We start from the raw sequence: 72,089 nt of genomic DNA on the forward strand, positions 1-72,089 counted from the left end.
AACAAATTAAGCCCCAAACAACCCATGAGAACACATACTCATAGCAGCCTGCTCATAGGAAGTCTATGAAATATCCATTAACTCTGAAGTTCTGAATTTTGAGAGGCCCTGGACCTCCATTTTGAGGACCCTGTACTCCTGTATCCATAAAAATCGAAATGGCATGGAACCTTTGTGGATGAACCTCTGTGGAGATAGTTAGATCTCTGCTAAAACTGGAACATGAGCAGCTCCACAGCCATCTTCCATAAGGCTGGATCACCTTATTCCCATAGCACTGCAAAATGTCTATCAGTATTTGAACACAACAAGAAGAGCATGATGGAAAAACTGTATTTTCTTCAGAGGTTGGTTGTTGCTTTTTTTTTACAGGGTTTTTAATAGAAGTATTTCAGTTGTTTTACTATGTTTTTGTTAATGATCCATCATTTTTTAGATATAATTAGCACATTCCTTAAAAAATGTTGTAAATGAATACCACTGGGAGTGTAATTTTTAATTCTGACTTCATAAGAAAATATGCTTTCAGTAACAGTTCTGTATGGGAGACTTCCTGTGTACTAATCATCCTGTTACTTCAAAACACGTTGACTGATGTTCAGTCTCCACTGAAATGAATAGAAGAGGAAAGCTCTCAGTTGTCTTTAAGCATCTCCATGAATAAGAAAATAAACTTGTTACCAGACAGAGGAGACTAACCAAAATACTCCTTCTACCCCTTTAACCAAAAAGAAGAGCGGCAAAATGATAAATTCATATGGATTCATATGAATTCTCTGGGAAATCCCAGTCACTGGAAAAGTTTGACTGGAGATAATTTGCACAGAGAGAATTTACCTTACAAAGCACCAGCAACTGAGCTTTATAAGTCACATTACTGTGTGTTCTCTCAATGGCTAATTGTTTATTTCCTACAGCTGCAAGTTATCTTTCAATCACTAGTTATATTTTGATACTCAGTGTACATTGTTAGTAAGTTTCTGCCCCAGATACCTCCAGTTTCCTAGTAGTTTTGAGGTATGTGCTGAATAGCACCTTCATTAAGTCTTGCTGTAAAGTGCCTCTACCTATTCAGTATAAAACATTGCTTCCAGCTGTAAGTAAATCCAGTTTCAGTTGATTGCAATGATAGATTTCATTGGAAAGTGGAAATGGAAATACTACCACAGTAACTCTTACTGACCTATGTCTCTTGGTCGTAAAGAATATCTTTAACTGTCTTTTCACTCGGGGGTGAAAAATACCACATTATTATGAGATTCTGTAAGGTATGCAAAGTGCTATGGTGAATCACAGAATAACAAGATCACATAATGGCTTGGATTAGAAGGGATGTCAAAGATCTACTTCCGGCCCCATTGCTGCAGGCAGGATTGCCAACCACTAGATCAAACACAGAGAATAATAGAATCATGGAATGAGATATAATAAATAAAAGGTGATAATTATCTGATTAGGTGTGTCATCATGGAATAGGAACCTGCAAACAAAAAAGACTTCTAGGATATCCAGTAAAACAAAGCATCACTATGATCTTTGAGAATAAAGCATTCTAGGATTATTCACTGCTGCAATCAAACAAGCTACTACTCACTAACTCAAAGCAAATTCCTAAATGATAAATGCTACCGGCAGAAACTTGAAGAGGAAATGAAGATGACTGCTTTGTTTCACATTTTAGGTCCAAATTTCCAGTACTGGCCTACTTAAACTCACACACACACACACAAACAAACAAACAAACAAAAAAAAATCAGCTTTTTAAAATGAAGATCAAAGATTGATGGTAGAATTACTAAATAAACTGCAGTTGTAACATTTAGAAAGGTGAGCCAAAGGACATTCAAAGGACATCAGGTTGGATATTAGGAGAAATTTATTCTCTGAAAGAATGGTCAGGCACTGGAATGAGCTGCCCAGGGTGGTGGTTGAGTCACCATTCCTGGAGGTGTTCAAGAAACATTTGGGTAAGTATTGGTGGTAGGCAGATGGTTAGACAGGATGATTTTGGAGGTCTTTTCCAACCTTGGTGATTCTATGATTCTGTAATTCTATGACATGTATCTGAGGTAGCAAGACTTCTCCTTTAGCAAGGTGGAAGAGAAAAAAAAGTACAAGAGCAAAGCTAGTGGATTTTAGAAGAGGGGCAGTGAAATTTCATGTTAGTGGCAGTTCACTCATATCTTCATAAGGCAATATTTTGGCAAGACTGTAGTGCACTTTGTGATCTAACAATGAATGCTTAAATAGAAAATATGCCACAGTAATAAGCCCCCACAGTAAAAAAAAAAAAAAAAAAAAAAAAAAAAAAAAAAAAATTAATATTAATGCAATGAAAAAATTGTTCTTTCTTTTGAATCCAGTGGGGACTGCAAAAATGGTGATTATTAAAGAATTCAGCTGGTCTCAAAATTGACCTTAACCTGGAAAAAGCTAGGCAGAAGCAAAGAGAAAACAGATTAAAAATTCAATGCAGCATTTCACGGCCCTGGTAACCTGGGACTGGGATACTCAAGAGCTACTGACAGCTTGCATTTCAAAGCTGATTTGTAAAGTTGCCAACAGGTCAGTAATCAGTAACTTTACAGAGCATGCAGCTGACACAGAAAGCCAAAAAGGAACAACAAAAGACATAATTGGATCTTAGGACCCAAAAGATGCCATGAATGCATTCATTTTTGGCACTATGCATGCTGCATGCTGTGACAAGATATGGTTATAATGAAAGCGATTTGCATATTTTTCATGAAGTTTGGATGCACTGAATTATAAAAATAACCCCCCCTAACATGAAGCTATTTCACTGGCTCTTGGAAATCTCATTTGAGACACAGACAAAATCACAGAAGTTAGTGACGAAAACAAAAAGCAGGAAAAAAGAGTCTGTTAGGTCATCATAGACATTTGCCTTTAAATGCAGAATTATTTCCTTCAGTTTATTTGGAAGGTTTTTTCCTCAGGATTTAAATGGCTCCAATAAGTAAAGCCTGCATTAGATCCAGAGGGAAACTTTTAAGCAGTGTAATGACATTCATATTTGCCAAAGGAAACAAACAATAAAGGAAATCAACAAAGTAACCACACACAACTGAAAACTTGGTAGTAGTTACATCTTTAGACCCAAATGTGGAAGTTTTTACCCAGCTGTGGCTGATTTTAGAGAGTTACTAGATTTGAAAAGGACTAAACATAGCACACCCAGGCCTGCTGGGTAAAATTCTTTCCCTTTTGATGCCCCATAGCCCTTTTTCTCATCACCCTTGAGGGCTGGATGTGGTAGTGCACATGCAGAGGTTTCTGGGTTGATGACCACACACAAAATCAAGAGCCACATCATAAGGCACTAACGTCTGCCTCCTCATAAATTTGTTTAACTATCATTTTTTGATTAATATTTGAACTGCCAGCTTTACCAGGTTCTTGCTTCGATAGATTTTGAATCAGATTTCCATGTACTGAGCTTCTAGAAATACTGCACAAACAGTCTTGGCATGAACAGCTACTCACATCAGATATCTGCTTTTGGACAGGGAGAGAACAGTGCTGACAAACCCTTCCACTGCTCCCAGTCTTCCATCACAGTGGCAAGAATGCTACTAGCAGCTGGGGCTCACATGAAGTTTGAGAAAAACTGTCTGATGGCTTCATTCTCCCTCACAGATGACTAGAGGCCTCTTATTCCTGTTGAAGTGTATATGTAGGGTCCAAACCCAGGTGTGGGCAGCCACGCAGTCCTTCCAGGTTTATCTGTCAGTGCACTTGTCTTTGGCAACCCATAGCCTGGAGGCTACAAGATCTAAGGGGAATTAAACTACACTGAGTTATAACATGGATTGTCATTACCATGGACCAGACTGTCAGTGTTGCCAGAAGCAAGTCAGTCCCATTGCCATGAAGAAGACCCTCACCCTTTCTACCCCTATGTATGCCTCCAACCAGCCTAGCAACAGAAGTCATTCTTTGAGAAATCAACACATGAAGAGGCATTTGCAGCACATACCCTCCTGTGTGTCAGACTGAGAAAGTAACTTATCTCTGCTACATTTATAATATTAAAGGTTTCTTTTTGTCATGACTGTAGCATTCATGACAAGACTTCTGGTTCTTCTCCGTGGAAATTATTGTTGCTCTTGCACTTGATCTTTCTAACATTTAGTTTATAAATATATATACACTGGAACAGGTTGCCCAAAGAGGTTGTGTGGTCTCCTTCTCTAGAGACATTCAAAACCCTCCTGGATGTGCTGCTGTGTGACCTAACCTAGGTGTTCCTACTCCAGCAGGGAGATTGGACTGGATGATCTTTTGAGGTCCCTTCCAATCCCCAACGTTCTGTGATTCTGTGATACCTGTTTGTCCATAGCTATCATGTATTTCCATGTGGGTGCAGTAGCTGTATTCACATCAAAGGAAAAAAACTATAAATAATAACATACAAGTGCACATTCCTCTGACAATTTATCATTATTTTAGACTTTTCAACGGACTACCTATAAGCATGTGACAGTTGGAGGATTGAATAATTTACTTTTAGGGATTTTTTTAAGTACTTATTTCTGAAAGGCTCCCTGTAGGAATTTAACTACGAATATACGAGGCTTGCTCTAAAAGTAATGCCTCCTAATTTATAACACTGGCCAATGATGTCAGAGGTGGATGTTGGTGGTATGACAGTAGAGGCTGAAATTTCCTGGCAATATTCTGTTACATTTTGTTGCTGTGTGACAGATGGCAGCAGAGGGGCAGTCTGACAAAATGGAAGTGTGTACGAAGCAAAGGTACGGAATTGAATTCCTTCATGCAGAACAAAAATGGCACCCATTGACACTTACTGAATGTTTATGGAGATTAAACAGTGGATGTGAGCATAGTGAGGTAGTGGGTGGTGCATTTCAGCAGTGGTGACAGTGACTGAAAGACAAGTCATGTTCCAGACAGTCATGCATAACTGTCACACACAAAATGAAGACTGCCTCAATCAGCTCATCTGCACAAATCAGCTAATGGTAGTAACTATGTTGAAAAATAGTACTTTGAGAATTTGCTCTATCAAGTAGTGTTATTGTGCTCTCTACAGCTGTTGAAGCATCCACGGAATTAAATATGAGGCATTACTTCCAGAACAATATACAGACAGAATTTGAACATGTAATCAATCTAAGGATTTGTGAGTCCTCATTTATCAGAATAGCAAGCTTCTTTATTGGGGCTTCAGAACATGTAATGATCAGCTTTAGGTTTTTGCTCTTGAGGAAATTTTCCCTCAGTTTTATAGGGAAAAATCTTGCTTGTTGTTAGGAGATGGAAACTGCTATTTCCACATTTCAACAGCAAAAGGCAATGCTATAAATGCAGTGCTGGTGACCTGCTGCTATTGGCATCCCTATGACCCTATCCCTATACCATAGCATTAGCCATGAGTTTTCTAGAACAGGTCATAGAACTAGTTGGGATCTGGGCAAGTAATTTCTCACCCTAGACATATTCTTCCAGGTCAGAGGGCAATTTGTTTGCACAAAAGGAATACGATATATGGTAGCAATTTGCTGCCCACACTACTACCAGATCTGATGGTTAATTTGCAGTGACTTTTTAGCCCTTTCTACCAGCATTTGGAAGGAAGGCATTCTGTGATGTGCACAGATGCATGGCTAACCTAGCTATGTAGGAGATGTGCATATCTTGTCAGGTGCTCAGTGAAAGAGTCAGGACTCCAAAAGAGGCATTCTTTGCTTGTCCTGCACTACTCTTTCCCATAATTTAATAAGCCAATGGACTGTCTCCCCCATTTAAAAAAATGTTCTTAGCAGATTAATTCAAATTGTTCACACACAGGTATGAAGAAGATTATGTAAAACCCTAGGAAAATGTTCGAGCATGCAAACACCTTTTGTTTAAAATACTAATTGATGTTGCTAAGAGACAATAGTTATTGCATTATTTCCAAAGCCAGACACTTAAGCTCAAAAAAATTAATGGTTCAAAATCTTACTCCCATATAATAAAATCTGAACACACAATTCCTTTGGAAACAAATGCACTACAACTCCTCTTTAACTCTGACCCTAAATCAATACTATCAGCTTGACTTTTCAGGTGTACTTAGTTCCCGAATCTCTGCAATTTTTCAGAATAAATTCTTCATGATTGGTTCCTCAGAAAAAAAAAACAAGTTTTGTTTTCTACAGGCAATCTAAATGAACGCACTTCTTGGAAAGAGAATGTGAGAAAGATTTATAAAAGATTTATATGGGCATTAATGTCAGATATTGATCAATCACCTAGTCATACATAATTTTATTATAATCTTATATTGTGATTATTCATTGAATTCCAGGCATATGATTCCAAAGAAATAACATTCATCAAATTTGAATGAAATAACACATGGAGAGTTGACTACCAGATATTTTTGAGTTAAATGTATCCCTTAAAAGAAAAGATTTGGGAGAGATTCCTCTCATCTAATTTTTAAGCCATCTGAGAGTTGGGTGCTTAACCTAAGCTAGCCACTTAAGTTCCTGTACAAGCTACGGAGACAGACTGTGATAGAAAGCAATTCATCCAGCCTATATCAGACACCTATCTTAAAAAAGGAATGAATTGCCTTTTGGAGGAACCTATCTTTCTCCATTTGCTATATGGGGAACCTGGACAAATAGCTTGAATGAAACCCCTAACTTTAGAGGGCTAAAACATAGTGAAGATGAATTCTACTCTAAATCAATATAAAACAAATAATACATAAAAGCCACAATGCACAAGTCAGAGTTAAGGCAATTGTGATGAAATACACATTTCCTTGTCCTTGCTAAGAAGAACCTAGGGGTTTTGTGTGCCAGGAACTTAAGATTTACAAGGACCCTAAACTATTCATTTCCTTGATTTTGAGTCTGTTGGTTCTAAGTGATACAATAAGTATCTATACTGTTTATCACTGAAGTCTTCCACATAGTTTTTCAAAAAAGCATCAAGTGTTGTTTTGTTGTTTTTTTCTTTTTATGCACATAGAAGCAGTTAGAAGTCCTGAACCAAGGATAGCAGCACCTCTTAGATTACCTGCCAGTTAAGCCAAATAGAGTCTCATCTTTTTAGGCCTGGTGGTTATTGTGCTATCCACATTTCCTTTCAAGTTAGTAATTTTAAAAAGTGTATTTATTCCTTCAGCTAGATTTTTTTTTTCATGTGGGTGAAAAAAGACCTTTTCTATATCATTAGCTTGGTACTATGCAGCTTTCTGCCTCACTTGTTGAGACCTCTTTCCTGTCCTGGCTGTCTCCTCCCTGAGACTCTTTCGCTAACAAAGTGGTCTCTCTGGACTCCAATAGGCCTGCTGCTCTCCTCCTGCTCCCTCCCCACTTACTGCAAACAGTGGAAAAAAGCTGCAGTTTTTCAAGTACAAAGGGATAAATGACGCAATAACCTGTGATAGTAAGTTATTAATTGCTGCTTCCAGTGGAAATCAGACTCAAAATGGTCAGAGCAGCAGGACCTGAAGGATAATGCAGAGGATATACTTAAAAATAGCAACTATTTTCTGGCTCCCAAAAACTTACGTCATCTGGAAATTTTGGATGGATTGAATCAACTACCTTTTCATTCTTAACATTTAATCAATATTTCTACTGCCATATTAACCATTCAGGGGTTAAACAGCTAATCTGAAGTTTTAATGTGTCTAAACGAAACGATTTAATTTCTTTCTTTTTTTTTTTTAAAAAAAAAGAAGGTTTGATCAGAGCAGAGAGATTAAAATCTTTATCACCAGCTTTACTGACCCCTATGTAATAGTTCACTCTGTGTTCATATTACTGTGCATACTACTGGAACAGTTTGCCCAGAGAAGCTGTGGATGCCCCATCCCTATAGGTGCTCAAGGCCAGGTTGGATGGTGCCTCGGGCAGCCCAAGCTGGCAAAAGGCAACCCTGCCCTCGGCAGGGAGTTGGAGCTCGATGATCCGAAAGGTCCTTTACAACCTAAGCCGTTCTGTGATACTATGATTCTGTGTTCAAGGTTTTACTTTTTTCACTCTAAATACAACATAACGATAGCAGGTTATGTTTATTCAGCAATACATCTTTGTGTGTTTTTCAAATAGGCTAAATATACATAGATTATAGGTAATTATAAATGGTCTACACTTAATAGGCTAGAATGGCTAGTCTATTAAGCCTCTGATGATTTGCTGTAAATTGAAATTCAGACCGAACTTCAAAAAATCTTCTCAAAGAAAAATTTAAACAACAAAGAGCATCCAGAGAAGATTCGTAGCAGCAAAGTAAAAACTGTTTAGTGCAGCAAATTAATATTTGCTAGTAAAAACTCAAGAGTAATAAAAATCAGCAAGAAACAGTAGCTTTCTGAAAATTTGCTACCACTTTACATATTCCAAAAGCTATAAAGCTTGGCCAAGTCCTACTAAATTCACATTCACTTAATATGGAAAACATATTTAGTTACCTACTCCTGTTCTCTTGTAAAGGTGATCAGATGTGATTCTCACCCCCCTATGGAAATTATTTTTTTCTAATGCAAAGATAAAGATAACGCAGGCTGCAAGTGTTTTGCAGCCTAACACAGGCTGGGTAATAGCTCATATATAACCAAATGCCCTAAAATAGAGAATCACTGGAAAACAGAAACAGCAGTGCAAATATCCCTCTATGTTGTCCTAATGACATTATAGTGAAAGGAAAATAATTTTGTTTTCAGATTCACACCATAAATATCAACAAATGTTTATGGAAATAGCTAACAAATTACTAATAACACATACATGGCTAATAAAGATAAAAGGAATTAGAACCTCTATGAGTTCTTAATCTGAAACTTAAAGAAATTTTAATTAATTATATTTAATGACAACATACTTAAATTTAATTTGTATTTAACATTTTATTTTTAGCTTTTATTCAAAACAATTTTTGTGCTGTGCATCTTCAAATTTTAAGCAAGAATTGTAATAAAAAATCTTGGACTAAAATGGCAAAACTCTCTCCTGCTTGAGACACCACTGATTCATTTGTCCCAGTATCCAATTCATCACATTGATTGAAAAACTCTGTTTAGATCAACACCGGAAATATTTCCACTGTTCAATTTTATAGCATGTTAAATCCCAGTATCACATAGTACTCAGAAACCTTAAACAATCTTCAAGGCTTAGGTACTAAAAAGGTAGCAGTAACATTAATTTTTTAAAATAGACAAGCTTTGAGACTGAAAGACAAGTATTTGTTAAATATCAGTTATTCCTCTCAGTACTGGAGTACCTAGATGAAATTCCATGACCTGTTTTATGCAGAAAGTTCAGACATGATGATCTAATGGTCCCTAATGGCTTAAAAATCTATGAAACTGCCAAATGACTTCTCCAAGGCCAGAGGGTGAATGACAGAACCACTGAATTGTTCATATCAAGAGGAAACAGCTATACAATTACTGCGTTCTCCTCTATCAGTGTAAATACCAAAAACAGAGCAGGAAATAATTTATTAGGAAAGAATTATTGAACTGTCATGCTACTTTTGATTATGATATACTATTTCCGGGGGAATTTTTCTTAACGAGCAAGGGTATCGTTCAATTATTAATACTGAAATTTAGTCAAATCCACTACTTGATGGATTAAAACCATTTCAACATTGCTCAAAGTACATAAATCCAACATTAGAAATGTTAAGTAAATACCCAGGTGTATTATCCCACTGTTTTGTTTAGCAGTTTAGTAAGTGAAAAGAAATCTCTGCAGAATTTCTTGGGGTAAAATTTTGAGGGAAAGCATGGTATCTAGCGCCCAGGATAGCCAGATGACCTGACAATAACAGTCCTCTATCAAGATCACCATGAAAAATAAAAGCACTGTATACTAAAGGAATGAAGTACTTAAGAATATACAGGTTATAAATTGCACTTTAGGTATTTCTTAATGAAAACCTGGTGCTGACTGATTATTAAACGTACACTATATTTTACCATAAGAATTAACAAAGAACACATCTCATCTATTTCTATATTGGCTATACTGGGTTAAAGTGTTGAACTGAAAAAGCAACAAACAATTTTTTTTCCTGTGTTGTCTCCCAGCCTTTGGACAAATTCAATTGAAAAATCTCTTCACATATGTATATAGACTAACGTAGTTCCTCAGACAAATCTTTACCCCCATTTTGAAATCGTTCATGAAAGAGAGCAACAGCACAGGATATCATTATGGAATCCTGCGGTTTATGCATTACATCAATTCCGTTTTCAGGTTCAGTTTTGTGTATGCCAGTATAACCTCTTATTTTGCCTATAACATATAGCTATGTGGTTGTGATTTGGCATTTACTGTTACACAGTATATACTATCCTGTTTTAGCATGCACTTGTTCTAAAGCTTGGGTCACAAATACTATATTGCTGTTGGAGAACTGTCTGTTGAAGAATAATGCTCAAAACACCTTGCAAACAGCCTGTTCGAGCCCAGCTCTGTCTGAAGCCTCTGAAGCTGACACAGTGCAATCCTATGCAGAGGGCACAAATGTCATCCTGGTGTTGTAAAAGAGCTGCTGCAAAGAGACCAGAGCCTCTATTTTTGTGTTAAGTGATGGATTCCTATTCAAAACTGCCAAAACCACACTGAGCCTGAGATTCCCAGCCTGATCTGGGAGGAGATGGTCTGTTGTGCTGCCTCCCTCCATATTAAGGGTAAATTAACTTTAAAAACAAAATATACCTTCAGAATTCATAGAAGGCAAGGTGTTCTATTAGGTCCAGTGATTAGTTTTAGGTCATGATTAGTTTTCCACAGTGTGCAGCAAGAAATATCATAATGATGTCGCCACCATGTCTGTTTTCTTAAGTATGTCTGACACAGAAATGGCACAAAGTGTTCCAAAGCATGGGAATACTTTCCACTGAGGAGAGTATAGTCCCACTAAAGCCAGATCCAAAGCCCTATTCAACACTCTTCCACCTTTGCAGCTCCTCTGGAGGATCTCTGTTAAGAGCCTCACCACCTTTCTTGTTTTGGTTCAAATAATAGAGCATGTTGAGCTTTTAAAAATAGTTGCCATATCCTAAAGATAAGCAATAAAATATTAATAAAATTTTTGTTTACAATATTGCGAATTTAGATCCTTTAGGTGCTCTCAATTTCCTGTTAATAACACTGGGACCAGGACAAGCTTGATCTCAAAAGGTTTGTTGCCAAATCCATTTAAAGTTTCTGGATGAAAGTGAGGGTAAACCAGTGAAGATGGATGCCAGTCCTGGTTATTTGCAATCGGACAGAAGACAGGATGCCATCAGGGAAGCTAATGGTCCGTTAGCTTCTATGTGAGGGCCAGGCAGGGGACAGGAGAATATGGACATGCCAGAGACTGTGGGAGCAGCAGGGAAGGAAAATGCATTCGGAAACGGGACAGCAAATTGAGTGAGACTAATGTAGAGACCAGGAGGGATGCAGAAGAGGGGCAGACAAGCGTGAAGATGAGGACATGGAGTCAGAGTGCAGGGAATGGGCTGTAACAGGATGGAGGGAAATGCCAAGTGCGAAATCGTGAGACGAGGAGGAAAGATGGAGGTCAAGCAAATGCTGTGGCATGGGAGCTATGTGAAAACAGAAAATTCGAGCAGGTGCTTCTCTCACAGCAGAGAAAAGTCATAGTCTCAAGGGGTCCTGGTAGATGAAGCTTCTTGGATCAGTGAGCGGAGAGGCTGCATTTCTGCAGAGGTTTTCAAGGGTAAACGTAAAACCTGCAAAAATGCTACAGAAAAGGAAAGGAAAATTGGAAAAAGAAAGGAATTTTCACTAATGTTCAAAAGGAGAAAAAGGGGGAAAAAGTAATTTTGATTTAGGAATAAAATAAGTCCTTAGTGATTTTAAGCAGGCACAAATCTGGTGTCTCAAGCTCAGTGCTTTTAAAAGCCTGGTTATGGCAAAAACTACATCATCATTAAAGTTATTGATCCTTTTGGATGCTTAGTTTTACAGATAAGCCATTGCTCTGAGAGCAGAAATTGCCAGGTTTTGTTTAAGAGCTATCATCATTGTATAGAGGCCAATACAAACCAACTAAGTAACTGCCATCGTTGCCTTTTTAGGAGCTTACTAAATATATACTCATCGACACGAGATTGTTGTAAATCAAATTAAGCCAGATGAATTCCTAAGGTTAGACAGTCTTCTTCATTCTGTTACATGAGAAAAATAATTTTAAGGATCCTTCTCCGAGGTTTCAGAGATCCAGTGGTGTCAGTGTGCTAATATTTTACAGTCCAGTGGCTGCCAAGATTTATCTTTTAAAGGTTTGCCAGTGTCATAGTGCACTGCTATTTTACAGTCCAGCAGTTTCCAAGGCTTATCTTTTTGCAGAAACCCATGTAAAAGCTACAGCATCTCAGACAATTTTGATAGGAAGCATCCATAATCACTGAAAGACTGAGAAGTGTTTGAGGCTGGACACACTAATAATCCTCACTGCTTTCACAGGAGATGTCACGTTTTACCTTGTAAATGTTTTGCATCAAGAGTCCCACAGAAAAGGAGTCAAAACTTCTGGACTGGTGGAAAGTACTGAATAGGGTTGTGAACAAATGGTTTGGAAATTACTGCGGTTTGGGGTTTTTTCTGTTTCTTTTTTATGTGCAGTCCACATGTTAAAAACAAGAAAAGTTTCCGCGTAGCTACTTCCTTTCCTACACTAGGAAATACTACTTTTCTAAAAGAGTGGTCAGGCACTGGAATGGCCTGCCCAGGGAGGTGGTGGAGTCACTGACCCTGGAGGTGTTCAAGGAACGTTGAGTCGTGTTGAGAGACATGGTTTAGTGGGGTTATATTGGTGGTAGGTGGATAGTTGGACTGGATGATCTTGTAGGTCTTTTCCAACGTCAGTGATTCTGTGATTCTATGAAAGTGAATATGGGATGCTACAATGTGTACTTTCACTTATACATCTGCTTCTGCTTCTCTTACTTATCTGATTCTTGCAGGTCTTCCTGCAATGCTCTAGCATTTATAGTAGGTTTGAAACATAAGCTTCACAAATACTTCGTAGAGCAGTGAAGAAGGCTCACAAAGAGCTCATGAACACCACTGAGATTGACTTGGAACATCAACAGATGTTCCAATTCAAAGAGCCCAGACTCTGAGGTCAGCACATAGATAATATATACAGTATATATGCCCTCTGGAAGTTGGCAAAAACAAAAAATGAACGTGAAAGTGGTGGTATTATTAGAAGTGATCTGAAATCTCAGTATTCTTTTGGAAGAATTCTAATAGATCAGATAATTTAAAAGATACCAGATAAAGACATTCAAATCCCTACAAAATCTGTTACCTCAAATGAGGTTGCCTGCCATGCCAGAGAATAGTTGTTAACAAGGCGTTTTCAGAGCTTGCCGAATTTGCCCTGTCGTTAAAACCACAGAAGAGGGTGACAAACTGTAGAAATTAAGCAAAGTTTGAGTTTAGTGAGGAGTATCTGTACAAGATGCCGAGATATACAGCAAAGACCCCAATCAAAACAGTCATTCCAAGAACACAGATACAAAACAATTCTGCAGAAGACTGACTTTTCTGCGTGTGTCTACGTGAACAAACCAGTCCTGATTGAACTCAGAGAACAGAGAAACAAAGAGAGTTTACAGCAGTAAGGTACACAGCATGGTTGTCCTTTATGAGACTCAATCCATTTCAAGCAACTAAAGACACCTGTGAGGAAAATGAACAGTCAAGATCATATCACAGTAAGACAAGATACCTATTGTTTGAATTTCATGCCTCAAACTATATGTAGAAGTCATCATCACTATAGAAGACAAATATCCTTGACCACAAAGGAAAGATTTAATCTCCAAAATATATAGGTTTATTTGTCGAAGTCTCCAGTACTTCAGCTGCAGTCCTTCATATTTATCCACTGTCCATTAGTTCCACAGTAATCCAGCTTGTATGAAATCCTTTTCTTTGAAGTCTGTTGCCAACTCATTAAATGCTCCAAACTTTCCAGTACATGGATTTATGAGCAATTAAGAGTTTCTCAGACTCAGTATTCAGGAAATATAGCTCATTATCTGCTGTAAAGGCATTTGGCCAATCTAAGGAAATTCTTCAATAGAAAATTTGTTGTTTCCTAACAATGTTGCCCAGTCTCTTCCTTTTTAGATATTGTGTCCTGAACACTTTTTTTTTTTTTAAAATACCCTACAATGGCACTAATCTCCAGTGAAAAAGAATCATTATAGTATACCTTAGTGTCTTCAAAGGTAAATTTACTGAGCTCATCTAATGGCTCTGATAGAATGGATGGAGAAACTCCATTGTTTGAGTGAAGTCTTCAGACATATATATTTAGACAAATGTTTTACCTTATTGCCCTTTTCTCCTTACTCCTGGCAAAACGTACACAGTCTGTTCATGTTAACGCATTTTCTCCAGAATCCAAGGTCCTGCAGTTCTTTCTGCAAACTCTGCCATTTGTTCAAACCTCTATTCATAAATAGCATTTTTCATTTTAAACCTACAGGAAATGGATCTGAGTGTACCACTACATAAGAAGTTAGATTTTCTGAACTTTTCATCTTCCACCTCTTGGACAATTTTCCTGCTAAATTAGTGTCATTTCTATTGAAAGACTACTCTTTTGAAATTTGTCACTGGGTGGTTCTCTAAATTTTATTAGCAGTCTCTAACGGTATATTTCATTTACTGGACAATTATTTGGTGCTTTAAGTAGCTAATGCTGTAACAAAGCAATTTCACATGTAGTTTTAAAAGCTTTATTGTCTGGGTGCAATTTTTTGTGAATGGACTTGCTGCTCAGATTATGTACATCATTCATAAAAGCATCACAAAGAAGTGTATCCAACTTTGAGACTACAGGAAACCATTTTAAATAATGCTGCAATATAGACAGAGCCAGCTCTCTAATAAAAGATCAAGAAGAGGTGCAGAGCAAATCCTATACAACTACTTGATCAAGCACAAATCAGAGTAAAGTTGCTCATGTAAGTATGTGCGTGCTGTTTCAAGTCCCATTTTTGAATGTATTTACCATGCTTATCCACAGTCCCAGGTAAAAAAATTGAGAGGTCTTAGCAAAAATTATGCAAAAAACAATCAAACTTTCCTTCAGCTTAAAATTAATTATCATTAATTATTCAGTAAACTAGTTTATATAAGAAATATAAGGACAAAAATAGAGAGCATCCAGGGGAGGGCTACAAAGATGGGGAATGGTCTGGAGGGCAAGGTGTGTGAGAACAGTTGAGGTCCCTTGTTTTGCTCAGCCCAGAGCAGAGCCGGCTGAAGGGTTAGGGACAGGTTCTGCACCAGAGGGCGATGGGAATGGAACAGGCTGCCCAGGGTAGTATGCATGGCCCCACACTGCTGGAGTTCAAGGAGCATTTGGACAGTGCTCTCAGAGTTTGAATACTGGGTGGTCCTGTGTGGGGCCAGGAGTTGGTCTCTGTGGAGCCCTTCCAATTCATGATATTCTACAATTCTGTGTGCATATGTTTATACATATATACATGTATTCTATGTATGCATCTACAAGAAAATCAGGCACATGGCAGTTATTAATGATTCTCCAGCCTTCCGCACTATGCATAATACAGTGTACAGCCACCAAGTTTTAAGTCTATCCATTCTACAGAAAGTAGCATTCAGTGTATTATACTACCTTGCAAGGTAGATTTTCGTAACAGCACTTTACACTCAAAACCTCTTGCATCACGATAAGTCCTTTCAGTTTCAGTTCAAATTAAAGAAATAAATGAGTGAAAGAAGAAACAAAACGCACTTCTAGACAGGCCATCTATTCGTGTAACACACATACCACACACAAACACTGCCAACAGCCTGGCATCCTGTCCCACATATTTCTATCACAGAATATGCATTAATAAAAAGCACTTATCAAATGACAGCATTTAGTTAATGCTCTCACATCAATCATGTTTTTAAAATAATTTTTTTTGGGTTCCTTAATTGAATCCTTTGAAAATATGCCAGAAAAAATACATTTCTTCTTTTCTCTTTTGACTTTTAGTTACTCCACCCCAAAACAGATGGACACCAAATAATAGGAAGACTAATACAGGAAATTTTCCAATAGAAAGCTGAAATCTCCCACTAGCGGGGCCTTTAAGGGGCAACATTTTTATTTAAGTTGTCTGGGATATACACAACTTTGGAAAGAGCAAATGTAAAACCACTGGCACTCTGATGATGGATGCAAGCCCAAGAGCCAACCACACACCCCTCTCTTCAAAGCAAAATTTGCTCTAGCAAGTGAAGGTCAGCTAAAAAATTATTTTCAACCCACTATTGGTCCTCTAACTCCTTCTGTGATTTTTTCTCCTCCCATGACAGTCTTAACTGTGACATTTTTGATGCGCATGAAGAAGTGACGCAGATTTAACTGCTGTACCCCAAATGGGTTAGTATAGTGGGACTTGATTTCTGCAGAGAAAGCTTCAGCCCTCATTGCACAAATAACAAAAGGTAGTTAAGAAATTTAGGGTTTCCTTTATCATTAAGCAAAAGCACAGTACTCTGAAAACCATGTTCACTGCAATTCAAGCAGTTAAATAATACAATTATGCCAATGCTTACCGAAGAATAATATAGCACAAGTCAATTTTCTGCATAACTCTGACATTGTATCCTGTTCTTTTGGTGATCTACATAACTTTCAGCTTTATCACATTTGGCTGCTAAGCCCTCTCAAACAATTACACAGTTCAGTTATTTTAAGTAAAATAGATTTGTCACAATTCTTGCTCCCTACTGACTGTTTTGCAGATGCCAAACAATGGCAGGTGTGCAAAGGCAAGAAACTGCCTCAAATACCACCTTGGCTCAAAAAAGGCTGCGTGGAATGAAAACTGAGAGACAGAACCAGATGCCGCAGAGGTAACATCCTCTTTTCTTTATCGTCTCATCTCATTCCTCAAGGCAACCAATCTACTAACCCCTCCACATCAGTGACAGTAATCCTGTGCGAAGTAGAGTCACCATCTAACCACTGAAGAGAAGCAGCAGTTGCAATAATGCTCAAGGTGCCTTTCCTATCTTTCCTTTTAAAAAGATCAAACTTTGGGACATTCTGGGAAATAGGAATGATTAGATGCTTTCTGTGAAATTGCATCTTTGTTGAGATAGCAAACAGGCAGAAACAGAGTCACTAGTAACTGGTCTGATTTAAGAAATTATGCCGGCAAATCCAGGGGGAAAGATATAAGTAATCTATCTACAAGCACACAACATGTGCTATGTGTATAATGTTTGCTGTGTGTACAAGCACACAAACATGTAAATGATAAAGCAGGAATACAGTGTCTTTTTTCAAGGAAGTACCATATGAAAAGGTATGGAGTAAAAACTACAGACAAGTAGTCCCTATGTAAACCCCCACACCTGATAAGCTTCAGCTCCCATCTGCTGTCCTTTCTTTCCCCAACATAGTTTTTATAGTACAGAAATGGGATATACTAGTGTCATCATCATATTCAAACAGACAATTGGGATCTAGACAATATCTCTTCAGGTCATCTGCATGAACATGTAGCACTGATATGCAAAGCTAATTTGAAGTCAGAGATAGGGACAAATTATGAGTCTGTAGATCAACCAGTCGCTTTTCCTCCTTCTCCTAAGACTACTTCAGCTGCTGGTGCTGCTCCACATTGCTCCTTGCAATCTGCAGCCTAACTAGAGTTTTCCCATATCTTTCTTCTTTTCCTAGAGATGTCCATGGGCTTTATGTAGAGCAGTGTTCCATAAATAATACTCAAACCACTAGTCAGTCTCTGGGTTGACAGTCTTCTTTTAAAATCCATTTGCATCTGCTCCAGTGGCAAATTTTATCCCTTGGTACGACTTACAGGTATCGCCTTTTCTTAGATAAAAGACTTAGGATTCAGCATCGGTCTCTGTGAATATAGACTTCAACCGCTCATCTATCTCTTTTGACAAGAATGACGATTTAGGTGATAACTTCTTAAAGTTTAAACAACCAGAGGACAGCTTATCTGAACATGCTAAATAACATATTTCCTATCAACTAAAAATTGTTTTTCCACCTCTGTGGAATAGAGGTAAACAGATCTTAATTCCTATGAAAATACTGGTGCGTAGTCTTGTGAATTGGTTCAGAAATGAATCAGAAAAATCTTTCCAGTAAATGCTTTCTACAGAAGGGCTCAGTCATATAATCCACTCATGCAAAATAATGTTTAGCTGTAGTCAGTCAAGAGCCAAACTTAGCTGCAATACATTCACTGCTTCTATTAGTTTTGGGAAGAACATTCTCAAGAAGTTAAGACTCTAAATAGTTGAATTCTTTCCAGCCTTTTTACTTTAAATACAATTTAATGTTTAATTATTTTCACACTGAGGAAAGGTAATAAATACACTGCTCTCCAGGGAATTATTTGGTTGTACCATCAATTTCAGAGGCAGCCAGCCTCAGGACTTATGACCAGCCAGTCAATCAAAGTAGCTACTTCATTTGTGCATTACCAAAGTTCAAATTCACCCAAAAGGGTTGTTGGAAACATTGCTTGAATACTGAGATAGGGGTCCTTGATGATCCCTTCTGCTTGTGCTTACCTTATCCCATTGGGAAGCAATCCCAGCATCACTGCTGTTGGCCTAGTGGTGACATTCACTGATGGGGACCAGATCTGCACCCTTCTCAAAGCTCCCAAGGAGGACTAAGAGTACCACAATTCTAGTACTAAAACCAATAACAATTATAAAAAGGAAAAAAAAAAAGCATGAAAGGACCCAAGGGGAAGAAAGCAGATCTCTGTACCTCCCTTTTGAATGCCCTCATGCCTTCACTTCTGAGACAAGCTCCATGTCTGACCACCACTTGGCACCAAGACTTATTACCTCTATAAATGCAAAGCTCAGAAACTTCCTAATCAGAATAAACATCTCTTAATTTATTATCCTTGGACTGATTTGTCTTCCATGACTTTTTCTGACTGATTATAACATATGTAAACTTGAAACATCAATGAATTCCCGTGCAAAGGAGTCCTTCAGGTGAAGTGTGATTTGATGAATTGTATATTTTGTATTTAAAAATTAGTTCCTTTGCCAGGGATATATAGCAGGCTGGTCTGGCCAAATTTATCTTTAGTAAACCTCTTTGCCTTCCATTTACCTCCACGCCTTCGATTTTTCCTTCCTTGAACTCAGACAATGTTCTGACTCTGTTAGATCACTTTTTCTGTCTGCCTAAATGTAAATTTTACATTTGCTATTCTTCAAACCCCTCATACAATCCTACAAGGCTCAATAATCATTTACAGGCTCAATCACAAATAATCCCACTTTTGACTGTGCATCAGCTCTTTCAGATGGCTGAGAGTATTCAGATCTCAGAATTTTACTTCCATGACAGACACATCAACTTCAATTTCATCCTCATTGATAACTAGTTCTAGGAGAGGTGGAACTACTGAATCTTAGTCTCCTAAGACTTTGTCAAACCCAATGTTAAGATCCCATGAGCATCTGATGTCTAATAGGTGCTGAACTCAAGTTGCAGATTGAGAGCAATAATATTTTCACTTTTATCCAGTAATCTTGTGGGAATACAAGAAAGACTATTCAGAGCAGAAGCTGCGGAGCAAGATAGACAGCATGAAAAAGCAAGGCTGAGAACCAAGGACAACTCCAGAAGAAAAGAAAAATAAAAGGAATGTCTCATGGCTCTGATTCGATAAGTACCTGCACGCATGGTTAAGAAGTGTTTGTGGAATACCTTGTTGACATGTAAAGGTGGATGGGAAGGTTGTAAAGGTGGGTGAGAGCTAAAAAAAGGAAACTTGTGAATGTGTATAAGTGATGTGAGAACCTGTAATAAATGATTTGGATTGTTCACATCTGAGTCCGTGCCTGGTTGCCAAATAATCTGTTATCTTTGATAGCTCTGTTCTGCTTCTATATGTGCAAGAAGTCTGCTGGTGGATTTGAAAGAACAGCCTTACAGGCAGCTGGAGCTAGGCACAGGACATAGAAATTGCAAGATTTATACTTTTTTTTTTTTTTTTTTTTTGCAAAGGTAACATCAAGTTTTGACTGCTGTCACTGGGAATTCCTTCTACCATTACATTCTTTTCCAGGTTTGAGACAAACTATTTATATTCCATTAATGTTAGCAACGAAATGCTAGCCTTATTGCAAAATCTAAAATTTCTATACCCTAGAATTATAACTTGGGACATTCAGAAGGGTTATTCTTTAAAAGGTTATAGTTACACACAGGATTCAAGATTCACATCCTGCACCAATTTCTGATCAAATATTAGGATCATCATTTCATGGAGTGAATAAGGGAAATTCTGAACTTTGTAAACAGGATAGCTGGTGAGAACAATTCTCTTATTTATATCAAATCTTTATCATAGTCTGTCTAATAAATAACCCTTCATAGGTTTTAATCCATCTTTAAAGTATGTGTCTCCAAAAACTCCTAGAATACTGGTCTAATGTAAAAAACGAGCACAATTATTGGAAGTGTTTACCTGATTCCTTCCACAGCCTTGCCACCTACTTGTGTTATTTATGTGCCCATCCTTGGGCTGAGGATAAGCTAAACTGAAAGAACTTGAATTAAGTACAGCATCTGCAGGTACAACGTACTAGATGCTCTTACATTAGTGCTGCTAGAGTGGGACAAAAATAAAATAAAATTTTATTCCTATTTACCTAGGATGTAGTAGTCTGAAGGACTCAGTCCACACATCACTGTTAAAGTGATATTTTATTCCTAGACAACTGACAAAGGCATTATTTGTATGTTTTGAGTCATTATTTATGTGTCACTGAAAAGCTAATCTTTCACCTACTAGTATATTAGTTTAAAATGGTAAAAGCATCTGATTATTTCTTCATTCATTCCCCAATACATTTCAAAAGCTAAATTGTTTCTAGATCTTCATGGAAAATTCTCATGTAGCTGTGGGTGGAAGGAAGGAAGTTTGTTAAGTAATTCTGAGTTCATTTTAGTAAACTTCCCTTTTGCTACATAGAAGCATATTTATGATTTTAATTAAAAAATAAAGAGGCTGTAAACTGCTGGTCAATTTTGCAACATTTTGTCACTTCCCATTAATGCAAATATAGAAGATGTATTTCATAAAATAAATATATAGAGCTAGGATTCATTTGGCAGGCTTATAGTCTCTTTTTACAGTACCTAGCATAACAGAGCTATAACCAACCCAGCTGATGTCTCTCAGCTCTACAGTAATATAAATGTTAATAAATTCCATCAGTTAAAATGTGATGTTATGAGAAGGATTACAAACAGGTACTTATATGAGCATTATCAAAGAGTTGTACCTATTTTATAAAACCGATCAGTCATTAAACACAATAGGGAAAAGAACAATACCCAGGGGGCTTTCATGGCATTTCACTTTTTATACATAGTAACTTGGATAGAGACACAGATTAATCAGGATTTGCTTTTTCAGTGCTGTCACTGTTGCTGGGTCAGCTCCACATCAGACCTCTCTTCTCATCATCCATCTCACAGGTGCCTCCCTGAGCAGTAGGTGGAACATCTCCATCCCTCCCGAGGTTAAGTCCTGCAGAACCCTGGCACAGCCAAGTCTCCAGCTGCAGTGTGTTACTTGGTGTCCACAGCAAAGCACTCTGAATTTAGCACCTCAATGGGACTTTTTTGCCAGTTTCATTTCCAGTAGAGAATGCAATGACTCAGAACAGCTTAAACCCCCAGACCAAAAGCAAACAAGTAAAGGTTATTTGATCTAAAATTTAAGTAGGTCTAATTTGTGTCAGACACTAACCCTAGAGGACGGAGAATCAGTAGGATGTAATATCACTATGTACTCCTCTCCCTTTCCTGTCAGATCTCAAGATTTCAGATGTGCAAAACCTTTCAGTACAAAAGAGCTCCTAGTTATTTCTCAGCAAGAAACTCCACCAAGTAATACGAGAAAGCCATTTAAAAATACATTTTCTTCTGTATTCATCCCATCTTAAAGCTTCAGATGTACAAATCTGAAAAGTTTACTACATGATCTGTTTACCATTCCTGCAAACGGCATCTGAATCAACCAAAAAACAAAACAAAAAAGTAGAATAAAACTAGAGAAAGACCTTTATTCAGTAGGCAAAAAACTACTGTCATCTTGGCATGATCGTAAGACAACCAATAGACAGTCTCCCAAAACAAAACATGGCCCATGTACTTAAGTTTTTGACTGTCCATTCAATAGATACATGAACACCCATTGTGCTGTCTTTCCATGGACACGCGAGATGGCCCTCTGCTCTTGTGGGGACATTCAAAGAGATCAGCCCAGTTAATATTTTGGCTTGCTCCTTTAAGAAACAAGGACATTAATGTGAGAACAGTGACAAAATGTAAGTGAAATATACATACAAAAATGCTAACATGTTGGAGTAGAGGACAGAATACACAGTAGTTTTTCTTAAGTCAAATTACCATGTGTTTATACTGAGTAGAAGTATACCATAAGGGAGCGTTATGGAGTTGCATCTGCTTGTTCTCAATGACTGGTAGCTTAAGTAAGGCTCTTCCTTTCACTTAAGCAAAGCTAAACACTTAGAACAAATGTTTGCTGTAAAATACTTAGCCAAAAAACACACACTGGACCTTATGTAACTTGCCCAGGGACCCTCACTGCACACAATCCCTAGACAAGAAAAGGGTTACGTGACGATACTGGCACTGGAAATACATTTTAAAGACTTAATGGCAAGTGAAGGCATAGAAATAATTGCACAGAATTAGGGGATAGTTTTTTTGGTTTGAATAAATGGCCATTATTCCAAATAGATATTATCAAGGAATAGTCAACTCACATTTTTGGAATCACAGGATTGCTGTTTAACCTCGTACAATGCAAGGATGCAAGCCCTCAGAAGAAGGGCTAGAAGAAACTACTCAACTTGAAAAACTTCTAAAAGCAAGGAGCCCAGTCTTCTTCAAAGGCCAAAATAAGTGCAGCTGATGGACAGGGGAGCAAGACATATCTCTGTGATGTTCTTCAGTGTCCTAGGAAATACAGTAAGATTGTTTCAGCCTCCCTTTACATACAGGGCAAGAATTTTGAAATATCATTTACATTGCTGCAATGACTCCCCTTTACTCATTCACCTCAAATATACATGAAAAAAAAAAATCAAAAAAATTACACGTAGTTGTAATAAATTTAATGATTATTCCAATCATGGCCAAGCTCAACATTTAAACCACTAGACTGCTCAAAGAATATTCGTAAGGGAACACAGTAATCCTCTTTTTCATATCTCCATGTATTGTTATGTGCCATTTTTTGCTAAAAATGACTAGCATATAAAAATGGTGAATCACTGCCCAAAAGGCAGATACTCCCGTAATTGATCATTAATGTGTTCCTTGTACCTTCATCTTGTTGCTGTCAGGGACATAATAATCTATTAGAAAAACTTACACCAGTCCAGTGTAACAGTGATTCCTAAACGTTTTTGCTCAACCAAAACCAGAATATTAAGTACTTAAAGACATATGCAAGCAGTGCTTGATGATATCCTATGGAGTTCATGGAGGGATAAATTTGTTGTTATTGCTGTTGTTCCTTGTGAAGGTTTCTGATGCTGATCGTAAGATATACAGTCGTTTTTCATCTCTTGCCCTTATCTGTAGGTCTTGTGCAACTTCAAACAAAAGCCACAAAGCACTGACCCCCCAGAAATAGAATGTCATTTGGGATGATAAATTCTATCATCGTATGTTGCAAAGACACAATTTAAAAGAGTTAAAATAAATATGCAAATTGCAACGACTAGCATTCAGAAACGTGCCTGCAGGAACATCAGGTACGTGCAATCAAGGAAGAAAAATGTTGCTGTATTAAGGGTAGCACCTTGAATTTAAAGACAGGGCTCCAGCAGAATGCAAATTCCTTTGTTAAACTGCTCATTTATATATGTTTAAAAAGCCTAGGCCATGGCTCAGAGAAGCACTGTAAACATGTTTAAGATCACTTCTCCTGGGAAAGAGGGAAAGCCATTCTCTACATGTCTTCTGTGACTGACAGTAGTGAGAAGCATCTGTTGCAGACCTCCATCAACCATGCTGGTCAGAGTGGGAGTGGGGCTATTTGACTAGAACAATTGTACTGGCAGTTGCTTCTGCTACTGACGTAATTACCCCTCCTTTCTATTGGTAGAACTTTTTTTTTTTTTCTAGACTGCAACTTCACTAATTCTATGAGGTGTGAGAATCTGAATCTCACTGCAACCATGCAAACACATCAGCATCTTTGTCTTAATAAAGGACTATAAAGAGGCCTCTTTAAGTAGTTTGCTATATAAGGACGCTTTCCAGAACAGGAAAGAAAGAAACAGAAGCAGGGAGATATTAACGTTTTGTCAGTTAATACCCATTGAGCTACAACAGGTTCCTTTTATTTGGTGAAAGTCTTTCAGTTGCCTGACAGAGTTTTCCTACCGGAAAATAATACACATATCATCTGTTAAGAGATGAATGGGTAAATTCAGATGACTTACTGACACCAAAGCTCACAAATCTCTTCCTGTTTGTCAAATCAGTTCTGTCATTAAAAGGAGGCATAGATACAAGCCCTGACCATACACTCCAGTGCACACACATGCAGTCATTACATGCCAGCCTGTACCCACTACTAGTATGCAGTACACTCTTGGGATAAGGCTGGAAACAAGCCTACGAAATGAATAACATGATCTGGCTTTCTTCCTAGTCCACACCTGAAGTCCCTTTAGAGTAAGACAGCAGCTCATGACAGCTGATGATTGGTTTCCAGCGTCTGACACAGCTGAAGAAGTTAACCTGCAAGATTTTAGGGCTTATATAATGTAGATCTTATGGGTTTCTTCTCACAGATTTGTGATACATAGACAGCACAGACTTCATTTAGAAAATAGCTCCCACTTCAGTGACGCATAGCATTCAGTTGCTCTGAAAGTAACGCCTCCTATTTATTTCCATGGAAATTACGACAGCTATAAAGAGCACAATAACACTATTTGATAGAGTGAACTCTCAGCTACAATAAACCATTTTTCAACAGTCACCACCACTAGCTATGCATTTTCACCAGCAATGAACAAGAGCCTATATGCTGTGCTTATAAAAATCTGCACAAGCAGAAGTGACCCACTGTCACCACTGCCAAAATGCACCAATCACCTCATCATGCTCACATCCACTGTTTGGCCTCCATAAACATTCAGCAAATATCAGTGAATGTTAATGGATGCCTGTCCTCCTTATGAAGAAGCAAAATTACCTCTGACAGGTTGTTGGCAATACCAGACAAATTACTCACACATAAACCACTAGTCATACAAAAAAAAAGAAGAATGGAACTCACCCAACTGGTGAAAGGGCTCTCTGGCTACATGGCCCTATTTCATAGGAAACAGCCCCAACACAACAGATGCCCTCCCTTTAGTGGCTGGCCCTTCTGTGATTCCAGGGAAGTTCCACCCTGGGTCCACCCCTTCTGGTCACGTAAGGAGCACAGGTGCAAAAAATTTGCCTGAGCTCCCTAGGCCAGCCACAACCCTTCACCAGTTCAAGCTGTGACCTATCAGTTCCCCTACAGTGCCATTCTTCCACACAGAGGAATCAAATTCCACACCTTTGCTTCATATGCACTTCCATATCAGACGCCATTGTGTCAGACTGCCCCTCTGCTGCCATCTGTCACATAGCAACAAAAAGTAACAGAATATTGGTGGGAAGATTCACCCTCTACTGCTATACCACTAACACCTGCCTTTGATGTCCTGAGCAAACATAATAACATAGGAGGCATTACTTTCGGAGCAACCCTCATAGCAATGACTTGGATTAAACCATCCATAAAAGCATGTCTGCAGTCACTATATTCTGCAAGTGGATTCCAAGGAAACATTAAAGAAATTGTCACAGTAAAAGTACTTTTCTTAGCATCAACAATTGCAATAAATTCAATTTACTTGGGTGCTTTTGTCAAAACCAATTAATATAATCTATTTCATTTTTCTCTTAACTGTGTTTTCAAGTCTTTTTGTATAGTAAAATATAATTTGGTTGGAATAAAGTTTTATAAATTGAGAATTTTCTATATAGTCACTCAAGTCTTGCAAGCTGGGGCCAAGTTGTGATTGAAGACTTGTCAAGTTTTAGTGCATTTTAATGTTCTGGAAAGGTTGATTTGCAACGTTGTGTGCAAAATAGTATTAGTATCACACATTTAACAACTTGAAGAGACTTTAAAATTTAAACATGGAAAGAGCTCATGGATAAGAAAGACACAATTTCCTGAGAAGGTACATACTCATGGGTGGAAATAATATGTTAACAAAATAAGCTTTACAAATTGAATTAGAATAATCATTGCAGGAGTAGAGGTAGCAATAAACATCATGACATAGCATGTGAAAGTGTACATATGTATGAATATATATACATTTACTGATAAATTCCTACAAGTTGTTATCTTCCTCTTACTCTCAGAAAGACACAGAAACTTCTCTAGAAGTTAGAGAATTGGATGGTGCCACCAACAGAGCTTGTTGAAGCTGCACTGACAAGGCTTGAAGAAAGCCTGGGTAGTCAGAGAATAGAAAATAAGGAGAAAAAGCCAATATTTTTAAAATGTCTTCTCATTTTTTTCTTAAAAGATAAAAATATTTACTTCTGCTTCATTATTTCAGTTTGTATATTATATCAAACACAGAATATATTGACCCTTGAAAACCAAACATTTTAATAACTTATTGTGAGACTGTATTAGATATACATATATATACACACACTCCTTGTGAAACCTTCCAACTTTGTTCAATCAGCACTGTGTCAGAAAAGCTGTTCTGCAAAATTTTTTTTAATTAACTGCAACCCCAGATTTCACCCACTCTTTAATGGGTGAGAAAGTAGAATGCCAGAATTATTCTCTGCTGTGACAGGTGTATGCCAGGCATGTGGACAAGGAAGCGGGCAGTCATACACAGGTTCATGTTTTTTCTTCACTCTACCTGTAACAAAGAGTAGTTAAATTACTCCAATGCATATAATGCCCCAATACCTTTTTAAGCAGAGGAAAAAAAAAAAAAAAAAAAAAGGAAAAGCAAACTCAAACCAGGCTACTAATTTGTTCCTACAGATCTGTGTGTGGACTTGTGGATGATTTTATCCTGACTATTGTAGGTTGAGTATGTCACTGGAGACTTAAGAGTGAGACAGAAGGTGTGTAAAGTAGCGTAACAGCAGCGTGGTGTAGAAAGGACAAAAGTTATTTGACTTCTCTGCACATAGACATCATCAAATAGCAGCTATTCCCCTGTAAGGTCACTAGCTGACATGCTCAGAAATTCCAAAGTGCTTTTATTTTGTTTTATTTCACTTTATTTACTTTAATTTACTTTTTGTTCTTTTAGGCAAATCAGAACTTCTAAATGGGCATAGAGCTGTTGATTACACATCTCACAAAAAAAGTAGGGTGGTGGATTTTACTGGAATATTGTACCTTTGGGGAAGTCATTCACAGAAGTTTAAATTCAATTTCCTTCATGAGCATGAAAGCTATTGCAAGGCAGATCCCCAACTTTTGCTGTTGGCTTTTCCTTTGCAAAGTACAGAAAGCTCACAGTTATGGCAGCACTGCATCTTTATGGGGCAGGATGGTATAAATGGTCTCACCACGGCACACTGCTTCTGAAAATATCACAGAAATATGCTGAAATACCCCCTAAAATATTCAAGACACATCAGTGAATTTCAAATGAAACACATGGTCTCAGCCCAGACATGCAACATCTAGAATTTCTGTCTCTTTCCAGAGACCTGAAATCTAAATCAGCTCAGTCAAATATAGAATACATACTTTTTGTGTTCTTACACTGTATTCACTTAGTTGTAAGAAACTGGCAGTAGTAATATAGAAAAACCATAAAATATACTCTGCAGACCATAAGCAAACTATAATTGTCATAAGAATTGTCAGATATTCACTTAAACATGAAGTCTGTTTTTTACTGGCATAATGCTCCTTTTAATCCATTTGGAGATTCTGTTCTCAAACTTACTTTATCAGATTGGTTTAAATACCAGTTAGAAATACAAGCCTAGACACAAAATGTGTTAAGTATTTATTTTGTTGGTTGGTCAATTGGTTGGTTTTGTATCTTGAAATATAAGATTTGACCTTAACATGATTTTTTTTTCAGTGCCAGTGTAGTTAAATGTATGCATCCAGGTAACTGCTAGCTCTTCTGGTCCAGCTCTCCCTTATGGGCACAGCTACCTGGAATATGAGTATTTTAAGCCTCTTCAGATCACTTGAAAATCATTTCCCAAGTGGTAAACTGACGTGATTGGAGGCAGCCCAGCACCCATAGAATAAACCAATTTAAAATTTTTGTCCTACCTATATGACTTTCTCATGTAGAAAAGCTCCTGGGAGGAAAGTGCTTTAAAGCCTGTTCCATAATACTTACTTCAGTATAATTATTCTTAAATGCTAAGCAAGTCCACATGAGGTTTTAGCTCAGAATAGTAATCCCAGATAATATGCAAGTGCAGATTTGTATGGACACTTGTTACCCTTTTCATAGCTAATGAAGGCAGCAAGGTTCTATGGACTACAGTACCAATGAGCAGATGCTGAGCAAATGTAACTTAACAACCACCTCCACTAATGATATATGATGAAATGAGCTAGGCTAGCTAAAGTAAGATAAATCATGTCTACATAGATCTAATTCTTGTATGTGTGAACAGGAGACTAAATGAAGTAGTGCAGTCTCTCACCTTGTACTGGGAATTTAAAGCCTTTGACAAATCCTTCATAGTCTAATAAGAAAATCAGGTTGTCTTTGGGCAGGTGGCAAAGAACTGTTAAAGACTAGACACTGCCAAAGTAACAAAATAAATAGTCCATGTTCACCTTGGCAAAGCCTCTATGCTAAGTCAGTGTTGAAAATATTCATAAATAAATCAGGAATTAAAGAACAGCAAGATGTAATCGCTGTTGTAATGCAAATAGCAATTAACAACCATATTTGCATTAGACAGAAAGCTATGAGGATAATAGAGGTTGGAAGTGCCTGTAAAGAATCCCACCAGCAGACAAATGGGAAGCACAGTGGCAGATAAAATCTAACACTGACAAATACATGGCACTACAAACCAGAAAGAACATCAGTCATGGGGAATTAATTGCAAACATAGTAACACACACGATTATCTCAGCCTCTCCTGATGCAGAACTTCCATGAACAGGTGGGTAAATTGGGACTGCAAAAGTTATGGTACAATGTTATCTTTACTCTTGACTAGGAAAATGGTGTTGGAAGATGTTAGAAACAACCTGTATGAAAAGAGAGGTATTAAGTAGAGCACTTGTATTTGTTCAGTAAAGAGAAAATCTAGCTAAAGCAGGAAGCATTCTGAGATGAGTGGCAAGACAAGAGGCCTACATGACTCCAGCAGCAGTGTGGGACATGGCAACAGACGACCTAGGCTGAAAGTAAAGGTAAAAGTGATAACAAAAACATTTTCTCTCCACACTCCCACACACCACAGACATACTTGTGGAATTCACCATCCCAAAACTGCTATCTGATGTTACTTACCTCATTTTCCTTCAGAAGGAGATGGGGAGCACAAGCCTAGGGAGCAGTAGGGGTGGCTCCCCACACTGTGGACCATGAGGGGCTCAGTCAAAGAGAGGTATGGCCATTACTTATTGATGGGATTAAAGAAGAAATTTTCTATTTAAGTGATTCCATCCAGTGCCCGGGATTACTTCTCTTGTATCAAGCAGTGCCAGCAGCAGTGCTCACACAAGGTAAGATCTGTGCCATCAGCACCGTATTCCCTTGATGAGGACAATGACATGGAAATGTTGCAGGTCCTTGGGGAGACAAGGATTACTGCCAGAAGTCATTCTCGTTCCAGCTGGGGGGCAGTGACACCAGACACTTGCCATTTAGATCAAAAGATAAGCAAAGGAAACTGCCAAAAATCTCACAGGCTGGAAAAGGCTAAAGTGCAGCTTCACCTAATTAATAACTGAGAACAATTAATAACCTTTAGTTCCTTCAGTAGCCCTTTGGTTTTTAGACAGCTGAAAAGAGTTTTAATTGTAAGGAGTGAAAAGTCCAGCCCCTCAGAAGGCAAACTGCACCCCCTGAGGTGGGAAACACCTTTCCCTCCACCCTTCCTCCACTGCCTGCAGCATCCCTGCTCATATGTTAAATTGTAAATCGGCGTCCTGGAAAAAGAAAAGTGTCAGAGCACTGGCATCATTAACAAACATCTTGAGCTTGCAATGAATGAAAGGCAAAACTGCAAGGCCTCCACTTTCTGGGATTTTAGCAGTGTTAGACCTCTCTGCTACATGCATATCTGCATATGAATTGGAAGAAAAAATATACAGATGTTCAGTTATTATCAAAATGACAAAAGAAAGCCCCAAATAAAGCTTTCTAAATGTTCTGCAAGCATATCACATCTATCAGAGAGCAAACATCTCCCTTTCCTCACACCACGTGTCCTAATGCCTCATTTCTTTCCCCAGCCTCAGGAAAGTAAGATTGCAGCAGTGCTGCCATTGCCAGCACTGCTGGGCTGCCCCAAGGGTGCTGCTCGGTGCCTCCCAGCACTGCGCTGCACTGAGCCTGCTTGTCAGCAGGCTGCAAGCCAACAAAACTCAGTGTCAGGAGAGATGAATAGGTAAGGATCAGAGAGGTAGGAATTAAGAAGGCTGCCTTATTAGATTGTGCTCTTCTCCTCCCCAGGCATTCCCTGCAAGAGAGGAGCAAGATACAACCCAAGGTGGGAGACACCATACAGGGCATGCGTTGAATTTTAAGGACCACACATCACTAGGATTCAAGAGTGCAGGAGAAATGTAGCAGCTAAACCAGGAAAGCTCAGGGATCTGCAGAGGGGCTTCCGGGAGTGAAGCAGAACATTGCTAAGGGGAAGGAAAGAGGCAGAGAGCATCAAAGGGAATAACAGCGGATAAAACAAGCTTCTGCCATAGTCCATGTATAATGGTCAGAATAATAGTGCTCTAAAGTGAAGCTGAGTTTTCCCACACATCAGAATGAAGCATTAAATAATGTTTGAAGAAAAATGCTAGATAGGTGTGATTTAATTCATGGCTCTGTTTTTTATAAAAAAAAAAAAAGAGTAGAAAAGGGATCCCTGACCACTGATCATGATACCTAAAAGATGATGTTGATTGATTGTGTTCAAGTTGCATAGGGCATTTATATTTGACTCCAGGTAGAGGTGGAGACACGGGATTATCCCATCTCTGAGACTTACATTTTGTAAATTATTTTTTGGAGAGGTGATATGCTTGTTTTGTTGTGGTTTTTTTTTTTGGACATATACTTAATGCAAATACATAATTTTTTTTTAAAAAAATCCTCCTTTCCTAGCAGAAATCCCTTTTTAGAAGACAAGAAAGAAATGATTCACCAGATGAACTCTAGCAGCTCCTGCAGCTATTACCCAACTGTGTGCTTCACCTTTTGCAGAGGTTACCTCTCCCGCGGCAGAGCAAGCAGAAAAGCAATGTGTGTCAGTGCCCAGCACCAACAGCCATGCTTGCACAAGGAGTGAAGAAGAATCAGGGTTATGCCATGAGACTTTGCCTGCAGCAGCTGAAGTGTGGACATGCAATCACTTCTGCCAGCCCTGTGATGGGGACACGATCTCCAGGATGGAGAAAATTAAAAATAGTTGGGGACTGAACCATAAAAAACTACAGTTCATAAGGTCTTATTCTTAGCAGTCATTCATTCACTTGTAGGTTTTATTTCATTTTACATGTTGCTATTTTTTATGAATAAAAAGCATTCACACTATTCCAGTAGTGACATTTAACTCTTGCTGTCAAAAACACTCTTATGTCTGTATTGGCAAGGAACTCCTCTGCACAGGTCTCCTCTGTGCACAGACTCTGTTAAAGCAAAATATTTTATAAATTAAACGTAACCCTTACCTTGCCAAGATAAAAAACGTTTTTAACACTTTTTAATCTCCATATAGACAGGACATTATTCATTTTGACACATTTCATCCAGTCTAAGTAATTGCAAGTGAGGAACCTAACACCAGGCAATTGATGGGTATTAAATTACAATCCACATGTCTACCAACAGATTATAGCATAGTTAAAAACATACCTTTTCCCCAGGGGGGCTTTAGGACAGTTCAGAAATCGAATTAAGGCAGCTAATGTGTTCCAGTATTTCAGCTGTAGCAATTCTTCTTCTGCCTGAGCCTTGCTCAGGCCCTGGGGAGACATGAGGTGCCCCTCAACCTCTGGTGAAAACCCTTCTCAGATGGGGAAGCCAAAGGCAGGCAGCCCCAAAAAGCATCAGGCACTGCCATTCCCACAGAACACAAGTCTGAGCTCTCCTGGCTTTGAGACTTAAAAGCCATCAGCATGCCAAGCCTGGGGATCGAGTTTGCTGGAGCTGAGCTGCACCCCAGACTTTGACCCATTAGTTCCATTTCAGCTAAAACACTTATGCCTGTTAAATTCAGCTGGTTTGTACCTGGCACACAGAGATTTTATTGAAACCTGTGAGAGAGTGGGGAAAAGATTTCTTACCACATTTGGCACAAGAGCATCTAAGGGGCAAATAGATAATGCCAGAATGGAAATGCAAGTCCCCCTCGTAAAAACTGAAGCAACCAAGGGACAAAAGGGCTCTATACCACTTGAAAATTTTGAATAAGGTATCTGCCTCAAAGATATGCCCTACTTTTAGGCTAGATGTGAGAATTTTTGGCTGAATTTTCGAGGCTTCTGTTGTTTGGAAAACTGAAGGATCCAGTTTCTCTGCCTTTGAAAATCCACATTTAATCATAACTGAATTAAGAAAAAATGAGGCAGTCATAAGTTGATCTAAATATATTCATGACAGTTAAACCTGGAATGACCTAAGTGTGCACTTATGAATATACTCCTGTAAAAATCATGGTTACAGAAAAAAATATATATTCATCATGTACCTTACCCCTGGTAGTTTGTTCATGAAATCATCTCCACCATGATCTCATACACATTACAAATGTTTATATGTACACATGCTATAATACGTGGTAGCAGAGAACAGTCCCATACATTAATCTTAGATATTTCAGTGATGTAGCCATGAGATGGTTATGTAAATGCCTGTCACAGTCAGAACAGAAGCCTGAGAACTGGAGATGCCAGCACCTTCACTCCTCCCCAGCTCATAAAGTAGCTGGACTTCCCCTGGGAGAGTCAGTGCTATAAAATATCCATCCAAAAGTCACCAAGCAGATCTGGAGATAAGGGGAAAGCACTCCTTTCCCATCTTCCTACACAACACAGGCCGTAGTGACACACATTGTCCCCATCACCTCCCGCTTTTAGATGTGCCAGAAGTAGGCAAGGGAGGGCACCTCTGCAGCCCTGAGGTCCCCGATGTCAGCAGCTTTCTGCTCTGATAAAGGTCAGAAGAGCTCACTCTCGAGCTGGGAAGGTTGGCTAGCCAGACTCTGCTTGAGGGAGCAGCAAGAAGCACTGCGAGGCACATATGCTGTTGTTTACTGAACTCTGCCTGCCCATGACCCACTTGCTTCTGCTGCTCAGGCAGGCTGTCTCATCCCAAAACACCATATTCTCATCAGCCCCAGCTTTCCACATACATAAAAATCAGCATGCACAAAATTTAGTCACATTTAAACTTTTATTTATTTTGGCGGATAGGAATTAATGATAGGTTTTGTACCATTTCATGTCTTTTCTCTATGTTTTGCAAAACACTTTAGCTTTAAACTCTTACAGCCACATGCCCCAGCACAGCATTGCCCAGAGACAATCAGAATTTCATCCCTTGATTGGAAAATAGGATGAAAAACCTCTGCTTAAAATTAACTATGGAAATTCAAATTCCTTTGATACAATGGAAATAAGTGGATAGAGACCAAGGCTCTTCCTCAAGCCCCTAAGATTAATATTTGTAAATATTACCCCTTAATAGTTTCAAATGTGATATAATAATCATAACACTTTGTTACAGAAATCCTGCTTATTTGATCTATTTTCATATTACTTTCAGTCTCTATCGCAGAATGGTTGAAAGAAAAAAAAAGCCCACTGAAAATATTCAAAACAATACCCTTGATACTATTGAAAACTGCTGATAACTGTTCTGACTTGTCTCATAAACACTCAGTAAAAAGGGAGGAAGAATGTGCCACAGGAGCCCTTGGTACCATTTTTAAAAATATATTTGCAAACTACCAATTTACAGAGGAAAAAAAGAAAAAAGAAAACTAAGCAAAGAAGAGGTAAAACCTGCAGTATTATTATTATTATTATTCAGAGTCACTCTCCATCCTAAATCCTAAAATCTTCTTTATAGAACAGCACAGACCTATCATTTAATCCTAACCCTTTTAGTGGGTCCAGGCATAGTATTTAACTTACAATAATACAGAAAGCTAAATATGATAAACATAAGAGATATAATAGGGTAAAAATATGAATAGCAGTTTAACGTATGTGAGTTACTATTACAGGCAGTTTAGGTCAATTTAGCATTAAGCTAAGTGAAAGTTACAGGATTAGGAAATGTCAGAGGTGTAAAAGAGAGATATAGGACTTTCTTTGGGTAAAGCAACATTTTGACTGGCAAGGAGCCAATAAAGATATTTTTTGTGATTGCTCTGCTGAGATAATGTTGATTGTTTATATCCAATTAATTTGTTCAGATTGAAAAGTTCTGTTTATTGACTAAAATAACAAAAGAGGGGTTCAGCCTTCCTCTGTGTTCAATCTTTCTTTGAAACTGAGTCAACGAACACACTAAGGTGGACTAAGGTAGGAATTCCTACCTTAGATTCTTTGAAATTATCTTTATTCTTGATCTTGGGTATTTCCCTCTCTTTTATGCATATTCTTCTCTTCTATATTCACATTATCATTACTGGTATGTATTTTGTATCAGAATTACATATTAATTTCCCATTTCATATCTCTATGTCTCTGTGTTACATGATATAGCTGTTAAAGAGAACTTTTCAGGAGTTACAGTGAAAGCCTGCTCACTGCCCGTTTACTGAACTACCCTCATTTCCCATATAATGTCTCAGGGTCAACAGCATAGCAAAGTGGAGAAAACCACGGTCATCTCATTTGGCATTATTTGCATTTCCCTGGCCAAAATAAGCTGCCCATACAACAAAAGTGAAATCCCTCAGCGCAAGAGTCAGTCACTGCCACTCTCCATTGACTCCTCTGTTGGAGAAGACTAAGAAGAGGGCAGAAAATTCATTTTTGGGAGGCAAAACCTACATCAGTCCCAGCATTTTATCACGAGTGCAAAGGAACAGTTAGCTCACCAAGGCAATTAGGACAATTTAAAAACAATATCTACGCTAATACCTCATTTTAATTGTCTCTATATGGAGAAATATATAATAAACACAAGTATTTTAAAGTGAAAATAGCACGCCAAGTACTGCTTTAAGAAGGAGCTGTAATATACTCTTTACATGTCATTTCAGAGGTGAGATTCACAGCAGTTTTGAAATAGCTGAATGAGAACTGTCATGTAGCACATGGAGCATTTCTCATACATGCTACCCATGCTTCAATTAAAAGCAAAATAACAAAAGAGAAATCCACAAACACCTCAAAACTGTGAATAACTTTGAAGTCAGTTATTATTTCTGCTGTCACCATCTGAATATTCTATTTTCCCCCTCTTTGCCGTTGTCCATTGTCACTGCTGGCAAGAAACCGGGGGAGCTAAAGAAAGCAGAACTAAGACAGATAAAAGGGTCAGTTTGCTGAGACAAAAGATGATATCACGTCGAGACAAATTACAGAGGTGCTGTGTCTAAATGTGTTGAAGCAATAACTGCTATACAACAGCCGTATCAGCAGGGTTACTCTGTGCCTCTTGCTTACGCACGCTGCATGTAAACGAAGGCCTTCAGCCCAGGCGCTGCAATTCAGGTCACACACACACGCGGCTCCCCGGCAGCTCCGGAGACAGCTAGCTACTGGGCCACCTGCAGGCCATCCTCCTCAGCCACAGAAACAGCTGAAAAGGAAGTCATTGGAAGTGACAGGGAGCCCGAAAGCTGCGGGCACAGCCCCAGCCTGACAGACATGCTGACCTCGCAGTAATGGGCCCACAGCTCCGCACATCCCACCCAGCTCACCCGCCCCAGCACCCGTGCCTGCTGGCCTCAGTGCCATCGCACACCCTGTCCTTCTGGGAGCTGAGGGGTGATGGGAAAGCAGTTTTATTTTAGGAGCAGCAAGACAAACAGGAGGAGCTTTCTGGCATGCAGGATGTGCATCGGGTCTTGCAAAACTGCTAACGAACTGAGCAACGTGAGAGGTAAAAGGTAGTTAGCACCTACAAGAGGAAAATACCACTAGCAGGCATGCTGCTAACCCTGGCAAGGAGAGAACTGAATGGTTAGCACTCCTAGAAGAGCAAGCTGCCAGCAGCTGGCTAGAGTATAATGTTTACAGAAAGTGAAAACACCACCAAAAAAAAACAACCAAAAAACATAGATACATCTATGGATTGATCTCATAATACATTGTCACCAGCTTTCCTGTCTATTTGGTGTTTGAGGCCCCTCTTTCTTGAGGAAAGAAGAAATTTCAACAGCAAGTGGTTACATAAGTGAGTATGACTTGCTAGGGCATGGGAACTTGTAAGAACTCCATAGTTCTTGCTGGAAACTGTTAATATGCCTCTTCCAACAGCAGAGCTCAGCCAGGGAAATAAGCAAGCCCCTAACCTGACAAGGTTTGCATCCTAAGACATGAAAGCAGCTTTTTATGCTTGGAAGGGACCTCCAGGTCCACCTGGTTCAACTTCTGCTCCAGCAGGGACACCCAGAGCAGGATGCCCAGCACCACGTCCAGGCAGCTTTCAGATTTTAGCCAAGGAGGAGACTCCATAGCCAGGGTAACTTGTACCAGGGCTCCAGCACCCATCCAACACTTAAGTGTTCCCGGTTCTCAGACAGAACCTCTCATGTATCAGTTTGTGTCCATTGCCTGTCATCCTGGCACTGGAAACCACTAAAAAGAGCTTGGTTCTGTACTCTTTTGACTCTCCTTTCAGTACTTATAGATATTTATGGTTTATACAGTCATCTTGAATTCTGCAGGTGCTGGAAGTGTTTTTCAAATCACATGCGACAACCTAACATTACTGGAGAGTCTGCTTTCCGGCTTGAGGTAACCAGAACATTAGAAAAAGAGAAGGATTTGAGGGATGGCTGCAGAGCCAGATTTTTAATGTCAAACAGTTCTGTAGACCCTGAAAGTTAAATATTTTGCTTCAGGAGAGTACTTATGTAGTCCGAGTTACAAAGTCACACTTCCAGTTCAACAGGAACAGAGTTAGATGCCTAGGAAAACACAACACGTGGAGAAAGGTTTTCCTGAGTATTCAGGAAAAAAAAAAGAGAGTCCAAAAAGAAAGATTACTTCCAACTGGTGGTTGCCCATGACAATCTGGTATTGAAACACTCTAAAATATTTTCAATTTCATTTTGAGCTTCTTTGGATAGCAACAAATGACTCTTCCATGGTTCTAGTTGGAACACTTGTTTTGTATCAAAAATGCTAGTGATCAGTTATTAAATGAGTCTCATTCTGTAGTCAAGTGATTACAGTGCTCAGAAATAGTTTTCATATAGTTCCCTACAGTAAGAAAAAATGCATAAAGCACAAAGTGAAGAAAATCAGGGACTTTCCAGTTTTATTTACAGTCCAGTCATCTTCTCATTCTTGAAAGACAGTGTCAATAGGAAAGAGAAGTTTCTACATTACTACTAGAGTTCAGTATGAGGTACAGCAAATTAGTAGTTGAAGACATGCACCCAGTTGACTGTTAATGTAGGAATTAAACCTCTATTTCCTACTTTTAAGGCAAATGCACTTGTTTAAAATTAATATATAAGAGGTAAGTAGTAAGACTTCCAGCATTTCCAAAGAAAACAAGAGATTGGTGGTTGTAACGCTATAATATGATGGAAAGTACAGGAATAGTACCAGGGTAGCACAATCCCAGACTGCAGAGAATGAGAACAAGCCCAAATGCAGCAGCCATGAACACAAAAACAAAGGAAGAAGAGCTACTCACCCTTAGAACACCCCAAGTAGGCAGGGATCACCAGAGAGATACTCTCACCTCCACTGCCAACCCTTAAATGAGGTCTGGGAAGGGGTGGATCCTGGTTCCACCCCCTTCTGGTCACTCAGGTGCACTGCATGCACCTGAGCTCCCCTGGGTTGGCCCTGCCTTCCCACCAGGTGCTCCATCGCTGGTTCAGACTATGACTTAGCATTTTTGCTACAGTGGTCCATGATGGATGCTCATATCTAAAAACTAATTTTAGATACTTGCTCAGGAGGCAGATTTGGAGACCTCTCTCTTTCACACTTCCATTGAGTGTAGAGAATATAATTTTTTCAACATTAGGAACTAAGCACTTAATTCAACATGTCAAATTTCATTAGAAGTGGATGCCCAAATGTTACCTGTGACCAAGCTCAATGTTGTCATCCATCTCCCTACTTTCATATTATCCCAGAAGACTTGATAAGATGAAGAAGTCCTCTAAATTTAAACACATGACACAGATATGCAGTGCTATCCTGTTATTTAGAGTTATGCAAATTAATACTCTTGTTACATAAAATACACCTCTATACAAGACATGTTAGATTCATGAAATATCAATAACAAGGGTAAAAGTCAACAAGGATGAATTTTAATTTCTATCTTCTCTGGAAAGCCATAGATATTCTGGCCTTCCTCTAGTCCCAGGACTGTTCTTATTCACCTTGTGAAATGTTTTTACATTACACAAATATATACATCATTTAGAGCCCTATTTCTGAGGGTAGATCTTAAAAAAAAAAAAAAAGAAAAGAAAGAAAGAAACAAAAGGAAGGACTGACCTTTTCACTTTCCAGATAAGTAAAAATATATGTTGGATGAATTATGACACCATGAATGTTTTTAAATGGTTACTTGTGATGAATATCATGTCCTCCAAAATAATTATGCCCTTTAATTACAGTAAATTATTTGACTAAATAGTTGCGTTGGGTTCTTTGTGGGTTTTATTTGATTGATTACTTACTAAATGGCCGTTCCAAATTGAGATTCTGAATACTGAGTTCTCAGTTTCAAAGAGATATCTTTACCTTGATAAATTTTCTATATCACCAATTGCATTTGAATAAATAATGAAAATTAACATTACTTTTTTTAATCTGGAAAGTTTTCATATTAGTTTCAACAAAAGATTCACGGTTTTTGCAAAAGTGGTTCTAATTTTCTCTTACTAATGAGATCAACAAGTATTTCAACAAAAGTTCAAAAGTTATGACAAATATGAATAAAAGAAGTATTTCTGGATATTTATGTAGCTAGGCTTGCAAAATAAGTTTCAGTTTAGACAGAGTATCTGCTTTGGTTCTGTGAAGATACTTGTTTATCCTTCAGCTGAACAATTTTGGTAGTTAGAGGTTGTCAGCAGAATTGGCTGAGTTTAAATTCAGTGATAGGTTAACCTCCATTTCCTTTATGTCTCTTATTCTTTAAAAGCTTAGTTTGAATTTCCATATACAGGTGTTGTCTTCCATGAAACTTGCATTGATCCTAGTTAATACTTCAAGAATCAAAGGAATGTGAAAATAAATGTAAAACACTTCTACTGGATAATTATGGTATTTTTTCTTCTGTCTCTCGCATTTGTGTCAGTAGTGAATTTTCTCTTTATTTTTATATGTGTACCTAATATTTTAATCCTGTTTTGTTCTTTAGCCCTCTTGTATGCTGAAGGCCAGTAGCATAATTGTGTCCTTCATTTGTTCATTTTTCATGTTATGTCTATCAGTTTTGTTGAGATACACTTTTTAACTTTCTTCTTCTGTAAGGAAGGCTAAACAGCAGTATGTAATTTACTTTATATCAGAGTTACATACCATTGAGATTAATAGGAACAGTGTATATCCTTTTGGAAGTATTTTATCTCAGTCTCTAAGGATTTATTCAAACAACACAACATTTTCTTCACATTAGTAACCACCAAAATGAGAAACTCGGATTTAAATGACAGTTATGATTTTGCATAATATCTTTTTTCTGTGATTAGGATAGAGTTTTTTTGTCAGACAAATAAGACAAAAATGTGTGAGGTCTTATAGATAATCACAGCAATACAGACACTCATACTTAAGATAGTTATGTTTTGATATAATCTTGGGTATCAAAACACTTTGCTCTGACAAAAGGGAAAACAGCAAATTTCAGTAATCTTATGAAACAAACTGTCTAATGTTCCATTTTGTTTATGTAAAACTTGCAATAAAAAGGGAAAGTGTGACAAAAATCATTCTCAGTCTAAACATCCTATTTCTGACTCTTTCTGAAGACCACTCATTCTATTATCAAGGTTTTTCAAAATCTTTCTGAACAAATGAAATTATTTAACGTAAGTCTATTAATGGAGACTCTCTTATGAATACTTAAAAATACCAGATGGCAAAATGATATTTTTATTTTAAAAGTCTACTGTCCATGAGTTAAAGTAGTTGTTTTGCGAAGGAGAATTAATGTCATTTCACATGATAAAAGTAACGTGTTTGTGACGGGTAAAGTGTAAGGATTTACAGTATAATTGGCTGTTTTTTCCCTGCTTTTCAGTGCTTAGCTCTTGTAAAGGGTGTGATAGGTGAGTATCCAGGTGCTCAGCAGCTTTAAGTGCTCTCAATTACTCGGAAATGGAACAGATTCCCCAGGGAACTAGTCACAGCACCAGGCTGCCAGAGTTCAAGAAGCACCTGGACAATACTCATTCTTGTGGTCTGTTTTCTGGGTGGTCCTGTGTGGAGCCTGGAGTTGAACTTGATTCTTATGGATCCCTTCCAACTCAGGATAGTCTGTGATGCAGTGAATTAAAATTTTGTTTGTTTTAATAATTTACATGAACATTTGAAAAGTAGAAGTGCAAAACTTAGCACCATACTTTCAGAAGGCAAATAAACTACTATTGATAACAGAGGGGGACAATCTTGCTTACCTTGAATTCAAGGGCAAGTTTCATGCCGATTTCAAAAGAGCTACAATTTCACCTATAGGGTCTTGCAGTGATGTGCTCTACTTCAGCTGTTTGTCTATGCATTTCCCCTTCTCGGTAGCTCACCTTGTGCTTACAGTTCTTGCATTATGTACCATGACAGGTTCCACTGGCAGCTCCAGACATCACCCTCCTATTGTTCTTTCCTTATTCCCAGGCTCAACAGCTCCCAGGCTGGCTGCAATTCTTCACTCAGCAGCTGGCTGACATCTCTCATCCAGTCTCTCAGGTGTGAGAGATCTTGAAAATGTTTAAAGATTTATAAAGCGCATGCATATTGCAATAACTGTAAAACATTATATAAAAGACAAAGCAACATCAAATTTATAACAATATGTAATGATATAATAATTGTAATTATAAGGAACTATCCAAATGTACCTTATAATTAATCAGCTAAGTGGCCTCTCAGAGAACACTGGATTTCTTAAGTTTTGCCCATTTTGTTAGTGATAGTTTTCTCAATTTCAATAGTACTGAGTTTATTGTCTGGTTTGTTTGTCAAGTGTTCAAAGCCAAGGCACTGCTTCTGGCTAGGACTGTATAAGCATATTTATAGGTGTAGATTCCTTGTCTGCATTCCTGTCCTGGAAGCTGAAAGTAAAGATCCAGCTGCTTGTCCCTTCTCATACCCTTCTAACATCCTAAACTCTCACTAAGATTTCCAGGCACCCATGTGGACCGTGCTGTCATTTCTCTCTTCAGGGACATGAGTTAAGGATAAAAGGTCTTCATATTAATCTAAGAAATGTTTTTACATTCTTGACTAAGAAACACATGAAAAAGCATTAAATTGTTAAGATATTTCAATCTACAGTTCACTGAATATCGTTCAAATCAATGTAAAGGACTGGCAAGAATAGGGCTAGATTGGTGAAAACTCAACCATACGTCAGACTGGGAACATGAAGGTGAAGTAGATCTTGTTCATGAACTGTTTGCTGCTTTTTATAGATATGTTGGGAATTGTTTTGGAGGAAAATTAAATTATTCATACCTGGTTATCCACTTTCAGTTATGGCCAAATCAAGTTTCAAATTTTAATTAATTCAGTGGCTCCTAGTCAGTAACCTGTAGATCACTCTCAGCTTTTATATTTAAGAAAAGTGAATTGTACACAAATAATCCAACTGGAGAACACAAGGATTAGGGATTAGCAGTGCATTTTCCAGAATTGTTGTGGACAAACCAAATCTCCCTCATAACTTATTATCTAGTTTTCTTGTTTTTGTGTTTTAATAAATTACAAAATTGCAAATTTTATCACTACGCTTCCCTTTCCCTCCTGCAAGTCCATTGAAAATACTAAATCTTTATTTCTTTTGTTTGGGATGTTTCAGGTCAAATGTTCTCTCTTTTCTTTAGTCTCATGAATGTGTGTGTTCTGATTTAAGGATATATAAAGTACATAAACAAATGCCACAAATCTTCCCTTGGAGCATAAGTCGCTTCTATAAGCAACTAATCTTACAATGCTTAACGTCATTACTCTTTCTTAAAAAAACATATATGGGTCACTACAAAAGTAATGCCTCCTATTTATTTCCATGGAAATTACTGCACAGGAAATATGCGGAACTGTTGGAGAGGGTCCAGATGAAGGCCATGAACACCTCTCCTATGAAGGGAGGCCGAAGGAACTGGGCTTGTTCAGCCTAGAGAAGAGAAGACTGTGGGGAGACATCATTCCAGCCTTCCAGTATTTAAAGGGGGTTTATAAGCAGGAGGGAAAACAACTTTTTACATGGGTAGATAGTGATAGGACAACGGTAAATGGTTCTAAACTAAAAGAGAGGAGATTTAGATTAGATGACATGAGGAAATTTTTCACTCAGAGGTGCTGGCACAGGCTGCCCAGAGAGGTTGTGGATGCCCAATCCCTAGAGGCCAGGATGGATGGGGCCCTGGGCAACCTGATCTAGTACCTGATCTAGTGGTTGCCAACCTTGCCTGCAGGAGAGAGGGTTGAAATGCAATGATCCCTGAAATCCCTTCCAATTCAGACTATTCTTTGATTCTATTATTCTATGATTCTTAGGCTTGTAGCTTACATGTAGAACATGGTAAATCACATTCACCATAGTCAGAAAGAATTTCTGCAGGAGTTGCAACCTCTCAGGAAGGTTTTTACGTACAGCCCATCCTTTTTTAATTCTAAAGTATAAGTGAACCCGGACTGGTGCCTTTTTAAGACTGGTAAGAACTGGATGTGGCTAGACACTGAAGATGGAGAGAGGTTAGGCAATAAATGAAATTTCTTCTAGGAGACAGATTTAAGTATGGTTATAGTCAGATGCTGTGAGGTGCATCTGTGCAGATCTGTGAATTCTGAATGTGTAAGTGCTGCAAGGGGACAGGGACGGAGTTGTGAAGAGAGAATAAAGTCTCTACATTTCAATACTTCCTTTTTAGCCTTGCTTTTAAAATTCAGCCACTCCCCACCCTGTGGTTTCCCATCATCTTATTCCCTTATTTCCTAAACCCAACCAACATCTACCTTGTTTTGACAACACACCAAAAAATCTTGCTAACTTGGAAGAGGAGAATTAAGTTTTATTCAGAATGCTAAGGTGACTCTGATGAGAGACACACTGGTATAAACAAGGGCAGGATTTAGCCCTTTACTATTATCATTAGAATCAGAAAAATACAAATATCACCTGCCATGCTACAACAGCTATTTGTTGCCTTTTTGGCCTCTATACTTAGTGTTTGAAAAATTAGAGGAAAAACTCATAGCACACTATTGCTCGAAAGAACCCCAGGGCCGTGAGCAGCAGTGAGCTCCCATAGGCAGCCTCTCTGTAAAGTTTACAGAGCAGGTGATATCAGGCATTACACATTGTTAATTTATTGAATATAGCTCTGGCTTCAAGCACTCTTACTAATGCTACTTTTCCTTCAATAGACTTTTCCTTTGCAAATTCTTTTTCTGAGATGAAAATCTTTTGCAAGAATGGATAACTCCCTTTCTCTCCCTTCTTCAGTCAGATTCTGAGATTCCTGGGATAACCTCCTGTTCCTGTTACCGCTGTCTCTAATTCACTATTGGCACTGGAGAAAAATTTCACTGAATAAAGCTTATGATGATCCTTTTCCATTTGCTGTTCTTCCATTATTTGTTTCACTCCCATTTTTTTCCCTTCCTGAAAGGTACTTCCTATTTCACTTACTTAAATATGCAGCTAAGCCTCTTTTTCTTGCAAGTCAGCAGTGAAAAAAAAAAAAAAAAAAAAAAAGAGGATACATGAATTAATATCTAGCCACAAAATTTTACACAGCTTGAACAATCAGACTCTTTGTCAAGTCTAGTCAAGTGGTTCCAAACATTTTGGCAGATGGACAGTTGCAGTATAGTTGCTTTCCTTCTTTCCTTCATACTAATCTAGCTCATTAGACTTGTCTCTGTTTAAATATTAGAATTCTCTTTGTTAATCTAGTTTATCTTGACTGAAATGGGCAGATTTTCACAAGTAACTACATCAGTAGCTTTGAGGCTGTCCCTTCCAAAAGAGTGGCAGTGGTAAATACTTGAGAATAAGCTAAAGGGTTTGAGCAACATTGTGCAGCTGGAGAGAGATATATGTCCACAGTCAAGTATGAAACTATATATTGGAACACTCATTGCACTGAAAAGGATACATATCGACTATTCTGACACATTTAAGATATTATATTTTCTACTAAACTAGGAAACTTTTGTTCTATGTGCATGCCTGAATACAAAGTGATTAGGTAAACAATTTGACCAATGCAGTTATAATATGATAACCATTTGGCTGGGAGCCCATCAGGCTGATTGAATTCTCTAACCATTTTGGAAAGTAAGATAACAAAATTACCGACCCTTTGAAGGCATTTTCCTTTTGCTTAATTATAATAATCACCAATTTATTTTCTTATCAGGGGCAAGCACCCAAACTCTGATCTAGTTTTCAAATACTTTGTTATAATGGCAAATAAAGGTTTGGCTTTATTTCGGCAGATCTTCAAGGGATACAAAATATTAAGTAAACACGAACACAATACTGCCATGTAGAATAATAGCTTTATCATTAAAAGAAATGAAATTATTTGTTAGAAGAAATAATATTCCAAGTCCATATGTGACAGATTCTGATTCAACATGACAAAAATGAAACATGAGTTTAATATTTCAACATATATTTTACAAAGGGTTGGAATTTTCAATTAGAAAAGCCACGTGGCAGACAGAGAAATATGCCAAAAGGCAAAGCTTTGGCATTACTATAATACCAAGTTAATGGATAGTGAAATATGTGGGCTTTAATCAAGGAGATGGACTGAAATCAGGCTCTGAAAAGTTGTGTACGAACATCTAAATTACTCACTGAAATTCTACTGTGCGTGTACCTACAGACAAATATCAAAGCATATGGAAGGTGTCTGAAAATGACTAGCATACCCTGAGCTGCTGATTGCAATCAAATTCTGTATAACCTTTTAAAAGCAAATGCTTATCAAAATTCAGTTCGTGTTTTGGCACTATCTAATCTTTCTGTCTCCTTAGATGAATATAACCCGAAGGCAGTCACTCTGCACCAAGAAAATGATCCAGACTGAGGTGCAACTGATTGTACTGGTAATTCACTCAGCATCTAAAGAGCAAGTTGGGGAAAACGCTTATTGTCATTTGTATTTCCAAATCCCTGTTTGTGTTCTCTCCACTTTCCTGTTGTTTGGCTTTTCCAAAACCTTATTGGTGATGTTCCTACTTCTCTGAAAACACCAGTTTTCTATAGACTCACCTTTGAGACTGGCTCTTGATCCTTTCTTATTCTGCTTGAGACAGATTTTGACAGCTTTTGTCACTCACAGTTGCATCCTAATTAAATCTGACTCTATTGATCTCGTTCTATCCTTTAAGTTCCTTCTAATCAAAGATGTGGAAGCCCAAGCCAGCCCTTCTTTCAGACTGTCATCCTGCAGTCATGCCTAGGAAGGGAGGCTGCCTATGGAGGCCAACAGAAAGCAACATCTGTGGGACAGTTATTGTCCAAATAGAGCCATTTGTTCCCTGCGAAGAAAACTTGAAGGTCTTTGTGGTGAAATGATAGCTTTTTACAATCAGATTGTTCTTTTTCCTACATGAGCTTTCTATGCAAATATGTTGGACCTGAATGCCTATGGATATTTAATTGGACACTGTCAAGTAACAGAGACAAAATTGTATGTTTTAAAGCAAATCATATTTTTGATTAATTGGACCATCCTCCTGTCGTATTAGAAAAGACACAAGAGTGGACTAGGCAGGCCAGCTGGCTTGTGTGTTCAAACTGAAGAAAACAGATAACATAAAGCTGTTACCAACACAATAAGGTAGGCTTGGAATTTGTTTATAGCCCACCTATGTCAATGTTAGAATCACAGCTATAAACCGTGAATTTAGGATGCCACCAGCGCTAGCTATACATTGGCTTCCCAGCACCTCCTCCACTCGGTTACTGCTTTTAAGATTCGCACCTTCAAGAGACGAGAGCCTTATGTTTACCCTTTAGGCAGAACAAGTGTCTGCGTGCGTCTGTGTGTCTGCTGTGTAGGTAGCAGGTGGGTTTGGTTCCTAGCAGTTTTTAATTTAATGCTCTCCTTGTAATGTTAGCTGCCTCTCTTCTGACACAGATAACCATGTGAATTTTTGCAGGTGTCCAGCAGATCTCTCAAATTATCATGTTTTTAAATCAGTCGCCTCCCTGATTCTGCAGCAGGTTATCACAGAAACAGTCACAGAGTAATCTCAAACTTCTCCCCTCCTGCAGCACATCCCCCAAAATACATAAATCCATGTCTCCAGGTGGATGAAATAACCTTGCTGTTGCTGAGCTGGGGATGATGGAATAACCTCTAGGTAGGAGGGCACTGCCTGGAGTTGCTTTGTTTCCCAGCACATCCTGCTGGTTGCCACTGCTCTCGCAGTGCCTCCTGTCCCTTTAGTCCTGCCGGCTAAGCAAGCTGAGTGATCTAGCTTAAAATTAAATGAAAAAAAACATATTGCCAAAGGATTTTTTTCACCTGTGTCAATTAATCCAGACTATGCAGACCAAAAAAAAAAAAAAAAAATCAGAAATAAGAGGGCAGCTATCCCCTCCTAGAGAGAGATAACAGCAGCAGCTGGGTTAGTCTGCTTTAGGCAATGCTGTAGGCACACATCGACCAAGTACCAAGGACATTAAAGAAGAGCTCAGGTCACTGTGACACCAGCGGTCAGTCTCTTCCCCTACAGAGGTGACCGACTCCAAGTGGGCTCAGAAAACCAAAAATCAGCAAAATCATATTCATTTGGAAGCTGTTTCTTTCTGTCCTCCTGACTAGCAGCTTTTGCATGGATCCCACATGGCTGCTGTGGTGTGCGGGAAAGCCAGCACGCTTACTGCTGTATTTCAACTGCTAGCTTACAAGCTGCCTAGCATGCACCTATGCAAGATGCATCCATCTCTCAGGCTTGCCCAGCAAGTACCTTCTTTTTTCTCTGTCCCTGGAGAGCTTCTGATGACTGCTTATGACACGGAGTGAAATCTGTCATTCCACACTCGGCCCTGATCCCAGCTAGAGCTATCGTCTGGATGATTGAATTCAATCACTAATGGCCCATTTGCTTTAAGGAGCTCATTCTGCGATTCAGAAGAATATCTTGCCTTCAGAGGGGTGGTTTTGCCAGGGAATACATCTATAGCTCCTCTTGTGTTGGTATGCAGTAGGAAAAATCATTTCTAGCACTAGTTTAAATAGCTTGTAAAATCTGAGATAACACTTGGCCACATTGTCATGAATTTAAAATAATTGCAATTGCTGTCTCAGCATGTTCTCGTTAATGACATTTGAACAATGAAAGTCCATGTGTTTCTTCTGTTTGCTGCTGTCTAGATTGTTGTACCTACAAGTTCTGCTGTTTGTCAGTCCATCTTCTTCCTATCTTCTTTTCACTCATATGTATGGAAGTTTTCATCTCATTTCCTGAACAGAAACTTCCTGTGCCAAGCAATATCCTTTATCATAACTGAGTGCAGGACCCAGAGCTCTAGAGGAGGGAGCCCTGACCCGAGGAGGCATCTACATGTCAACAGTTTGCATCACTGCTCTGAGTTAACCCTGATGGTTTGAAATGGATTGAGAATCATGGCAGAGTATCCACTCTCTTTTGTAACCTTAAGGACAGCAGGAGATAGCACAAGACACTTACATTTCAACCAGCAGAAACAATTTTAATATTTTTCTTTTTGACCACAGCCTAAAACAATCCCTTTGATTTTTGTTCTTCTGAAAATTTCTGTTGAATTTAATCAAGATTGCTATGCAAAAGCTTTCTATAAGGTGACTCATCACCAAGGCCAGATGTGAAGACACAATGTGAGAGGGACCAAAGAAAAAAAAAAAAAAAGAGGAGACAATTCAAATAAATCAATAACTCTGGTTAGGGTGGGAAGAAGGATAGGTGGGAAGAAGGGAATGCCATTTTCTCCCCAGAACAGCATCTGTGTTTTCACAGAGTCATAGAATGGTTTGGGTTGGAAGGCACCTTTAAGATCATCTAGTTCCACCCCCCTGCTACAGGCAGGACACCTCCCACTAGACCAGGCTGCTCAAAGCCCCATCCAGCCTGGCCTTGAATGCCTCCAGGGAGGGGGCATCCTCAACCTTATTGGACAACCCTTCCCAGTGTCTCACCACCCTCACAGTAAAGAATTTCTTCCTAATATCTAGTCTAAATCTACCCTATTCCAAATTGAACCCATTTCCCCTTGTCCTGTTGCAACATGCCCTTGTAAAAAGTCCCTCCCTAGCTTTCCTGTAGGCCCCCTTCAGGTACTGGAAGGTCCCCCCAGAGCCTTCTCTTCTCCAGGCTGAAGAGTGCCAGCTCTCTCAGCCTGTCCCCGTAGGGGAGGTGCTCCAGCCCTCTGATCATCTTTGTGGCCCTCCTCTGGACCCGCTCCAGCAGCTCCATGTCATTCTTGTGTTGGGGGCCTCAGAACTGGACACAATGAAAGAAATTTTCACATAGAAGATATCACATAAGATGTATCCATAAAGAACAAAAGGCCGTGTAACCCTTTCTGCTTCCTGTGTCAGTTTCTTGCCCACAACTTGGAAAAGTTTTGCTCACCATTGCAGTGCAAGCTCTCAGGTTGCTGTACCTGGTGCATCCCTGTTGAGCAGGGAGAGATTCTTCCCCAGGAAAAAACCCTGTGGGCAACTGGAGCCCTGAGATAAGTCTCAATTTCTAAGTTCCTGTATGAGTGTTGGGACCAAGAGTCTACTAGCAAAGAGTGCAGTGTATCACCTTGCTGTGCTTCTCAGGCCATGGTACATCATAAAACCCTGTCTCTTTGTCAGCTGGAGCTGAAAGCCCTGAGGAGATGAAGGCAGAGATTTCTGCTGGGGCTCACACACAGACCTGATGCTCCTTCCTGGATAGCTGCAAGCAACTGCTAAGTATGCAGACAGCAGCATATCAGGTGTTCTGCATCCCACCCAAAGGCCCTTGATCTCCCCACCCACTGTGTATACAGGGTCTGGGAAGGGAAGGAGGTGAACAAGTACTTAAAAATTACATACTACATCTACTTGCAGGCATCTAATTTCTTTTTTCAGGAGCTTCACTTCTTAAATAACCTGTGATTAACACAAGTAACTCTGGCAAATAAGATACTAAAGCAAAACATAAGAGCTATCTTGTGGCAAACTGTGATCCCTGAAATCTCTTCTGCACAAAAAGGATTACCAGAAGCTTTCCTGCATGGCTGTGCAGGGAGCTCTTCTTCCCACCATCCCCTTCAGCAAAAATAAATAAATAAAAACATTCCCTGGGTGTCTGACAGCTTGACTAATTGCAAACAAGTTCTCAAATGAGGAACAGAACAGCAAGATTTTCAATCAGGTCTCTCCACAGTATATCATTTTAATTTGAAATTTATTGAAAATAAATTAATGCAATTATCCACTGAATCTAGTGTTCATTGGCAGTGAGAGAGATTTTAGGCCAAAAGACTAGAATTTAGTATTTAAAAAAATAACATTTCCTGTGCAAAGCTATAGTATAAGTGAATGTACTTTACCAATCAATAGTGGCCTCAGGTTTAAACAGCCATTGTGTGCGAGTCCCTGAGTTCCCTGGGATCCTTCACTGCACATATTTCTTGCCTTGCCATTTGGCTATACCCATGATCTCAAATGCACTGACCTTTTTGCTGTCTAACCTAATACTTATGTCTGCAACCTGTGGCTAAGATTAAATCCTACCTTGCACTCGTCTCTGCTCGTGAAGTTTAGCCTCAGCCCTGCTGCCTGGTTTGCAAACCAGCTGCAGTCCCTGTAACATTTGCATGACACCTGGGAGTGATAAATGCATGAAAAAACATTACTAATGTATCAACCAGCACATCAGGAACTGATGAGGCACTGAAATGAAATAATGATAGCAGATCACAGCCTTCAGTGAATTGTTTAGCAGCGACATGTTTCACATCGCCTAAATTAATGCAAGCAGCTCAGGTCAGACAAAAGAGATCCTTAAGAGAAAAGGTAACTGGATGGTGAGAGGAGACTGGCTCAGGCTGCAGAGGGCTGTTTGAGTTAGGGAGCTTGGCAGATGCAACTCAGTCCTGGTACTGCCCAATGAGTCTTGTATTAGACTGATTCATGAAACAGCTGGAGTTGATTCTAGTCTCTCTGCATGCATTAAAAATTTGCAGTGAGACCCAAGATGACAGGATATTGGTGACTCAGTAGATGACATTCTCCTTTCTGAGTCAGAGCAGACACAGCAGCATGATGCTGGAGGACACTGCTGCTGGACAAGATGCAATAAGATCAAGAACACTGACAATCCCACACTGCTGCTTTACAACACTATTTGCTCAGTTATCCTCATCAGATTCTAACTGGAATGGATGTAAATTTCATCCTGCAGACCAAAGTCCCTCTTGCATTTCTACTGCAAATGACATTTTCGTAATGTTCCCTCTAGAAATTTATACATCAATTCTAAATCGTTGCTGTATTTCAGTCTGGAGATGACTGCAACTGTACACAGAGCTAAGCTAATCCTATATATTGTTTGTAGAACGTTGGGGACCCCAAAAGGTGAAAGAAACAATAGTAAGTTAGAATTTTAATTTATTAACAATTGCAAAAAGCTAATATGGGAATCAAAATTTTTAACATTTTTTATAATGGTAAGTTCTTTAAAAGGAAACAGCATTCTCAGAACAGCATCTCAAAAAGCTTTGGAATCTTCCATGGCCAAGGAGTGACATAAAAACTGCTATTGCTTTGGTGATGTTAAAGGAATAGATAAGATGAGGACTCTGCCTCGCCTCTTCCCCATCTTCTGGACATCATTATGGATAGTCCATCCCCTGTGGAACTTGCTTTCTAAATCCCTGCAATGTGCAGAGAGTAGAGGAGAGGCAGGACTCACAAGGCAGAGTGAGTATTGCAAATGGCGTAAATATCCCATTAGTCTTCCAATACATTTAATTTGGGATTTTGGAAGTTATTTCGCCAAAGCAGGATCAATAACCCCACAGAGGCTAATGCTGACCCTTTGAGTGCATTCAGTTGACTGCTGAGTACACGGTACACCGTGGATGAAACACTGCAGGGGCAAACCTGCAGTCTAGGCTGGTTAGTCTCTAGCACTTGCAAACATCCACCTCTGAAAGCCTGTCTGCACTTCAATACCATGTTTCATTATTTGCATCTTCAAGCAAAGTATTTGTTTAACATAAACATAGACCAAATCTCTTTTCTTGTGGTTCTATGTTGAGTTTGGGGCTGAAAGAGCAACCTTTGCTGTCTCCATTGTGGCAACTACTGCTCTCCCAGCAGAATAAATGGGAGTTTATGCTTCAAAGTCATGGAAAGAAGGGTGCGAAAATGAGGTGACAGCAGAACCAGGCCTCTGTGTCTCCCAGGAGAAAATAAGAATTTAAAAAGCAGCACAGCAAAGGAATGTATCAGCTACAAAATTTGCATTGAACATGTCTCCAGGCATTGCAGAAACTCTGCAATTACCACAGATATGGAGAGTATGAGTTCTTTCAGATTAAAGACAATACTGTCCTGTGAAGGATAACAAGCATGTGTTATAGTATATAAAGGAAAAAATAGTCTTTAACAAAGATAGCCAGAAATGAAGATAGGGCAAATGGGCAAATGAAGTCTATGCTTATGAAACAACCAAGGGAAATGGGTGAACACAATATAAAACAGTCCCCTACTGAATCAGAAATGGCACATCTAGTTTCCTTGGTTGCTCAAGACAGAAAGAAACCAGGTGGGAAAACTACAGAGGACAACAGAAGAGACCACTATTTGTTCAGGAAGATGAAAGGCATCATGAAAATCAAATCTCCATTCAGATGAGAGGAGGGTGGAATAAGAGCAATGCATAAACCTCAAAGCTCATAAAACAGGCCTGTTCCCTCTATGAATTCTTCCCCAACAACAGCATAAATCCAAAGAAGAAAGTAGGGCTTTATTTAATCTGGTAAGAGTTTAGTCCTTGGTCTTTTTCTAAGGAAGTAGAAAACCAAGCTACTTTTCCTCTCAGTATCACAGTTGAATTGCTAATCTTTCCTACATAAATATTTGCTTGGAAGATTTAAGCTTTCACATCAGAGATGTCATGCCATCCTGAAAATGTGGAATGCATACTGAAGCTAGCAATGCTGACTGAAGTCCAGTATTTCACATTGACTACGGGGAACCAGTAGTCTAGGGCTCTCTTCTTAGGTCTGCCAGAGACTCCTTCTGATAATCCAGGTTTTTATTTGGATGTGCCTCAGTGTCTCCATGCAACCTTATCCAGAAAAACTGCTGTGTACCCTAGCTGGCTGTAGAGAGTTTGGTGATCTTAAGATGAAGGCACTTCATTTAGAAGGGACAAAATGCTGTATCTAGAAAATAATTGTAAAATATCAAGTTTTTCTCCCAGGTTTAAAACATTCAGCTCTAATTTCAAATATAACCAGCTGAGCATATACAATGCTTTTCAGTACTTTGCCATAGCATTTTGCTTCTTTTGACCCATAAATTTTAGTCCATAGTTGAAAGTGGATTACTTTTTAACTGATATTGTCTTGATAACTGCAGCTGATTCTTTTGTTTTGTTTTTCTTTTCCAAAAACTAAAGAACAAACGATTATTATACAAAAAAAAAAATTCCTTACTAACGAGTCCTGAACTATATTTCTTTTGCCTGTAATAGGCAAGATTATGAGAGAATTTCTTGATTGTAGAAAAATAGCCATATGACTTTGAAAACAGTTATGCATGTGTCTTAGACACTGGTTGCTTTTAAATAGCAGACTGCCAATGCTTAGACATCAAGCCAGTGATGGAGAACTATATTGTGAAAGAACTGACCTGTCATAAGACAAGAATTTATAATAAAAAGTTATGTAAACCAGCATTCATTACTATTAAATTATTATTTAGAAGTTCCCAGGATTTTTAATGAATCTGCCAGCCTCAAAGCCAAGAGACCTTCCTATAAGGAAAGAGACTACGAGGAATATGAAGGATCTCGTGGTACTTTGCAAATCAGATTTACATCCATTGTAGAAGCACCAGTGCATCCTCTGCTGCAGAGAATATGTGCTGCTTAAGAACATGCCACGACATCAGGACAGGAAATTAAAAATACATCCTATGAGATTGCTAAGGCTAACTAGTTAAATATAATATAAATGCACTACTCAAGCAGGCTTCAATCTGGCTTCCAGAGAAAAACCTGTTTCTTGGAAAAAAAAATTATTAAGAAACAACTGAAGTACAGACATTCAGCTCCTTTAGGATCCACGCAGCTGCAAGTCCCTGAGACCTGTGTTGCCTTGTGGGATCTAATCAAGAGAGCGCATCACAGCACAGATAAAGAAACATCAGATCTAACTGTTTCCAAATGCCATCCCCCAGTCTTTCTAACACATGAGTGACTGACTACCCAATTCCCTGGCAGCTAGGCAAATAATTCAGTGTTTAGCAGAGCTGGGTCAATGCATAGGGAGCCATTGGGGCAGCAGAAGACCCTCAGGCTCTCCTCCCTCCACTACCTGGGAAATACCCCTGGGTGTCCAGGAAGATTGAACTAGTGCTCCTGAGGAGGGATCAGGGCACAGACTAATTGCTACAAGGAGGAGGAAAAAGAAAAGAAAGAACAGCAATCATTACTTCCAAGCTCTTCATCAGCACCAGGGACAACAGCTCTGATTCTGTGGCATTTACACCCAGCATTCCCACTCTGTCCTGCCCCATCTTGCCCTTCTTCTCTGGCAGCAGGTGCACAAGCCCAATCTTTCATCATAAAAGAAGAAAAAAAAAAAAACAATTTACTTGCACTGATGAAGAGCCTAAAACATTTGTTAATTCTTAGGTCAAATACAACATGAATATTTGCATATCACCATGACAAAGGCTTTGGCAAATGTCTCCATAGCATTTACAACAATATTTATGTTTGTGTTAGGACACAACTGCACATTCAGTTGTGCACTAATCCGACATGATTCGCTCTGTCAGGACTGATTGCAGTCTCCCACCAGCGCTATTTTGACTCTCCAAGCTGAGTGGTGAAGCGGGCAGGCGAGCAAGGGCTCCCATGTTCAAATCTAACAGATGTATGAGGAAGGATTTGGGGCACTTCCTTCTCTTTGTTAACCCAAGCTAACAATAAATAAACCTACTTTACTGTGGGACCTGAACCAACAGTGATAAATCTAATCCACTTATGTTACAGAGTAAAAAATAATTGATGTAATGTCTTTGCTTCTACTGTTTAAAGAAAAATCTTCATGACTTTAAATAGCTGGTGTAACAGAGGCTTAAGGTCTGTTAATAATTTATATATCATAGCAAGAAAAAATTGGTAACAGATTTTAAATGAGTCATGAGGGTATGGTCTAACTCTGGCAGTTGGGATGCTGAATGTGAAAATGACACATGATCCCATTGGCTGGCAAAGGATGGCTTATGGTGGGCAGGGAAGAGAACAGCTTAAGAGGCAGAGAAACAGCAAATGGTGGCAAAGAGACAATGGCCCTTGAAAAAGAGACAAAACTAAACAGTTTGTACGAGTAAACATTTCTTTATAGAAGTGTTAAAGTAATCCCTTCCCCACAAAACAGTGAATTCTGGGGACAGCTGAAACTTGATGGCTTAAGGAATAAATATTTTCTTAGTAAACAAAGGACACTGCAGGGCTGACCAGGCTTCTTTTATGAAATCTGCAGCACTAACAGAGTGGGAGAATATTGCATTAGCTACCTCTATATGGTTAGCATCTGTATTTCACATTCTTAATAAATATCTTGCTTGCATTTTTGTCCATAACCAAAAGAGGTGAATGTTTTTTTACATTAAAATTCAGTAATGGCAAGCAATAGGTAAGAGTACTGAATCTTGATTCCTGAATCACAGTTGTTCTTCACAGTCTTCAACACAGTTTGAAGATACCTAAGCTAGCTCCTAAAAAGACGACTTTCCATACACAGAAAACTATCAATGGTAGCACAGAGCTTCCTTGAACAGTATCACCTGGACAGGAAGCCCTCTCAGCATCTCTACATTGCAGCAAAGTTTGTTATAACTACACCATACTTTAGGTGCAGAAAGGACAGAGGAGGGAATCAGAAGAGGCTGAATCCCATGAATTTAGAAAATAGGCTTAAAGGGAAGAAGCTAAGAGTGGATCAAGTGACATCTAGAATACAACTAGAGAATTTCAAATCCCTATATTTTCTCATTAGCATCCAAACAATATTGATAGCATTCTTAAGGACTTCTAAAGTCCTCCCAAAATAATAAGGAGATATAATCAAACAGAAGGTAAGAGTTTAGCTGGCTCAGATAGAGAAGGCTGTAACATTCTTCAGTGATTTATGTTGCTGTTACACCAATTCATTACTTTGATTCTGCTTTTCCCTTCCCGTCCCTATGCAGCTCTGATCAGTTCTTGACATCAGCCTCAATTATGAATACTTCAGTAGTCATCCCTGTCACTCACGGTGTCAAAGTCACAGAATTACGGAACTGAAGGGGTTGGAAGGGACCCCTGGAGAGTCTATCCCCCCACATGTCATCAAATCCAACCCCCCTGCTAAAGCAAGTTCCCTAGAGTAAGTTACGCAGGAAAGTGTCCAGGTGGTTTTTTAATATCTCCAGAGAAGGACATTCTACTGCCTCTCTGGGCAGCTTTTTCCAGTGCTGTACAACCTTCACAGTAAAGCTTTTCCTTATGTTTTTATGGAACTTCCTGTGTTCCAGTTTGTGCCCTTTGCCCCTTGTCCTGTTGCTGGGCACCGCTGAACAGAGCCTGGACCCATCCACTTAACTACTACACTTTAGATACCTATAAACAATTATAAGATCCCCTCTCAGTCTTCTCCAGGCTGAACTGTGCCAGGGTTTTTCAGCCTTTCCTTGTACAGGAGATGCTCTAGGCCCCTCATCATCTTTGTGGCCCTCCACTGAACTCTGTCTAGAAGTTCCCTGTCTTTCTTGACCTGAGGAGCCCAGAACTGCACACAATTCTCCAGATACGGCCTCACCAGGGCAGAGTAGACAATAACCTTCCTCACACTACTGGCTACGCTCTTTGTAATGCACCCCAGGATACCATTGGCCTTCTTGGTCACACACAAGGCCACACTGGTGGCTCATGGCCAACCTGTTGTTCACCAGGACCCCTAAGCCTTTCTCTGCAGAGCTCCTCTTCAGTAAGTCATACCCTAACCTGCACTGATGCATGCAGTTATTCCTCCCCAGGGGTAGGATTATACACTTGCTCATGTTGCAACTTGGAAGGCTCCTCTCCACCCATCTCTCCAGCCTGTCCAGGTCATGTCCCAGCCTGTTTCCACAGTCCTGACACCTGCATGTTCAGCAAGTAAAGCCAACAGTGCTTGTTACACTTCATTAACCCTAACAGGACATACAAAATTTGTTTACAACAGGATCTTGTCTGAAATGGAAAAATGAGTCTCTGTAATCACTCAAGGTGACAAGGTAGAGTAGTTAAAAGTAGGAAATAAACATCTTGAAAATAATGGAGACAAAAAAAAAGTGGGATGTGAGTGGAGAAAAGTACACTTCTACAGGATTTTTTGTTAGTCTCTTAATAATAGCATTTGTTCTCTAGATACTTGAAGCTTTCATCCAAGTCAGCCCTAGACAAATGTGATGTTCACACCTGGATTCTCCTTGGTAGGTGGGATTAAATCTAGAATCATGACACACAAGTCTCTACTTCCCTAAACTAAAATATTGACCCTGTTACCGCAAGCTGAAAAAAGGTCAGCACTGAAATGGGAAAATCATACAAATCTGTGAGAGACGAAAATATTTACATGATATCTTAGTGCAGAGCTACATATATCTAAGTTGATTTAACACTATCCAAAACTGGAAAGTTGCAAAAAAAAAAAGTCAGGTTTGCTTGAAATAAACATTGCCAGTTTGCTGGAAGGAGGAAGGAAGAAGAATCACTGTGGGTCATCCAAAACATTTTACTTTGTGCAAGGTTTTACAAAGGCCTTTCCAATAATATGTTTCTAAGGACGTTTTTCAAAATGGTTATTTGGCAATACTAAGATGTTTCTTTTTGAAGAGATTGAAATGGAACAGATTTGTCTGAGGTTTTCCATTTTTTGTTGTTTAGTTTATCCAAAATGTTCTATCAAATCCAACAGAATTTATAAATACTTTTGGTCATCTTGAAACAAATTTTGGTCAACAAACTGGTCAGCAAACTTTTCAGTGGAAGAGCAATGCTTAGTTCTACTCTAGCTCTTAGTGCTTGACAGGTCTTCAGCATTTGTATCCAAACCTAAGGCTTACAGAACCCTGAAAAAACATCCACGAGGAAGCTATGCCAGTATGCTTTTAGCAACATTCTGAAAAGATGTGGGCTTTATTACATATCAAAGAAGACCAGAAAATAAGAAAAAACTGAACTGAGAACTCAGTACACTAGCCACAACATGGGTAACATCTAATTTTTTTTTTTAATCAGTTACATCTTTTACCCAGTTCCTTGTCTATCCTCTGGCTACATTTACTAGATTTTTTTTTAATTCAGGAGTAGGCTGAATGCCTTCCAAAAGTGCAAAGCTCAAACCAGTTGTAACTCCAGCTAGCATTGTTCAGCCTCCTTGCTGATATCTAGTTGACTGGAAATTAACTCTCATTCCAAACTTCTCACTCACTGTTAGCATAAATAAGACTGCATTCATTAAACAAAAAATAGATAAAAGCCCCACTCATAAATATTTTGTCACATCACAGAATTTTGCAGTGTAGAGAAGAACAGTTCATAAAGCTAGCCCTAATAGGCCATTATTTGGTAGTCCAGAAGCATATTTTTCATTTGTATTTTCTGTAATTATAAATTGACTTCTCCAAGAGTGACAGATACTATTGGGTCTCCATGCAGTCTTGGTGAGAGAGACTGTTTTCCTGTGAGTTTTCCTAATAATAAATGCAACACAGTGGGTCATCAGTAGCTTTGGATTTTGTGATATAATATTTTCTGTCAGAGACATGTTACAAAATTGGTTAGCACTTACTTCTTTTGATTGCCCAGGCGTATGTATAAAATAACTACAAATCAGCTAACTCTGACTGTATTAAAAAAAAAGCATTGATGTTACTCGGATTTCTACCAAAACTTGTGAAATATGCCACTGCTTTGAATAATTCAAATAACTCTCTATTTCTTTGGCTGAAAAAGAAAAAAAAGACAGACAGTCTTTTGTCAACTTCTGACATTTAATATTACTTATAATACTACTAGCAACATGGGATTATCACACTTAAATTCTCAACCAGGCTCCAGCTATTCTTATGAAGAGTATCAAAAGACAGCTCAGAACATCTGAAGATTTACACAGGCAGGAGAAAACTAAAGAGCTCTATTCTTCCTTCAGAGTTCATGTTAGCTATGCACAGAAATCCTACATAAATCACCAAGAGCCTCCTAAAAGCATTGAAAGAGTGCAAGAAATTTATGTACCATGCTTCAGAAAATACATAATACAAGTCAGAGAGCCCCCAAATGCTTCTGAGCTAAAAACATTTTATCCAGTTCCTTGGGTTTATCTAAAACATACCTTGCAATGTAAAAATTCTTATCAAAATGGTTGGTGAAAACTACATAGATTGAACACCCACCTGCTCTTTGCAGTCTTACAAGTTTCTTTAAGAAGCAAATATAAGGCAGTCTTTGGGGAAGAGGAAAGACTAACGTAGTATCCACACTGCAGGAAAACCTTGGGGTAGATACAACATCTAGCAGATTGAGGTATATAATGCAAACTGCCCACAACTTAGGAGGTGATTGAAACAGCTTTTATATATAATTAAGAACTTCTGCTGGCAATTCAGTGTGAGCTTCACTGAGGCTGTGTTCTGAACTACCCTTTGGAAGCAACTTTCTTCAATGTTGGCTACATAGGGTATCTAGGAGCACTACACGCTAGCCTGGGTATCTAAATATGGTTGCTGAGGTTAAGTAGAGCAGAGATCTCATACTAATACTATAACCATTTTTCTTTTATTGACACTTACAAGGACATTCCTCTTTTCTCTCACATTATCTTAGGATGCGAGCAACTCTGAGAATTTATGCACCACTCTATTGGTCAGATAGATATTTCCATTCTTGCTTTACAGAGATGGAAGCAAACAATTGAGCAAAAAATAAAAAATCATAAAATAACCCTGGGGAACTGCTGAAACTAGGTCATCTTTCTACTTTTTTTTTTTTCAAGATTTATCCTAACAATATAGGCAAATACTCAGGCACAAATGAAGGCACAAATGATCCTTACTAGAGCTGTGCTAAGCCAGTGTGTCCTGTGCATATTTTCACAAGAAACTACTTATACAGGTGAACAGCGAAGATATCCCAAACTGAATTCATCTCATAAACACTTGCCTCAGAGCCTCACTGTTTACAACAGAAGAGGAAAGTTATATTTAGACTAAAGGTGATCAGGAGTTGTTTATAGAATCACAGAATGGTTGAGGTTGGAAGGGACCTCTGGAGGTCATCTCCACCGCCACCTAGTGCACATTGCCCAGGACCACGTCCATGTCCAATAAAGCAATTAAGTCTTTGGTAGCTGTTAATCATATAATCATAAATGAGACAAGCATGATGAGAAAAGGTATATATTTAAGTTATGTATTCAGGATTTGTGATTGTTCCATAGAGGTCCTATGTTCTCACCCATCACATCTGCCAGTTAAAATACTTAAAAGTAACTGAGCCAGTTGAAGGAGAGAGGGAAGAAAGTAACATGGAAAGAGAATTAAAGTAAAGGGGAAGGATTTTTTGTGGGATTCAAGAAAACAATATCACATTTAAATTATTTTCTTGCGTAAATCTGTTCTAAATTTTATCATAAAGTGAGAAGGTAATTGCTTACCAAAGAAAATATATTTTCTCATTGAATATTTTATATAAATACTAATGTGATACATGTGCTTCTGAAATTAAATACATGATAAAGAAATATTCTGGGCATCTGAACCACAGGCTTCCCAAAGGTCAGGTGTAAATTTGAACATCCCTCATAAATTCAATTTAAATAAGTTTCACCTGTTCTGAACATTTAATGAGCAACACCATATTTTTAAACATAAAAAGAAAACTGCAGAATTTGTCTTTATTAAATCTAAATTTATGTTTGATATAAAAGATAAGACAATCTTATCTTTAAACACTATAAACTGTAATACATTGCTAAATAAATACAAATAAATTCAAAAAGGTCTGAAGATTTTAAACCATATGTAATTTTCTATCACAGTTCAGGTGCAGACCTATTGGTTGATATGTTTCCTGGTAATAAAATCATCATCCTTTATCTAAATGATAGGTGTTAAAATTGGAACTGCCTCTCATGCAACTTCACCTCATTGACAGCATATCAGTGATTTTTCTATTTGGTGTAGCTCTTCGCACATGTAACAAAAAATAAATTCTGCCTCGTAAACACTTCTATTTTCCTATATGAGAGTGAAGACCCAGACAAAATCATAAACTTTCATTCATTTCTTTCATTGAGATTTTTCTGTCCACATGAGAAACTCTTGGGATAGTCTTCAGATTTCTGGTGGGAATCCAGGTCTTCTCCTAAAGCATTTGGGTTCCCTTGTGAAACCACAAACTCTCTTTGTAGATTATCTTGCTCTTAGCCTGAAGACTAAATTGAACTCACATACCATCTTTTCTACTTTGAAAATATTTATCTTTCTTCTGTACTCTGTCTGTTCATTTCCAAGTGCCAAAATCTGGTTTATTGTTTCTCCAACTAGAGAAGCATTTTTAAAGTATTAATCGTTACTGGCTATTATAAAAAATTGTTCAGTATAGTTGTTTTTCTCTGTCCTGAACAGTATACAAACAAATGAGGTATTCTAAAACACTATATTTCAATAGCAAACCTTCATCTTTGTTTAGAGTCTATACCTAGAATGTAAAATCCCTAAGTCACCATCATCCAATATAAAATAATAAATATTTTTATAAGAGAAAAACAAAAGGGATTGAAAAAAAATAATAGTTTTATTGTGTTCTTGGGTATACAGCCAAGAACTCCTTTGTTAAAGACATTCTTACAGATTTGTAACAGATTTGAAACTTGAATTAAGTTAAATTTAAACTTGAGTTAAAACTCATGTGGCACAAAGAACACATGATCACCATTGCACTTCAGTGCATCTTCAGCAGGACTAGGAACTAGACTAGACAGACAGCAGAAAGCAGGAGTAAATGCTTGCAGTCAGCTGCACAAGTGGTTTTGTTTTATTCCTTTTTGCAGTCCTTTGGCAATAAAATTGCATCACTATAACAGTGCAAACAGTGTCATTGGACACAGTCCAGTGGCAGATCCGATTAACACTTACTTTCCAGATATGTATCTGAACTTGATATATAGAAATGGCAATTCCTCCTTTTTTGCTACAGGTTTGTTCCACAGGTTAATCAAATATGGTGATAATACTGTGCCTCATTTCCCACTTTATCTTGTCTAGTTTAAATTTCCAGTCAATTAAACTCAATGGTCTTTAATATCTAATAGTTCTTATCTATGATGATCCTTATCCCCAAGGATCAAGTAACTTCTCTTTCATTTTTATACTAATGGAGCCAGAATGGTGGCAAAACACACCATGAGGCTGGGGCCTCATGAAGACAGAACAGAGGGGGACAATCCCTCCCCTCACCCTGTTGGCCACCCCTCTTCTGATGGAACCCGGGTACTGTTGGTCTTCTGGGCTGCAAGTGCACACTGCAGGCTCATAACAAGTTTTTCATCTACCAAGACCCCTACGTCCTTCTCAGCAGGGATACTCTCAAGGATTTCTTTTCCCAGTTTGTATAAATGTCTGGGATCACCTCATCCCACATGCAAAACCTTGCATGCTAGCTGGCAGTAATACTTGTCTCCCAGGAACAGTTCGTGGACATCTTTCACCCCCCTGTAAATAACCACTTCCAAGAGCACAAAGGATTCATTCTCCATAATTAAGATCTAATTCAATACCCACTGAAATCAATGGAAGTTTTTCCACTGACTTCGGTGTGCTTCAGCCTGAGCCTTGAAACCGACAATCATCTGGTGACATTTGTGTTATATTAACCCAGCCTTTAGGAACTATATTGAGGTCTCCAACTCATTTCACATAAGCCACCAAACAGTAATAATTTTCAGACAGTGTCAACCTGACCCAGATTTGAACTGGCAATCTGGAGCTAGAAAGCACTATAATCCATTACTAGCCCTGTGAACCATCTGGTCACAATATCTCAAGCAACTTATATAGTACTTAGTATTGGAGTAGTTTACTGAAACTGGGAGGGTAAAAAAATAGCATGCAAGTATATATGTGTCCATGTAGATTTTTAAAAATGATTAAGACTTTTCTCTTATCAAGAGAAATACGTACAAATGACATTAAGTTTCTGTCTGCATATAGACTGGTGTATTAATTTACAGTTTTTGCACTAGAGTGATGATCAGTAGTGAAAAACACAAGAACTTAAGGTAAAATCCCAATAAGGCCTTTTTGACCAATTACAGTCAGCCATATGGATGTTTTTGCAGCAATCTCTGCTGCTATGTGTGTGTATTTCTCTAAGCACACAATCACTTAGCCAGATGCGTTCTTTTTTCTAATTATATACAAAACCTGTTTTGCTATAAACTTTTCCCACTAAGAACTGAACTTGCTGGTCACACCCAAAATTAACTAATTTCTGCTACCATCTAAGGCTCGTATTTCATAAGGATAATGGATGCTGTTTTCCTGTCTTGCACCTTGAACACTCATCTATATTTAAGTAAAGTGGGTGTCATGCTACTGGGTTAAGTGGTGTTATTTTAAATCCATTTTGCAGATGTGTAAATAAGTAAAAGATCCAGAGGGAGCTTTGTATGGGACAACTTGGACCCTAAGTCTGTTCATTAATGGTCATCTTTCAAAAAAGAATTATTAATCTTGAATTACCAGCAAGAAGGATCGCTGTATGATTCAATGTATATTCTTCAATATTTTAATAATCTGCCTGGTCTCAAAGCCACACTTCATTTAAAATATATTTTAGAGTAGCAGTCAGGGTCAGTTTAGAGAAGAAAACTCATTAACAATGTGATAGGCATGAATATAAATATACTACAAGAAGCTCAGACAAGAAAAGCACAGACAGAAAGGCAGTCTGTTTACTCAAGTCTCTTCTTTGGCTTTACAAACTTCTTTTACTAGTGTTATAATGACAGTTGCAAATTAAATAATGATGCAGCTTGGCAGTCAGAGGGTTTTGTCAAACAGGTGAACATATACCACAAACATTTTGAATAAAATTTGTGAATTTCCAGCTTCTATAAAAATAAGTTCCAAACATTTTTCCAAGATTCTAGATCTCCTCTGAAGTTCTCCTCAGTTAAGTCACAGTACACTGCACACAGGTTGTCCATGAGTACTAAGAATGAGCTTTTTGATCTGAATTACACTATTTTTTCTATTTATTGTTCCAGAGAACAGAGTCAAGATATAGGAAATAAATCTCTTGATTCGCCCCTTTTCTGCTTTCTCTCTGTGCCTCATCAAAGGTACCTGATATTCATCTGTTTAATTCTGCAAATATTTTCCATGGAAGATATTTTTCTTACTTCATTTGCCATCCATCTCTTGATGATGAAAAGCTCCACTACATACCAAGCAAGATGAGAACTGTAGAGAGGAAAGAAACAGCATTCTAACTAGAATAAATGATGGCAGGGGAAAAACATCTTAGCATGCAAGTCATTCTTCCGGACTTTACTGAAAGAGAGAAGCATCCCCAGACTCAGATGGGTTCAGCCTCTGACTCTAGGGTGTCAGGAGAGTAACGACTTAGGGTTACATCTCAAGTGACTGCACATAAAGAGCAAAACATGTCTGAGTGTGAGAAAAAATTTAAAGATGTCTTGGCTTCCAGATAGGATGTCGTTAGAATGGTTTTTTTGTAACAATATTTGAAAGCATAACAGAAACAGTTATGCAGTCTTTGTGGAAATACCAAAGTACCAAATAAAATATCTGTAGAACAGTATAGAGTGGAAAACAGAAAGCATATCTTATTTGATAATTGCTGAAATCAAAATTCTGTTTGGATATTCAAAGAGAGCAATTGATATAAGGAAACCTCATACTTGATACTCTTACAGATTATTAATATGGTTCAACTAGCCTCAATGCTTTTATTTCTGTGATAAGGTAGTGTAGAATATTCAACAGAATCACTTTATAGTACAGTTTTTAAACATATTTGACAATCATGAGAGGTAAGTAGCATCCTTTTCTTTGGAATCTCTTATTAAGGTTTCTCATTCTTTTAGTAAACATGTACACTTAGCACATATGGTGTTAGGCAAGAACCAAGGTATTTTCCACTATCACTTGCTGTACTATTTCATTTTATCACCATTTTTTTAATAGAAAGGCAAGAATAAGTCCCTTTTAATACAAGGTGAGGATAAGAATTATTCTACAAATCAGCAAAGGTTTTACAAATACTAATGAATTAAGTTTCACATTTCTATCGATATTTGTTCTCTATTGTACAGCAAAGAGGCAAAACAGCATGAGATGTCTAACTAAAGGTCACCCAGCAAGCCAATGCCCTAGCTAGAAATAAAGGCCCTAGGTTACCTAACTCACAGTTATGTATGCTAATCATGAGGCAAACTTCTGCCAAGAGATTCACAGAATCAGTGTTGCTTCCTAAGGCCAGAATTCTATGGCATCACTATGTCAATTGGAGTTACATCCCTGAAGCTATGCCACCTGGACTTCTAGCCCTAAATAGAGCAATGAAAGTAGACCTTTGGTGTGTTTTGGTGAAGGAAGACAGGTTTGCCACTTTGGTATCAAACAACTATTTTTAGATTCAAAGCACCTTTTTGGTATATCAGCATTCCTAAATCCAGAGTGTTTTATGTCCAATGTAAGTATGTAGATGTAAATATCACACACCAATCACATCATAATCTGTCAATACCAGCTCATCTGATTAAGGCTGAAAATCTTCTACCAATGACAGTATTTAAGTTCTAAACAGAAAAATGTTTAAAGTCATAGAATCACAGAATCATCATAGAATCATAGAATGGCCTGGGTTGAAAAGAACGCCAAAGATCATCAAGTCTCAACCCCCCTGCTAAGTGCAGGGTTGCCAACCACTAGACCAGGCTGCACAGAGCCACGTCCAGCCTGGCCTTGAACGCCTCCAGGGACGGGGCATCCACAGCCTCCCTGGGCAACCTGTTCCAGTGCGTCACCACCCTCTGTGTGAAAAACTTCCTCCTAACATCTAACCCAAATCTCCCGTGTCTCAGCTTAAAACCATTCCCCCTTGTCCTATCGCTATCTACCCTCACAAACAATCGATCCCCCTCCTGTTTATACGCTCCCTTCAAGTATTGGAAGGCCACAATGAGGTCTCCCTGGAGCCTTCTCTTCTCCAAACTAAACAAGCTCAGTTCCATCAAACTTTCCTCATAGGAGAGGTGCTCCAGCCCTCTGATCATCTTGGTCGCCCTCCTCTGAACTCTTTCCAAGAGCTCCATGTCCTCCTTGTGCTGGGGGCCCCAGGCCTGGATGCAGTACTCCAGATGGGGCCTCACAAGAGCCGAGTAGAGGGGGACCACCACCTCCCTCTCCCTGCTGACCACTCCTCTTTTAATGCAACCCAGAACATAGTTGGTCCTCCGGGCTGCCAGCGCACACTGCTGGCTCATGTCCAGCTTCTCGTCCACCAGGACCCCCAAGTCCCTCTCCGCAGGGCTGCTTTCAAGTACTTCTTCCCCCAGGTTGTATAAATACCTGGGATTGCCCTGGCCCAAGTGCAGCACCCTGCACTCAATCAGAGTGTTCCAATCGTGGGATTCGTCCCACCACGTTTCCGTGATAGCAACCAGATCATAATTTTCCAAGCACATCACGGTTTCCAGTTCCTCCTGCTTATTTGCCATGCTGCGTGCATTAGTGTAAAGGCACTTCAGCTGGGCTTTCCGGCACACTACCTTTCTAGAGGGGCCCTCCCTCAAACTTCTTGTGGAAGTCTGAAGTTCTCCCCCACTGCTTCCTAAAGCCCTAATACCCTCTTGTCCATGCTCACGTGTTATCATAGCCACCAACCTCACATCATCCCTTGTATTCCTCCTACAAAAGGGTGCATCGTCCTCCTCCTTCCCCCCACAAGACTGTGGGATCTTACTAACATAAGCCCCTACCAGAAGCACTGGCTCATTACATACAGGGTCCTTACTAGTGACCCTGGTTTCACCCCCAAAGTCCCTCAAGCACTGATTAAAAGTAAAGTTTACTTTGTTAAAAAAAACTACTTTGGCTAACTATGTGTTCCACCTGTATTCACTTTCAAGAACCATCAATAAGTTAAATTTTACTAGTTGAGATAAACACAAAGCAAAACCTAAAAAATATGTGTGTGAGTATACATCGGGAATCTTCAGGAGTGTAACTCATCAAAACCACAAAAATATTGAGTGACTCATCTGAAAAATCTCTGTTAACTATGAGAGAAGCAACAATATACCCAAGCATATTCTGTAAACAGTAATAAGAAAAGGCTGATTTCATAGACAAATTATTCAATTAAACTTAATCACAGTGATCAAGATCAAAGTTGCCATATCGTGGTTCACGAAGTACAAGTGGTCTTGAAATACTGGTACTCCTTAACATCTTTATCAGTGACATACATGATGGGATCGAGTGCACCCTCAGCAAGTTTGCTGATGATACAAAGCTGAGTGGTGCAATTGATAAAGCAGAAAGAAGGGATGCCATCCAAAGGGACCTTGATAAACTTGAAAGGTGGGCCCAGGTGAACCTAATGAGGTTCAACAAAGCAAAGTGCAAGGTTTTGCACTTGCATCAGGCTAATCCCATATATATATACGGACTGGGAGAAAAAATCCTTGAGAGCAGCCCTGCTGAGAAGGACTCAGGGTAGTAGATGAAAAACTTATTATGAGCCAGCAGTGTGCTCTTGCAGCCCAGAAGACCAACAGTATCCTGCGTTCTGTCAGAAGAGGAGTGGCCAGCAGGCCAAGGGAGGGGATTGTCCCTCTCTACTTTGTCCTCATTAGGTCCCATTCATCCAGGTCTGGGACCCCTAAACAGGAAAGATGTGGAGCTGCTGGAGACAGTGTAGAGGAGGTCCATGAGGATGACCAGAGGTCTGATCACCTGAGCACCTTTCCTGGGAAGACAGGCTAAAGGAGCTGGGCTTGTCCAGCCTGGAGAAGAGAAGGCAGCAGGGAGACCTCATTGTGGCCTTCCAATATTTAAAGGGAGTTTATAAACATGAGGGGAATCAACTTTTTACAAGGGTAGGTAGTGATAGGACAAGGTTTTAAACTAAAGGAGAAAAAATTTAGATTAGATGTTGGGGAAGTTTTTCACTGAGTGGTGAGGTGCTGGAACATGTTGCCCAGAGAGTTTGTGGATGCCCTGTCCCTGGAGGCATTCAAGGCCAGGTTGGATGGGGCTCTGGGCAGCCTAATCTAGTACTTGATCTAGTGGTTGGCAACCCTGCCTGTTGGAAACTGATGATCCTTGAGATCCCTTCCAAATCAAACCATTCTCAGATTTTATGATTCTATCAAGGAGAGGCAGAATTTTACAAAATTGAAAGAAGAAGAATAATTGTACTAGTGATTATTAGCTCTCATTTAGAAGAGCACAGAAAAGAAAGCTTGAGGAACATCTGGAATGGATGTAAAAACATAAGACAATACCAGAAATTCAAGTAATTGAAAATTACACGCAGAGAGACACACAGGCTAGATTTAAAATCAAGATTAAATAATTCCAGGTAGAAAGACACTTTGATCATCCAGCCCCCAGAAAAATAATTGAAGTAACTGGAATTACAGTTCGTTTTCATGTTCATTCAGTAGGGAAATTAAAACAGCTTAAAAATATCAAGTGGAAAAATGCACACACTGATGGGGAGGTGCCTACCTGTACACATCTAGAAGGAAAGTTTGGCCACAAGTTTAACTGATCTCTCATCTTTCAGAGCTTAGTTTGACCCATCATTCTAGTTGATGTGTGTCTGTCTGCCTGGGATTTAGGATCCTCTTTGTTGGGAAAAACACAGATTAAGGAGGAGGAAGTGCTTATACCTCTACCCCTAAAGAAAACAGGACCCGTACTTGAACATACAGATGAAATGTGCTCCCAATATACCATCATAAGTTAAAATACCAGACACATATGCCCCATCCCTGTAGCTTGTAAAACATCTCTGTCACTTCTGCCCACTTACTGAACCAGAAGGTATTTTCCTGTTATTCTGTGTGTTTTTTTGTTTTTTTTTTATCCCAGTGGTGGCATGGATTTTTTGTGGATTCACGTTCCATGACTCCAAAACCAAATTTTTCAGCTGAATAATTAATTTTCATTTTACATGGGATTCTCTCTCTTTTTATGACAGCAAATATCTCAGTCTGAGTTTCCACTCAGTCTGTAAAGACAGGTTTTCATGAAAAACTCCTGAGCTTATTTCAGCTTGACATTTGCCTGAGATTGTCATGGACAGTAAAAAATACTAATATATTAACAAATTCTATGATTTCTCTAATGTTCAGTTACTTTAACCACAAAAATCAGAACTAAGAATACTGTTTATTTCTTTAAAATGCCAAACTGAGATCAGTAGTGCCTGCCTATCTATATAGTGAAAGTTATTCAGAGTAGGTTTAACATAACAAAATTAGGCATACACAAAGACCTTTCAGGATGCTTCTACACAGAGGGCTGCCAGTGGTCATCTGTTCACTCTATTCAGTTTCAGAATTGTCCAGAAACAAGCCAGTTCACCTCAGGCATCCAGATGTGTTTTAAAAAAGCACTGTTCCAGCCTTAATTAACCAAAGCAAGAATGAGGGAATGTAAGGTTGAGTCTGCAGAATTTTTGTGTTTCTAGAAACATTTTGAACTCATATAACTGTTCTTCACCAGTCTCCTCTGGAGCTATATCTGTGTCTCCATTAGGTCAGTGGGGAAAGATCAAGATCTGTCATTTTGTTCTGCAGGTACTTAGGCTTCCGATTGGCTTCATGTCTTGCATCAGTCTGGATACCCATCACTAGGAAACCCAGACTTTGCTGAAATACATTTTGTTTTTGACACTAACAATGACATTGTTCTACTGGAAAAAAGTGCAACCAAAACAGTAAGGAGGGGAGAGAGGACAAAAGCTGCATGAAAATGTCAAGATGACAGTTCTTCTTAGTTTGCAGATGTAAGATTGATCAATTTACGAACAGATCAATGGAACTAGTTTATTCCACATTCTAGTACCAGGATCTCTATGCTTCTTAAACAAATGAGTTTTCACATTGGGACCTCTAAGATCTGAGGTAGAGCTCAAAATTGGGTTGGAGGGTAGAGACCAGTCCTGTAAAATCTGTTATAGAGGTAGATGAGCATGAAATCCGGTTACCTGAACCGGACAGAAGTGCACTGGAAAATAAAGGAGGTCTCTATAAACTGCATTCTGCATCTACATGTAATGTCAGCAAGTGAATGAGAAGGCTGAAAAATTGGAAAGATTTCTGATTAGAGGTTAGATGATCACAGTGGTCCTTTCTGGCTTTAATCTTTGCCTCTATGAATAAACAACGAGAGCAGTTAAGAGTGTAGATGGAAACAGGGAGACCTTACCAGCAGGTGCTCAGTTGGGTTAGCAATAATATTCACTGTTGGAGATCCTAGCTGGTCGGGGTCCACCATTAATTGGATAGTGCTGAGAATACAAGGATTGGCAAGAAATGATCACATTTTACTTGGAAGCCTGTGGAGGCCTATCACCCACTGCAACTGGGGCACCAGGAAACTTTTAGCAGAGTTGGCAACCAGGGCTCTAATTTGAGAGCTTCTGTGTTTGAGGGAATTAGCAGAACTGTGTGGCTGCTTTTTTTTTTTGGTCTGAGGTAAAAAGGTGAATGGTACTTTAGGAAAAGATGTGAGAAATGTGTTTATGCTCTTGATACTTACTGTGCTTGTGGCTGCAGTATATGGGTCTACTTATTACCATACACTTCCAAAATTAAACAAACTATCCAAATATAAAATTATTAGACCAAGGTCATTGCACTAGGAAGGACTTCTAGGATCCATGAATATCCGCTTTAGTATTTGCTTATTCTTTTCACAGTGATCCCCATTCCTCTTGATGATGACCTGAAAAAAAAGGCCATTCATATAAAGATGGAGCTCTCTTGCATGTCCAGTACTTGCACCAGAATAAAAGTAATACAGAAATCAATGTGCAATGAGAGGAAAAGCAATTTCTTAAAAAAAGTTGACTCCAATTGCATGCAATTTTTAAGGTAATAGCAGTATGTCTTAAAGCAGATAGCATTGATAAAAGACATTCTTATGTCATTTGCTTGTGCAAGACTGATATTTTATAGGGAAAACAAAAAGCAAAGAGAAGGGTTAAAACAAAAATTGAGTATATTACATTCCTTTTTGGCATAAGACTGCAGCCAGATTGAGTCTCAGAGCATCTATTTTTCAAAAAGCCTCCTGCAGTATTGGCCTGAGCATCCTCTGAACTAGGATGTGTATAGCACATAGAGAAAGAGGAGCATCTGCTTAGTTTTCATATAATTCCTCATCAAAATAATTAAAAAAACTATTTTCTAGAATTAAAGGGATTACTACAAAAAACACTGTTAATGAACAAAATATATATTTTGATTCTGCTATCATCATTTCAACAAAAATATCTACCTAAATGAGGTAAAAAGACTTCCCTTTGATTCCATGAAAGCCTTTTCTTAGTGTCATATTAACCACTTTATCTTTGGTTTAATGTATCACACTTGCTGAGATTTAGCATTCACAGTTAAGCATTGTAATACCTTTGTAAATTTGTCTATAAACAAATGACTGGACACCTTCAGTTGTTAAGGTCAACATTATGATTAATGAGCATAAAAATCCTCCCAGGAAACGCGTTATCCAATTTTGGAACTGAACATTAAAGGACAAATTTATACAGAATGTTAATGGAAAAAGAACAAAACTTACACTGACATAACAGTGTTGCTAACTGCATTTGTTGAAGATTTTTTTTTCACTAACTCGCCTCTAATACAATGGGAGTGGGGGAAGAGTGACTGTTTCCTTTTGCAAAATGAGGCAGATTCAGTATAGCCACATTTAAGTAGCTTTAGCTTGAGGATTAGTGATAGCCTGTTTTCCATAAATGTATTGAATTTCAGATATAAGTTCTATTAAGCAATACATCACATATAAGTTCAAATTTATTAAGAAGTAATACCTCA

General features: G+C 38.7%; 1 long non-coding RNA gene across 2 annotated transcripts; it reads right to left on the reverse strand.

Moving 5' to 3' along the window:
- LOC110396940 lies at positions 22,035–38,356 on the reverse strand. Of its 2 annotated transcripts, none has more exons than XR_002437382.1 (5): positions 38,193–38,356; positions 27,666–27,732; positions 25,403–27,053; positions 22,869–23,061; positions 22,035–22,364 (listed from the first exon to the last, which is right to left on the reverse strand). It is a non-coding gene; the product is annotated as an uncharacterized LOC110396940 (long non-coding RNA). The 2 variants fall into 2 exon arrangements; XR_002437381.1 differs by having other exon boundaries at positions 27,545–27,732.

This window comes from Numida meleagris, chromosome 3, assembly GCF_002078875.1.
Source record: "Numida meleagris isolate 19003 breed g44 Domestic line chromosome 3, NumMel1.0, whole genome shotgun sequence".
NCBI lineage: Eukaryota > Metazoa > Chordata > Aves > Galliformes > Numididae > Numida > Numida meleagris.